Source organism: Stegostoma tigrinum, chromosome 5 (assembly GCF_030684315.1).
Source record: "Stegostoma tigrinum isolate sSteTig4 chromosome 5, sSteTig4.hap1, whole genome shotgun sequence".
NCBI lineage: Eukaryota > Metazoa > Chordata > Chondrichthyes > Orectolobiformes > Stegostomatidae > Stegostoma > Stegostoma tigrinum.
This window is the reverse complement of record NC_081358.1, coordinates 36,036,797-36,097,744: the sequence shown is the minus strand read 5'-3', so window position 1 is coordinate 36,097,744 and position 60,948 is coordinate 36,036,797. Positions and strand designations below refer to the sequence as shown.

At 48.9% G+C, this 60,948-nt stretch overlaps 1 pseudogene; it reads right to left on the bottom strand.

Moving 5' to 3' along the window:
• Nucleotides 1–701: 701 nt before the first annotated feature.
• Nucleotides 702–46,399, bottom strand: LOC125451560 (exostosin-like 3; annotated as a pseudogene).
• Nucleotides 46,400–60,948: the final 14,549 nt, after the last annotated feature.

Genomic DNA, 60,948 nt, shown 5'->3' with positions numbered 1-60,948 from the left:
CAAAAGTGCTATGTTACCTTATCTAAGCATATGCAAAGATTCACAGAGACAAGTGTATCAACCTATCCTCTATATTTTGTGAGCTTCATTGGTCTCCAACCATAATTATTTTGTGAGATTAAATGAGCCCAATAGAATTTCACAACTCAAAATTTTTGGGAAAAGCTAGCTGTGTAAGCTAATGAAGGGTCTAGGCCCGAAAAGTCAGCTTTTGTGCTCCTGAGATGCTGCTTGGTCTGCTGTGTTCATCCAGCTCCACACTTTGTTATCTGTGTAAGCTAATGTAGGATTGTGATCACAATTCCTCAGTGATGATTTTGAAAATTCAAATTAACTGAATATAGGACTCTGTTGGTGTACAGACTTGCTTAAATTCTTCCACCAAGAAAGTAAAACTATTTCAAGTACAGAGCTTTGTAGGTGATGTTAATATTGAAATTATTGCCAAAAATATTGGGACAGATGAGAGTTTTATCAGATTGAGGTGTGTATAGTTTTATTATTCTGGAGGGCAGGATTGTGTTGATATGCTTTCAACTGTAACTTTAGTGGACTGTGAAGAGAGTTTATATTGTATGCAAGTTTAAATGTCTGTTCAAACTTGAAAGTGTCTGTAATTGAGTTACAACAGTATTTCAATTATTAAAATTACATCAAAGGAACCCAAAGATATTTTACATAAATTATGCAAACTACTGTATTCATATTAGTTGCCACGCTAGAGAATTAAAATCATAAAGTGGGAAATGAGCCTTTCTGTTTAAGTTGAGCTTGAAGCACTCCACCTGTAGCAGCTGGGTTGTTGCTAACTTGTCTGAAAATGATTGAAATTCCTGGCCTGTTGAATAAAGAGGCAAAATGAAAAGCTGCCATAATCCATATGGTGCATTAAACATTCAAACTTAAAACATCTGTTCAAAAATAACCTCAGGCTTTGATTTGGAGCCAATCACAGGACAGCATCAAGCCTCATTTTAATAGAGTGTTAATTGAAATGAAGCTTGAGAGTGCTAATAGAATTATTAATTCATCTGGTAATGTTTTGGTTAAGGTAATTACATTCCTTTTGTATGTTATTTTAATTAATTGTTTGCTGTTTAATAAATAAATTATAGTTGGTTAATGTCAGTTAAAATAGCACACAAAGGACACTGCAAGCACATCAGCCAGTGTGCCATCAGAGAAAATGAACCTCCCCGAAGTAGAATTCTTCCAAACCGAAATTGAATTAAAGGTGGAATATTATCAAGAGTTTTTCACATCAAGCCAATAATTTCTGTTTGGAAAACAGCAGCTTGCTCAGAGTGTCCAACGCAACGTGAAACACTGGAGCCAGTCTGTAATCATTAGCACAAACCCAATGCCAATATCCCACAGGACACACTCATCGTGTCCACACCTGCCCTCCCAAAATGCACTTGTCATTGGACAGATGTGTCAACCTTGTGTATACTGGAGGCATATTGGCCTAAGGGAAAACTACACAGACCTAGAGAACTGAGATTAAGCTGCAGGAGCAGTTTGACTGTTTTGATGAAAACTATGCACATCCGTGAAAACCAATACAATTAGAACACACTGTTGTCCCACAATTTTGACAGCTACTTACATCTAATGATTGTTACCAACATATTGTGTGGCCAAGTAATTTGCTTGAATGGATTTAGTCTGTTTTTCATAAGTAGCATTCCAGTTCATAAATTAGATATCAGCTGTCAGTTATGCGATAATGGGACAGGTCAGCAGGATGAAAATGGTGGCAGCCAGAGGATGTTAAAGAGGGTGAGGGCACAGTGGAATGGAGAGGGTGAGGGCAGACTGCAATGGAGAGTGTGAGGGCAGAGTGGAGTGGAGAGGGTGAGGGCAGACTGCAATGGAGAGTGTGAGGGCAGAGTGGAGTGGAGAGGGTGAGGGCAGACTGCAATGGAGAGTGTGAGGGCAGAGTGGAGTGGAGAGGGTGAGGGCAGAGTGGAATGGAGAGGGTGAGGGCAGAGTGGAGTGGAGAGAGTGATGTAGAGTGGAGTGGAGAGGGTGAGGTAGAGTGGAGTGGAGAGGGTGAGGGCAGAGTGGAGTGGAGAGAGTGACAGCAGAGTGGAATGGAGCGGGTGAGGGCAGAGTGGAGTGGAGAGTGTGAGGGCACAGTGGAATGGAGAGAGTGACAACAGAGTCGAGTGGAGAGAGTGACAGCAGAGAGAAATGGAGCGGGTGAGGGCAGAGTGGAGTGGAGAGGGTGAGGGCAGAGTGGAGTGGAGAGGGTGAGGGCAGAGTGATTAGATTAGAATCCCTACAGTGTAGAAACAGGCCATTCAGCCCAACAAGTCCACACCGCTCCTTGCAGCATCCCGCCCAGACCGATCCACCTATAACTCACACACCCCTGAACACTGCGGGCAATTTAGCATGGCCGATCCACATAACCTGCATATCTTTTGGAATGTGGGCAAAAACTGGAGCACCCCGAGGAAACCCACGCAGACACGGGAAGAACGTACAAACTTTGCACAGAACATCATCCGAGGCTGGAAGTGAACACGGATCCCTGGCGATATGAGGCTGCAGTGCTAACCACTGAGCCACCGTGCCAGCCTAGTGTGGGGGCAGAGTGGTGAGGAGAGGGTGATGGCAGAGTGGAGTGGGGATGGTGAGGGCAGAGTGGAATGGAGAGGGTGAGGGCAGAGTGGAGTGGAGAGGGTGAGGGCCGAGTGAAATGGAGAGGGTAAGGGCAGAGTGGAATGGAGAGTGTGAGGGCAGAGTGGAGTGGAGAGGGTGAGGGCCGAGTGAAATGGAGAGGGTGAGGGCCGAGTGAAATGGAGAGGGTAAGGGCAGAGTGGAATGGAGAGTGTGAGGGCAGAGTGGAGTGGAGAGGGTGAGGGCCGAGTGAAATGGAGAGGGTAAGGGCAGAGTGGAATGGAGAGTGTGAGGGCAGAGTGGAGTGGAGAGGGTGAGGGCAGAGTGGAGTGGAGAGGGTGAGGGCAGAGTGGAGTGGAGAGTGTGAGGGCAGGGTGTAGTGGAGAGAGTGAGGGCAGAGTGGAGTGGAGAGACTGACAGCAGAGTGGAATGGAGCGGGTGAGGGCAGAGTGGATTGGAGAGGGTGTGGGCAGAGTGGAGAGGAGAGGGTGAGGGCAGAGTGGAGTGGAGAGGGTGAGGGCAGAGTGGAGTGGAGAGGGTGAGGGCAGAGTGGAGTGGAGAGAGTGACAGCAGAGTGGAACGGAGCGGGTGAGGGCAGAGTGGAGTGGAGAGAGTGAGGGCAGAGTGGAGGGGAGAGAGTGAGGGCAGAGTGGAGTGGAGAGGGTGAGGGCAGAGTGGAGTGGAGAGGGTGAGGGCAGAGTGGAGGGGAGAGAGTGAGGGCAGAGTGGAGTGGAGAGGGTGAGGGCAGAGTGGAGTGGAGAGAGTGAGGGCAGAGTGGAATGGAGAGGGTGACAACAGAGTGGAGTGGAGAGAGTGACAGCAGAGTGGAATGGAGCGGGTGAGGGCAGAGGGGAGTGGAGAGGGTGAGGGCAGAGTGGAGTGGAGAGGGTGAGGGCAGAGTGGAGTGGAGAGCGTGATGGCAGAGTGGAGTGGAGAGAGTGAAGGCAGAGTGGAATGGAGAGGGTGAGGGCAGAGTGGAGTGGAGACAGTGAGGGCAGAGTGGTGTGGAGAGGGTGAGGGCAGAGTGGAGCGGAGAGAGTGAGGGCAGAGTGGAGTGGAGAGGGTGCGGGTAGAGTGGAGTGGAGAGAGTGACGGCAGAGTGGTGTGGAGAGGGTGAGGGCAGAGTGGTGTGGAGAGAGTGAGGGCAGAGTGGAGTGGAGAGGGTGAGGGCAGAGTGGAGTGGAGAGTGTGAGGGCACAGTGGAATGGAGAGAGTGACAACAGAGTCGATTGGAGAGAGTGACAGCAGAGTGAAATGGAGCGGGTGAGGGCAGAGTGGAGTGGAGAGTGTGAGGGCAGAGTGGAGTGGAGAGGGTGACGTAGAGTGGAGTGGAGAGGGTGAGGGCAGAGTGATTAGATTAGAATCCCTACAGTGTAGAAACAGGCCCTTCAGCCCAACAAGTCCACACCGCTCCTTGCAGCATCCCGCCCAGACCGATCCACCCATAACTCACACACCACTGAACACTGCGGGCAATTTAGCATGGCCGATCCACATAACCTGCATATCTTTTGGAATGTGGGCGAAAACTGGAGCACCCCGAGGAAACCCACGCAGACACGGGAAGAACGTACAAACTTTGCACAGAACATTATCCGAGGCTGGAAGTGAACACGGATCCCTGGCGATATGAGGCTGCAGTGCTAACCACTGAGCCACCGTGCCAGCCTAGTGTGGGGGCAGAGTGGTGAGGAGAGGGTGATGGCAGAGTGGAGTGGGGATGGTGAGGGCAGAGTGGAATGGAGAGGGTGAGGGCAGAGTGGAGTGGAGAGGGTGAGGGCCGAGTGAAATGGAGAGGGTAAGGGCAGAGTGGAATGGAGAGTGTGAGGGCAGAGTGGAGTGGAGAGGGTGAGGGCTGAGTGAAATGGAGAGGGTAAGGGCAGAGTGGAATGGAGAGTGTGAGGGCAGAGTGGAGTGGAGAGGGTGAGGGCAGAGTGGAGTGGAGAGTGCGAGGTAGAGTGGAGTGGAGAGTGTGAGGGCAGAGTGGAGTGGAGAGGCTGACAGCAGAGTGGAATGGAGAGGGTGAGGGCAGAGTGGATTGGAGAGGGTGAGGGCAGAGTGGAGAGGAGAGGGTGAGGGCAGAGTGGAGTGGAGAGAGTGACAGCAGAATGGAGTGGAGAGGGTGAGGGCAGAGTGGAGTGGAGAGAGTGACAGCAGAGTGGAATGGAGCGGGTGAGGGCAGAGTGGAGTGGAGAGAGTGAGGGCAGAGTGGAGTGGAGAGAGTGAGGGCAGAGTGGAGTGGAGAGGGTGAGGTAGAGTGGAGTGGAGAGGGTGAGGGCAGAGTGGAGGGGAGAGAGTGAGGGCAGAGTGGAGTGGAGAGGGTGAGGGCAGAGTGGAGTGGAGAGAGTGAGGGCAGAGTGGAATGGAGAGGGTGACAACAGAGTGGAGTGGAGAGAGTGACAGCAGAGTGGAATGGAGCGGGTGAGGGCAGAGTGGAGTGGAGAGAGTGAAGGCAGAGTGGAGTGGAGAGGGTGAGGGCAGAGTGGAGTGGAGAGCGTGACAGCAGAGTGGAGTGGAGAGAGTGAAGGCAGAGTGGAATGGAGAGAGTGAGGGCAGAGTGGTGTGGAGAGGGTGAGGGCAGAGTGGAGCGGAGAGAGTGAGGGCAGAGTGGAGTGGAGAGGGTGAGGGCAGAGTGGAGTGGAGAGAGTGACGGCAGAGTGGTGTGGAGAGGGTGAGGGCAGAGTGGAGTGGAGAGAGTGAGGGCAGAGTGGAGTGGAGAGGGTGAGGGCAAAGTGGAGTGGAGAGAGTGAGGGCAGAGTGGAATGGAGAGGGTGACATCAGAGTGGAGTTGGGAGAGTGACAGCAGAGTGGAATGGACCGTGTGAGGGCTGAGTGGAGTGGAGAGGGTGAGGGCAGAGTGGAGTGGAGAGGGTGAGGGCAGAGTGATTAGATTAGAATCCCTACAGTGTAGAAACAGGCCCTTCAGCCCAACAAGTCCACACCGCTCCTTGCAGCATCCCGCCCAGACCGATCCACCTATAACTCACACACCCCTGAACACTGCGGGCAATTTAGAATGGCCGATCCACATAACCTGCATATCTTTTGGAATGTGGGCGAAAACTGGAGCACCCCGAGGAAACCCACGCAGACACGGGAAGAACGTACAAACTTTGCACAGAACATCATCCGAGGCTGGAAGTGAACACGGATCCCTGGCGATATGAGGCTGCAGTGCTAACCACTGAGCCACCGTGCCAGCCTAGTGTGGGGGCAGAGTGGTGAGGAGAGGGTGATGGCAGAGTGGAGTGGGGGTGGTGAGGGCAGAGTGGAATGGAGAGGGTGAGGGTAGAGTGGAGTGGAGAGGGTGAGGGCCGAGTGAAATGGAGAGGGTAAGGGCAGAGTGGAATGGAGAGTGTGAGGGCAGAGTGGAGTGGAGAGGGTGAGGGCAGAGTGGAGTGGAGAGGGTGAGGGCAGAGTGGAGTGGAGAGTGTGAGGGCAGGGTGTAGTGGAGAGAGTGAGGGCAGAGTGGAGTGGAGAGTGTGAGGTAGAGTGGAGTGGAGAGGGTGAGGGCAGAGTGGAGTGGAGAGACTGACAGCAGAGTGGAATGGAGAGGGTGAGGGCAGAGTGGAGTGGAGAGGGTGTGGGCAGAGTGGAGAGGAGAGGGTGAGGGCAGAGTGGAGTGGAGAGAGTGACAGCAGAGTTGAGTGGAGAGGGTGAGGGCAGAGTGAAGTGGAGAGAGTGACAGAAGAGTGGAATGGAGCGGGTGAGGGCAGAGTGGAGTGGCGAGAGTGAGGGCAGAGTGGAGTGGAGAGAGTGAGGGCAGAGTGGAGTGGAGAGGGTGAGGTAGAGTGGAGTGGAGAGGGTGAGGGCAGAGTGGAGGGGAGAGAGTGAGGGCAGAGTGGAGTGGAGAGGGTGAGGGCAGAGTGGAGTGGAGAGAGTGAGGGCAGAGTGGAATGGAGAGGGTGACAACAGAGTGGAGTGGAGAGAGTGACAGCAGAGTGGAAAGGAGCGGGTGAGGGCAGAGGGGAGTGGAGAGGGTGAGGGCAGAGTGGAGTGGAGAGGGTGAGGGCAGAGTGGAGTGGAGAGCGTGATGGCAGAGTGGAGTGGAGAGAGTGAAGGCAGAGTGGTGTGGAGAGGGTGAGGGCAGAGTGGAGTGGAGACAGTGAGGGCAGAGTGGTGTGGAGAGGGTGAGGGCAGAGCGGAGCAGAGAGAGTGAGGGCAGAGTGGAGTGGAGAGGGTGCAGGCAGAGTGGAGTGGAGAGAGTGATGGCAGAGTGGTGTGGAGAGGGTGAGGGCAGAGTGGAGTGGAGAGAGTGAGGGCAGAGTGGAGTTGTGAGGGTGAGGGCAGAGTGGAGTGGAGAGAGTGAGGGCAGACTGCAATGGAGAGTGTGAGGGCAGAGTGGAGTGGAGAGGGTGAGGGCAGAGTGGAGTGGAGAGGGTGAGGGCAGAGTGGAGTGGAGAGAGTGATGTAGAGTGGAGTGGAGAGGGTGAGGTAGAGTGGAGTGGAGAGGGTGAGGGCAGAGTGAAATAGAGAGGGTAAGGGCAGAGTGGAATGGAGAGTGTGAGGGCAGAGTGGAGTGGAGAGGGTGAGGGCAGAGTGGAGTGGAGAGTGCGAGGTAGAGTGGAGTGGAGAGTGTGAGGGCAGAGTGGAGAGTGTGAGGGCAGAGTGGAGTGGAGAGGCTGACAGCAGAGTGGAATGGAGAGGGTGAGGGCAGAGTGGATTGGAGAGGGTGAGGGCAGAGTGGAGAGGAGAGGGTGAGGGCAGAGTGGAGTGGAGAGAGTGACAGCAGAATGGAGTGGAGAGGGTGAGGGCAGAGTGGAGTGGAGAGAGTGACAGCAGAGTGGAATGGAGCGGGTGAGGGCAGAGTGGAGTGGAGAGAGTGAGGGCAGAGTGGAGTGGAGAGAGTGAGGGCAGAGTGGAGTGGAGAGGGTGAGGTAGAGTGGAGTGGAGAGGGTGAGGGCAGAGTGGAGGGGAGAGAGTGAGGGCAGAGTGGAGTGGAGAGGGTGAGGGCAGAGTGGAGTGGAGAGAGTGAGGGCAGAGTGGAATGGAGAGGGTGACAACAGAGTGGAGTGGAGAGAGTGACAGCAGAGTGGAATGGAGCGGGTGAGGGCAGAGGGGAGTGGAGAGGGTGAGGGCAGAGTGGAGTGGAGAGGGTGAGGGCAGAGTGGAGTGGAGAGCGTGACAGCAGAGTGGAGTGGAGAGAGTGAAGGCAGAGTGGAATGGAGAGAGTGAGGGCAGAGTGGTGTGGAGAGGGTGAGGGCAGAGTGGAGCGGAGAGAGTGAGGGCAGAGTGGAGTGGAGAGGGTGCGGGCAGAGTGGAGTGGAGAGAGTGACGGCAGAGTGGTGTGGAGAGGGTGAGGGCAGAGTGGAGTGGAGAGAGTGAGGGCAGAGTGGAGTGGAGAGGGTGAGGGCAAAGTGGAGTGGAGAGAGTGAGGGCAGAGTGGAATGGAGAGGGTGACATCAGAGTGGAGTTGGGAGAGTGACAGCAGAGTGGAATGGACCGTGTGAGGGCTGAGTGGAGTGGAGAGGGTGAGGGCAGAGTGGAGTGGAGAGGGTGAGGGCAGAGTGATTAGATTAGAATCCCTACAGTGTAGAAACAGGCCCTTCAGCCCAACAAGTCCACACCGCTCCTTGCAGCATCCCGCCCAGACCGATCCACCTATAACTCACACACCCCTGAACACTGCGGGCAATTTAGCATGGCCGATCCACATAACCTGCATATCTTTTGGAATGTGGGCAAAAACTGGAGCACCCCGAGGAAACCCACGCAGACACGGGAAGAACGTACAAACTTTGCACAGAACATCATCCGAGGCTGGAAGTGAACACGGATCCCTGGCGATATGAGGCTGCAGTGCTAACCACTGAGCCACCGTGCCAGCCTAGTGTGGGGGCAGAGTGGTGAGGAGAGGGTGATGGCAGAGTGGAGTGGGGGTGGTGAGGGCAGAGTGGAATGGAGAGGGTGAGGGTAGAGTGGAGTGGAGAGGGTGAGGGGCGAGTGAAATGGAGAGGGTAAGGGCAGAGTGGAATGGAGAGTGTGAGGGCAGAGTGGAGTGGAGAGGGTGAGGGCAGAGTGGAGTGGAGAGGGTGAGGGCAGAGTGGAGTGGAGAGTGTGAGGGCAGGGTGTAGTGGAGAGAGTGAGGGCAGAGTGGAGTGGAGAGTGTGAGGTAGAGTGGAGTGGAGAGGGTGAGGGCAGAGTGGAGTGGAGAGACTGACAGCAGAGTGGAATGGAGAGGGTGAGGGCAGAGTGGATTGGAGAGGGTGTGGGCAGAGTGGAGAGGAGAGGGTGAGGGCAGAGTGGAGTGGAGAGAGTGACAGCAGAGTTGAGTGGAGAGGGTGAGGGCAGAGTGAAGTGGAGAGAGTGACAGAAGAGTGGAATGGAGCGGGTGAGGGCAGAGTGGAGTGGCGAGAGTGAGGGCAGAGTGCAGTGGAGAGAGTGAGGGCAGAGTGGAGTGGAGAGGGTGAGGTAGAGTGGAGTGGAGAGGGTGAGGGCAGAGTGGAGGGGAGAGAGTGAGGGCAGAGTGGAGTGGAGAGGGTGAGGGCAGAGTGGAGTGGAGAGAGTGAGGGCAGAGTGGAATGGAGAGGGTGACAACAGAGTGGAGTGGAGAGAGTGACAGCAGAGTGGAAAGGAGCGGGTGAGGGCAGAGGGGAGTGGAGAGGGTGAGGGCAGAGTGGAGTGGAGAGGGTGAGGGCAGAGTGGAGTGGAGAGCGTGATGGCAGAGTGGAGTGGAGAGAGTGAAGGCAGAGTGGTGTGGAGAGGGTGAGGGCAGAGTGGAGTGGAGACAGTGAGGGCAGAGTGGTGTGGAGAGGGTGAGGGCAGAGCGGAGCGGAGAGAGTGAGGGCAGAGTGGAGTGGAGAGGGTGCGGGCAGAGTGGAATGGAGAGAGTGATGGCAGAGTGGTGTGGAGAGGGTGAGGGCAGAGTGGAGTGGAGAGAGTGAGGGCAGAGTGGAGTTGAGAGGGTGAGGGCAGAGTGGAGTGGAGAGAGTGAGGGCAGACTGCAATGGAGAGTGTGAGGGCAGAGTGGAGTGGAGAGGGTGAGGGCAGAGTGGAGTGGAGAGGGTGAGGGCAGAGTGGAGTGGAGAGAGTGATGTAGAGTGGAGTGGAGAGGGTGAGGTAGAGTGGAGTGGAGAGGGTGAGGGCAGAGTGGAGTGGAGAGAGTGAAGGCAGAGTGGAATGGAGCGGGTGAGGGCACAGTGGAGTGGAGACTGTGAGGGCACAGTGGAATGGAGAGAGTGACAACAGAGTCGAATGGAGAGAGTGACAGCAGAGTGAAATGGAGCGGGTGAGGGCAGAGTGGAGTGGAGAGTGTGAGGGCAGAGTGGAGTGGAGATGGTGAGGTAGAGTGGAGTGGAGAGGGTGAGGGCAGAGTGATTAGATTAGAATCCCTACAGTGTAGAAACAGGCCCTTCAGCCCAACAAGTCCACACCGCTCCTTGCAGCATCCCGCCCAGACCGATCCACCTATAACTCACACACCCCTGAACACTGCGGGCAATTTAGCATGGCCGATCCACATAACCTGCATATCTTTTGGAATGTGGGCGAAAACTGGAGCACCCCGAGGAAACCCACGCAGACACGGGAAGAACGTACAAACTTTGCACAGAACATCATCCGAGGCTGGAAGTGAACACGGATCCCTGGCGATATGAGGCTGCAGTGCTAACCACTGAGCCACCGTGCCAGCCTAGTGTGGGGGCAGAGTGGTGAGGAGAGGGTGATGGCAGAGTGGAGTGGGGATGGTGAGGGCAGAGTGGAATGGAGAGGGTGAGGGCAGAGTGGAGTGGAGAGGGTGAGGGCCGAGTGAAATGGAGAGGGTAAGGGCAGAGTGGAATGGAGAGTGTGAGGGCAGAGTGGAGTGGAGAGGGTGAGGGCAGAGTGGAGTGGAGAGGGTGAGGGCAGAATGGAGTGGAGAGGGTGAGGGCAGAGTGGAGTGGAGAGAGTGACAGCAGAGTGGAATGGAGCGGGTGAGGGCAGAGTGGAGTGGAGAGAGTGAGGGCAGAGTGGAGTGGAGAGAGTGAGGGCAGAGTGGAGTGGAGAGGGTGAGGTAGAGTGGAGTGGAGAGGGTGAGGGCAGAGTGGAGGGGAGAGAGTGAGGGCAGAGTGGAGTGGAGAGGGTGAGGGCAGAGTGGAGTGGAGAGAGTGAGGGCAGAGTGGAATGGAGAGGGTGACAACAGAGTGGAGTGGAGAGAGTGACAGCAGAGTGGAATGGAGCGGGTGAGGGCAGAGGGGAGTGGAGAGGGTGAGGGCAGAGTGGAGTGGAGAGGGTGAGGGCAGAGTGGAGTGGAGAGCGTGACAGCAGAGTGGAGTGGAGAGAGTGAAGGCAGAGTGGAATGGAGAGAGTGAGGGCAGAGTGGTGTGGAGAGGGTGAGGGCAGAGTGGAGCGGAGAGAGTGAGGGCAGAGTGGAGTGGAGAGGGTGCGGGCAGAGTGGAGTGGAGAGAGTGACGGCAGAGTGGTGTGGAGAGGGTGAGGGCAGAGTGGAGTGGAGAGAGTGAGGGCAGAGTGGAGTGGAGAGGGTGAGGGCAAAGTGGAGTGGAGAGAGTGAGGGCAGAGTGGAATGGAGAGGGTGACATCAGAGTGGAGTTGGGAGAGTGACAGCAGAGTGGAATGGACCGTGTGAGGGCTGAGTGGAGTGGAGAGAGTGAGGGCAGAGTGGAGTGGAGAGGGTGAGGGCAGAGTGATTAGATTAGAATCCCTACAGTGTAGAAACAGGCCCTTCAGCCCAACAAGTCCACACCGCTCCTTGCAGCATCCCGCCCAGACCGATCCACCTATAACTCACACACCCCTGAACACTGCGGGCAATTTAGCATGGCCGATCCACATAACCTGCATATCTTTTGGAATGTGGGCGAAAACTGGAGCACCCCGAGGAAACCCACGCAGACACGGGAAGAACGTACAAACTTTGCACAGAACATCATCCGAGGCTGGAAGTGAACACGGATCCCTGGCGATATGAGGCTGCAGTGCTAACCACTGAGCCACCGTGCCAGCCTAGTGTGGGGGCAGAGTGGTGAGGAGAGGGTGATGGCAGAGTGGAGTGGGGGTGGTGAGGGCAGAGTGGAATGGAGAGGGTGAGGGCAGAGTGGAGTGGAGAGGGTGAGGGCAGAGTGGAGTGGAGAGAGTGAGGGCAGAGTGGAATGGAGAGGGTGACAACAGAGTGGAGTGGAGAGAGTGACAGCAGAGTGGAAAGGAGCGGGTGAGGGCAGAGGGGAGTGGAGAGGGTGAGGGCAGAGTGGAGTGGAGAGGGTGAGGGCAGAGTGGAGTGGAGAGCGTGATGGCAGAGTGGAGTGGAGAGAGTGAAGGCAGAGTGGTGTGGAGAGGGTGAGGGCAGAGTGGAGTGGAGACAGTGAGGGCAGAGTGGTGTGGAGAGGGTGAGGGCAGAGCGGAGCGGAGAGAGTGAGGGCAGAGTGGAGTGGAGAGGGTGCGGGCAGAGTGGAGTGGAGAGAGTGATGGCAGAGTGGTGTGGAGAGGGTGAGGGCAGAGTGGAGTGGAGAGAGTGAGGGCAGAGTGGAGTTGAGAGGGTGAGGGCAGAGTGGAGTGGAGAGAGTGAGGGCAGACTGCAATGGAGAGTGTGAGGGCAGAGTGGAGTGGAGAGGGTGAGGGCAGAGTGGAGTGGAGAGGGTGAGGGCAGAGTGGAGTGGAGAGAGTGATGTAGAGTGGAGTGGAGAGGGTGAGGTAGAGTGGAGTGGAGAGGGTGAGGGCAGAGTGGAGTGGAGAGAGTGAAGGCAGAGTGGAATGGAGCGGGTGAGGGCACAGTGGAGTGGAGACTGTGAGGGCACAGTGGAATGGAGAGAGTGACAACAGAATCGAGTGGAGAGAGTGACAGCAGAGTGAAATGGAGCGGGTGAGGGCAGAGTGGAGTGGAGAGTGTGAGGGCAGAGTGGAGTGGAGATGGTGAGGTAGAGTGGAGTGGAGAGGGTGAGGGCAGAGTGATTAGATTAGAATCCCTACAGTGTAGAAACAGGCCCTTCAGCCCAACAAGTCCACACCGCTCCTTGCAGCATCCCGCCCAGACCGATCCACCTATAACTCACACACCCCTGAACACTGCGGGCAATTTAGCATGGCCGATCCACATAACCTGCATATCTTTTGGAATGTGGGCGAAAACTGGAGCACCCCGAGGAAACCCACGCAGACACGGGAAGAACGTACAAACTTTGCACAGAACATCATCCGAGGCTGGAAGTGAACACGGATCCCTGGCGATATGAGGCTGCAGTGCTAACCACTGAGCCACCGTGCCAGCCTAGTGTGGGGGCAGAGTGGTGAGGAGAGGGTGATGGCAGAGTGGAGTGGGGATGGTGAGGGCAGAGTGGAATGGAGAGGGTGAGGGCAGAGTGGAGTGGAGAGGGTGAGGGCCGAGTGAAATGGAGAGGGTAAGGGCAGAGTGGAATGGAGAGTGTGAGGGCAGAGTGGAGTGGAGAGGGTGAGGGCAGAGTGGAGTGGAGAGGGTGAGGGCAGGGTGTAGTGGATTGGGTGAGGGCAGAGTAGAGTGGAGAGTGTGAGGTAGAGTGGAGTGGAGAGGGTGAGGGCAGAGTGGAGTGGAGAGACTGACAGCAGAGTGGAATGGAGAGGGTGAGGGCAGAGTGGATTGGAGAGGGTGAGGGCAGAGTGGAGAGGAGAGGGTGAGGGAAGAGTGGAGTGGAGAGAGTGACAGCAGAGTGGAGTGGAGAGGGTGAGGGCAGAGTGGAGTGGAGAGAGTGACAGCAGAGTGGAATGGAGCGGATGAGGGCAGAGTGGAGTGGAGAGAGTGAGGGCAGAGTGGAGTGGAGAGAGTGAGGGCAGAGTGGAGTGGAGAGGGTGAGGTAGAGTGGAGTGGAGAGGGTGAGGGCAGAGTGGAGGGGAGAGAGTGAGGGCAGAGTGGAGTGGAGAGGGTGAGGGCAGAGTGGAGTGGAGAGAGTGAGGGCAGAGTGGAATGGAGAGGGTGACAACAGAGTGGAGTGGAGAGAGTGACAGCAGAGTGGAATGGAGCGGGTGAGGGCAGAGGGGAGTGGAGAGAATGAGGGCAGAGTGGAGTGGAGAGGGTGAGGGCAGAGTGGAGTGGAGAGCGTGACGGCAGAGTGGAGTGGAGAGGGTGAGGGCAGAGTGGAATGGAGAGAGTGAGGGCAGACTGCAATGGAGAGTGTGAGGGCAGAGTGGAGTGGAGAGGGTGAGGGCAGAGTGGAGTGGAGAGGGTGAGGGCAGAGTGGAGTGGAGAGAGTGATGTAGAGTGGAGTGGAGAGGGTGAGGTAGAGTGGAGTGGAGAGGGTGAGGGCAGAGTGAAATGGAGAGGGTAAGGGCAGAGTGGAATGGAGAGTGTGAGGGCAGAGTGGAGTGGAGAGGGTGAGGGCAGAGTGGAGTGGAGAGTGCGAGGTAGAGTGGAGTGGAGAGTGTGAGGGCAGAGTGGAGTGGAGAGGCTGACAGCAGAGTGGAATGGAGAGGGTGAGGGCAGAGTGGATTGGAGAGGGTGAGGGCAGAGTGGAGAGGAGAGGGTGAGGGCAGAGTGGAGTGGAGAGAGTGACAGCAGATTGGAGTGGAGAGGGTGAGGGCAGAGTGGAGTGGAGAGAGTGACAGCAGAGTGGAATGGAGCGGGTGAGGGCAGAGTGGAGTGGAGAGAGTGAGGGCAGAGTGGAGTGGAGAGAGTGAGGGCAGAGTGGAGTGGAGAGGGTGAGGTAGAGTGGAGTGGAGAGGGTGAGGGCAGAGTGGAGGGGAGAGAGTGAGGGCAGAGTGGAGTGGAGAGGGTGAGGGCAGAGTGGAGTGGAGAGAGTGAGGGCAGAGTGGAATGGAGAGGGTGACAACAGAGTGGAGTGGAGAGAGTGACAGCAGAGTGGAATGGAGCGGGTGAGGGCAGAGGGGAGTGGAGAGGGTGAGGGCAGAGTGGAGTGGAGAGGGTGAGGGCAGAGTGGAGTGGAGAGCGTGACAGCAGAGTGGAGTGGAGAGAGTGAAGGCAGAGTGGAATGGAGAGAGTGAGGGCAGAGTGGTGTGGAGAGGGTGAGGGCAGAGTGGAGCGGAGAGAGTGAGGGCAGAGTGGAGTGGAGAGGGTGAGGGCAGAGTGGAGTGGAGAGAGTGACGGCAGAGTGGTGTGGAGAGGGTGAGGGCAGAGTGGAGTGGAGAGAGTGAGGGCAGAGTGGAGTGGAGAGGGTGAGGGCAAAGTGGAGTGGAGAGAGTGAGGGCAGAGTGGAATGGAGAGGGTGACATCAGAGTGGAGTTGGGAGAGTGACAGCAGAGTGGAATGGACCGTGTGAGGGCTGAGTGGAGTGGAGAGGGTGAGGGCAGAGTGGAGTGGAGAGGGTGAGGGCAGAGTGATTAGATTAGAATCCCTACAGTGTAGAAACAGGCCCTTCAGCCCAACAAGTCCACACCGCTCCTTGCAGCATCCCGCCCAGACCGATCCACCTATAACTCACACACCCCTGAACACTGCGGGCAATTTAGCATGGCCGATCCACATAACCTGCATATCTTTTGGAATGTGGCCGAAAACTGGAGCACCCCGAGGAAACCCACGCAGACACGGGAAGAACGTACAAACTTTGCACAGAACATCATCCGAGGCTGGAAGTGAACACGGATCCCTGGCGATATGAGGCTGCAGTGCTAACCACTGAGCCACCGTGCCAGCCTAGTGTGGGGGCAGAGTGGTGAGGAGAGGGTGATGGCAGAGTGGAGTGGGGGTGGTGAGGGCAGAGTGGAATGGAGAGGGTGAGGGTAGAGTGGAGTGGAGAGGGTGAGGGCCGAGTGAAATGGAGAGGGTAAGGGCAGAGTGGAATGGAGAGTGTGAGGGCAGAGTGGAGTGGAGAGGGTGAGGGCAGAGTGGAGTGGAGAGGGTGAGGGCAGAGTGGAGTGGAGAGTGTGAGGGCAGGGTGTAGTGGAGAGAGTGAGGGCAGAGTGGAGTGGAGAGTGTGAGGTAGAGTGGAGTGGAGAGGGTGAGGGCAGAGTGGAGTGGAGAGACTGACAGCAGAGTGGAATGGAGAGGGTGAGGGCAGAGTGGATTGGAGAGGGTGTGGGCAGAGTGGAGAGGAGAGGGTGAGGGCAGAGTGGAGGGGAGAGAGTGACAGCAGAGTTGAGTGGAGAGGGTGAGGGCAGAGTGAAGTGGAGAGAGTGACAGAAGAGTGGAATGGAGCGGGTGAGGGCAGAGTGGAGTGGCGAGAGTGAGGGCAGAGTGGAGTGGAGAGAGTGAGGGCAGAGTGGAGTGGAGAGGGTGAGGTAGAGTGGAGTGGAGAGGGTGAGGGCAGAGTGGAGTGGAGAGAGTGAGGGCAGAGTGGAATGGAGAGGGTGACAACAGAGTGGAGTGGAGAGAGTGACAGCAGAGTGGAAAGGATCGGGTGAGGGCAGAGGGGAGTGGAGAGGGTGAGGGCAGAGTGGAGTGGAGAGGGTGAGGGCAGAGTGGAGTGGAGAGCGTGATGGCAGAGTGGAGTGGAGAGAGTGAAGGCAGAGTGGTGTGGAGAGGGTGAGGGCAGAGTGGAGTGGAGAGAGTGATGGCAGAGTGGTGTGGAGAGGGTGAGGGCAGAGTGGAGTGGAGAGAGTGAGGGCAGAGTGGAGTTGAGAGGGTGAGGGCAGAGTGGAGTGGAGAGAGTGAGGGCAGAGTGGAGTTGAGAGGGTGAGGGCAGAGTGGAGTGGAGAGAGTGAGGGCAGAGTGGAGTTGAGAGGGTGAGGGCAGAGTGGAGTGGAGAGAGTGAGGGCAGAGTGGAGTTGAGAGGGTGAGGGCAGAGTGGAGTGGAGAGAGTGAGGGCAGACTGCAATGGAGAGTGTGAGGGCAGAGTGGAGTGGAGAGGGTGAGGGCAGAGTGGAGTGGAGAGGGTGAGGGCAGAGTGGAGTGGAGAGAGTGATGTAGAGTGGAGTGGAGAGGGTGAGGTAGAGTGGAGTGGAGAGGGTGAGGGCAGAGTGGAGTGGAGAGAGTGAAGGCAGAGTGGAATGGAGCGGGTGAGGGCACAGTGGAGTGGAGACTGTGAGGGCACAGTGGAATGGAGAGAGTGACAACAGAGTCGAGTGGAGAGAGTGACAGCAGAGTGAAATGGAGCGGGTGAGGGCAGAGTGGAGTGGAGAGTGTGAGGGCAGAGTGGAGTGGAGATGGTGAGGTAGAGTGGAGTGGAGAGGGTGAGGGCAGAGTGATTAGATTAGAATCCCTACAGTGTAGAAACAGGCCCTTCAGCCCAACAAGTCCACACCGCTCCTTGCAGCATCCCGCCCAGACCGATCCACCTATAACTCACACACCCCTGAACACTGCGGGCAATTTAGCATGGCCGATCCACATAACCTGCATATCTTTTGGAATGTGGGCGAAAACTGGAGCACCCCGAGGAAACCCACGCAGACACGGGAAGAACGTACAAACTTTGCACAGAACATCATCCGAGGCTGGAAGTGAACACGGATCCCTGGCGATATGAGGCTGCAGTGCTAACCACTGAGCCACCGTGCCAGCCTAGTGTGGGGGCAGAGTGGTGAGGAGAGGGTGATGGCAGAGTGGAGTGGGGATGGTGAGGGCAGAGTGGAATGGAGAGGGTGAGGGCAGAGTGGAGTGGAGAGGGTGAGGGCCGAGTGAAATGGAGAGGGTAAGGGCAGAGTGGAATGGAGAGTGTGAGGGCAGAGTGGAGTGGAGAGGGTGAGGGCAGAGTGGAGTGGAGAGGGTGAGGGCAGAATGGAGTGGAGAGGGTGAGGGCAGAGTGGAGTGGAGAGAGTGACAGCAGAGTGGAATGGAGCGGGTGAGGGCAGAGTGGAGTGGAGAGAGTGAGGGCAGAGTGGAGTGGAGAGAGTGAGGGCAGAGTGGAGTGGAGAGGGTGAGGTAGAGTGGAGTGGAGAGGGTGAGGGCAGAGTGGAGGGGAGAGAGTGAGGGCAGAGTGGAGTGGAGAGGGTGAGGGCAGAGTGGAGTGGAGAGAGTGAGGGCAGAGTGGAATGGAGAGGGTGACAACAGAGTGGAGTGGAGAGAGTGACAGCAGAGTGGAATGGAGCGGGTGAGGGCAGAGGGGAGTGGAGAGGGTGAGGGCAGAGTGGAGTGGAGAGGGTGAGGGCAGAGTGGAGTGGAGAGCGTGACAGCAGAGTGGAGTGGAGAGAGTGAAGGCAGAGTGGAATGGAGAGAGTGAGGGCAGAGTGGTGTGGAGAGGGTGAGGGCAGAGTGGAGCGGAGAGAGTGAGGGCAGAGTGGAGTGGAGAGGGTGCGGGCAGAGTGGAGTGGAGAGAGTGACGGCAGAGTGGTGTGGAGAGGGTGAGGGCAGAGTGGAGTGGAGACAGTGAGGGCAGAGTGGTGTGGAGAGGGTGAGGGCAGAGCGGAGCGGAGAGAGTGAGGGCAGAGTGGAGTGGAGAGGGTGCGGGCAGAGTGGAGTGGAGAGAGTGATGGCAGAGTGGTGTGGAGAGGGTGAGGGCAGAGTGGAGTGGAGAGAGTGAGGGCAGAGTGGAGTTGAGAGGGTGAGGGCAGAGTGGAGTGGAGAGAGTGAGGGCAGACTGCAATGGAGAGTGTGAGGGCAGAGTGGAGTGGAGAGGGTGAGGGCAGAGTGGAGTGGAGAGGGTGAGGGCAGAGTGGAGTGGAGAGAGTGATGTAGAGTGGAGTGGAGAGGGTGAGGTAGAGTGGAGTGGAGAGGGTAGAGGGCAGAGTGGAGTGGAGAGAGTGAAGGCAGAGTGGAATGGAGCGGGTGAGGGCACAGTGGAGTGGAGACTGTGAGGGCACAGTGGAATGGAGAGAGTGACAACAGAGTCGAGTGGAGAGAGTGACAGCAGAGTGAAATGGAGCGGGTGAGGGCAGAGTGGAGTGGAGAGTGTGAGGGCAGAGTGGAGTGGAGATGGTGAGGTAGAGTGGAGTGGAGAGGGTGAGGGCAGAGTGATTAGATTAGAATCCCTACAGTGTAGAAACAGGCCCTTCAGCCCAACAAGTCCACACCGCTCCTTGCAGCATCCCGCCCAGACCGATCCACCTATAACTCACACACCCCTGAACACTGCGGGCAATTTAGCATGGCCGATCCACATAACCTGCATATCTTTTGGAATGTGGGCAAAAACTGGAGCACCCCGAGGAAACCCACGCAGACACGGGAAGAACGTACAAACTTTGCACAGAACATCATCCGAGGCTGGAAGTGAACACGGATCCCTGGCGATATGAGGCTGCAGTGCTAACCACTGAGCCACCGTGCCAGCCTAGTGTGGGGGCAGAGTGGTGAGGAGAGGGTGATGGCAGAGTGGAGTGGGGATGGTGAGGGCAGAGTGGAATGGAGAGGGTGAGGGCAGAGTGGAGTGGAGAGGGTGAGGGCCGAGTGAAATGGAGAGGGTAAGGGCAGAGTGGAATGGAGAGTGTGAGGGCAGAGTGGAGTGGAGAGGGTGAGGGCAGAGTGGAGTGGAGAGGGTGAGGGCAGGGTGTAGTGGAGAGGGTGAGGGCAGAGTAGAGTGGAGAGTGTGAGGTAGAGTGGAGTGGAGAGGGTGAGGGCAGAGTGGAGTGGAGAGACTGACAGCAGAGTGGAATGGAGAGGGTGAGGGCAGAGTGGATTGGAGAGGGTGAGGGCAGAGTGGAGAGGAGAGGGTGAGGGCAGAGTGGAGTGGAGAGAGTGACAGCAGAGTGGAGTGGAGAGGGTGAGGGCAGAGTGGAGTGGAGAGAGTGACAGCAGAGTGGAATGGAGCGGGTGAGGGCAGAGTGGAGTGGAGAGAGTGAGGGCAGAGTGGAGTGGAGAGAGTGAGGGCAGAGTGGAGTGGAGAGGGTGAGGTAGAGTGGAGTGGAGAGGGTGAGGGCAGAGTGGAGGGGAGAGAGTGAGGGCAGAGTGGAGTGGAGAGGGTGAGGGCAGAGTGGAGTGGAGAGAGTGAGGGCAGAGTGGAATGGAGAGGGTGACAACAGAGTGGAGTGGAGAGAGTGACAGCAGAGTGGAAAGGAGCGGGTGAGGGCAGAGGGGAGTGGAGAGAATGAGGGCAGAGTGGAGTGGAGAGGGTGAGGGCAGAGTGGAGTGGAGAGCGTGACGGCAGAGTGGAGTGGAGAGAGTGAAGGCAGAGTGGAATGGAGAGGGTGAGGGCAGAGTGGAGTGGAGACAGTGAGGGCAGAGTGGTGTGGAGAGGGTGAGGGCAGAGTGGAGCGGAGAGAGTGTGGGCAGAGTGGTGTGGTGAGGGTGAGGGCAGAGTGGAGCGGAGAGAGTGAGGGCAGAGTGGAGTGGAGAGGGTGCGGGCAGAGTGGAGTGGAGAGAGTGACGGCAGAGTGGTGTGGAGAGGGTGAGGGCAGAGTGGAGTGGAGAGAGTGAGGGCAGAGTGGAGTGGAGAGGGTGAGGGCTGAGTTGAGTGGAGAGGGTGAGGGCAGAGTGGAGTGGAAGAGTGAGGGCAGATTGGAGTGGAGAGTGTGAGGGCAGAGTGGAGTGGAGAGGGTGAGGTAGAGTGGAGTGGAGAGGGTGAGGGCAGAGTGATTAGATTAGAATCCCTACAGTGTAGAAACAGGCCCTTCAGCCCAACAAGTCCACACCGCTCCTTGCAGCATCCCGCCCAGACCGATCCACCTATTACTCACACACCCCTGAACACTGCGGGCAATTTAGCATGGCCGATCCACATAACCTGCATATCTTTTGGAATGTGGGCAAAAACTGGAGCACCCCGAGGAAACCCACGCAGACACGGGAAGAACGTACAAACTTTGCACAGAACATCATCCGAGGCTGGAAGTGAACACGGATCCCTGGCGATATGAGGCTGCAGTGCTAACCACTGAGCCACCGTGCCAGCCTAGTGTGGGGGCAGAGTGGTGAGGAGAGGGTGATGGCAGAGTGGAGTGGGGATGGTGAGGGCAGAGTGGAATGGAGAGGGTGAGGGCAGAGTGGAGTGGAGAGGGTGAGGGCCGAGTGAAATGGAGAGGGTAAGGGCAGAGTGGAATGGAGAGTGTGAGGGCAGAGTGGAGTGGAGAGGGTGAGGGCAGAATGGAGTGGAGAGGGTGAGTGCAGAGTGGAGTGGAGAGTGTGAGGGCAGGGTGTAGTGGAGAGAGTGAGGGCAGAGTGGAGTGGAGAGTGTGAGGTAGAGTGGAGTGGAGAGGGTGAGGGCAGAGTGGAGTGGAGAGACTGACAGCAGAGTGGAATGGAGAGGGTGAGGGCAAAGTTGATTGGAGAGGGTGAGGGCAGAGTGGAGCGGAGAGGGTGAGGGCAGAGTGGAGTGGAGAGAGTGACAGCAGAGTGGAGTGGAGAGGGTGAGGGCAGAGTGAAGTGGAGAGAGTGACAGCAGAGTGGAATGGAGCGGGTGAGGGCAGAGTGGAGTGGAGAGAGTGAGGGCAGAGTGGAGTGGAGAGAGTGAGGGCAGAGTGGAGTGGAGAGGGTGAGGTAGAGTGGAGTGGAGAGGGTGAGGGCAGAGTGGAGGGGAGAGAGTGAGGGCAGAGTGGAGTGGAGAGGGTGAGGGCAGAGTGGAGTGGAGAGAGTGAGGGCAGAGTGGAATGGAGAGGGTGACAACAGAGTGGAGTGGAGAGAGTGACAGCAGAGTGGAATGGAGCGGGTGAGGGCAAGGGGAGTGGAGAGGGTGAGGGCAGAGGTGAGTGGAGACAATGAGGGCCGAGTGGTGTGGAGAGGGTGAGGGCAGAGTGGAGCGGAGAGAGTGAGAGCAGAGTGGAGTGGAGAGGGTGAGGGCAGAGTGGAGTAGAGAGGGTGAGGGCAGAGTGGAGTGGAGAGGGTGAAGGCAGAGTGGAGTGGAGAGGGTGAGGGCAGAGTGGAGTTAAGAGGGTGCGGGGCCAGTGAAATGGAGAGAGTGAGGGCAGAGTGGAATGGAGAGTGTGAGGGCAGAGTGGAGTGGAGAGAGTGAGGGCAGAGGGGAGTGGAGAGGGTGAGGGCAGAGTGGAGTGGAGAGGGTGAGGGCAGACTGGAGTGGAGAGCGTGACGGCAGAGTGGAGTGGAGAGAGTGACAGCAGAGTGGAATGGAGCGGGTGAGGGCAGAGGGGAGTGGAGAGGGTGAGGGCAGAGTGGAGTGGAGAGGGTGAGGGCAGAGTGGAGTGGAGACCGTGACGGCAGAGTGGAGTGGAGAGAGTGAAGCCAGAGTGGAATGGAGAGGGTGAGGGCAGAGTGGAGTGGAGACAATGAGGGCAGAGTGGTGTGGAGAGGGTGAGGGCAGAGTGGAGTGGAGAGACTGACAGCAGAGTGGAGTGGAGAGGGTGAGGGCAGAGTGGAGTAGAGAGGGTGAGGGCAGAGTGGTGTGGAGAGGGTGAGGGCAGAGTGGAGCGGAGAGAGTGAGAGCAGAGTGGAGTGGAGAGGGTGAGGGCAGAGTGGAGTAGAGAGGGTGAGGGCAGAGTGGAGTGGAGAGGGTGAGGGCAGAGTGGAGCGGAGAGAGTGAGAGCAGATTGGAGTGGAGAGGGTGAGGGCAGAGTGGAGTAGAGAGGGTGAGGGCAGAGTGGTGTGGAGAGGGTGAGGGCAGAGTGGAGCGGAGAGAGTGAGAGCAGAGTGGAGTGGAGAGGGTGAGGGCAGAGTGGAGTAGAGAGGGTGAGGGCAGAGTGGAGTGGAGAGGGTGAGGGCAGAGTGGAGCGGAGAGAGTGAGAGCAGAGTGGAGTGGAGAGGGTGAGGGCAGAGTGGTGTAGAGTGGGTGAGGTAGAGTGGAGTGGAGAGGGTGAGGGCAGAGTGGAGGGGAGAGAGTGAGGGCAGAGTGGAGTGGAGAGGGTGAGGGCAGAGTGGAGTGGAGAGAGTGAGGGCAGAGTGGAATGGAGAGGGTGACAACAGAGTGGAGTGGAGAGAATGACAGCAGAGTGGAATGGAGCGGGTGAGGGCAGAGGGGAGTGGAGAGGGTGAGGGCAGAGTGGAGTGGAGAGGGTGAGGGCAGAGTGGAGTGGAGAGCGTGACGGCAGAGTGGAGTGGAGAGAGTGAAGGCAGAGTGGAATGGAGAGGGTGAGGGCAGAGTGGAGTGGAGACAATGAGGGCAGAGTTGTGTGGAGAGGGTGAGGGCAGAGTGGAGCGGAGAGAGTGAGAGCAGAGTGGAGTGGAGAGGGTGAGGGCAGAGTCTAGTAGAGAGGGTGAGGGCAGAGTGGAGTGGATAGGGTGAAGGCAGAGTGGAGTGGAGAGAGTGAGGGCGGAGTGGTGTGGAGAGGGTGAGGGCAGAGTGGAGTGGAGAGGGTGAGGGCAGAGTGGAGTTAAGAGGGTGCGGGGCCAGTGAAATGGAGAGAGTGACAACAGAGTGGAGTGGGGAGAGTGACAGCAGAGTGGAATGGAGAGGGTGAGGGAAGAGTGGAGTGGAGAGTGTGAGGGCAGAGTGGAATGGAGAGGGTGAGGGAAGAGTGGAGTGGAGAGGGTGAGGGCAGAGTGGAGTGGAGAGAGTGAGGGCAGAGTGGAGTGGAGAGGGTGAGGGCAGAGTGATTAGATTAGAATCCCTATAGTGTTGAAACAGGCCCTACTGCCCAACAAGTCCACACCGCTCCTTGCAGCATCCCGCCCAGACCGATCCACCTATAACTCACACACCCCTGAACACTGCGGGCAATTTAGCATGGCCGATCCACCTAACGTGCATATCTTTTGGATTGTGGGCGAAAACTGGAGCACCCCGAGGAAACCCACGCAGACACGGGCAGAACATGCAAACTCTGCACAGGCCATCATCGAGGCTGGAAGTGAACCCGGATCCCTGGCGCTATGAGGCTGCAGTGCTAACCACTGAGCCACCGTGCCAGCCTAGTGTGGGGGCACAGTGGAGAGGAGAGGGCGATGGCAGAGTGGAGTGGGGATGGTGAGGGCAGAGTGGAAAGGAGAAGGTGAGGGCAGAGTGGAGTGGAGAGGGTGAGGGCCGAGTGAAATGGAGAGGGTTAGGGCAGAGTGGAATGGAGAGTGTGAGGGCAGAGTGGAGTGGAGAGGGTGAGGGCAGAGTGGAGTGGAGAGGGTGAGGGCAGAGTGGAGTGGAGAGAGTGACAGCAGAGTGGAGTGGAGCGTGTGAGGGCAGAGTGGAGTGGAGAGGGTGAGGGCAGAGTGGAATGGAGAGGATGAGGGCAGAGTGGAGTGAAGAGGGTGAGGGCAGAGTGGAGTGGAGACAGTGAGGGCAGAGTGGAGTTGAGAGGGTGAGGGCAGAGTGGAGTGGAGAGGGTGAGGGCAGAGTGGAGTGGAGAGAGTGAGGGCAGAGTAGTGTGGAGAGGGTGAGGGCAGAGTGGAGTGGAGAGGGTGAGGGCAGAGTGGAGTGGAGAGGGTGAGGGCCGAGTGAAATGTAGAGGGTGATGGCAGAGTGGAGTGGAGAGAGTGAGGGGCAGAGTGTAATGGAGAGGGTGAGGGCCGAGTGAAATGGAGAGGGTGAGGGCAGAGTGGAATGGAGAGGGCGAGGGCAGAGTGGAGTGGAGAGAGTGAGGGGCAGAGTGCAATGGAGAGGGTGAGGACAGATTGGAGTGGAGAGGGTGTGGGAGAGTGGAGTGGAGAAGGTGAGGGCAGAGTGGACTGGAGAGAGTGAGGGCAGAGCGGAGTGGAGAGGGTGAGGGCAGAGTGGAGTGGAGAGGGTGAGGGCAGAGTGGAGTGGAGACAGTGACAGCAGAGTGGACTGGAGAGAGTGAAGGCAGAGTGGAGTGGAGAGGGTGAGGCCAGAGTGGAGTGGAGAGGGTGAGGTAGAGTGGAGTGGAGAGGATGAGGGCAGAGTGGAGTGGAGAGAGTGAGGACAGAGTGGAGTGGTGAAGGTGAGGGCAGAGTGGAATGGAGAGTTCTAGGGCAGAGTGGAGTGGAGAGGGTGAGGGCAGAGTGGAGTGGAGAGAGTGAGGGGCAGAGTCGAATGGAGAGGGTGAGGGCAGAGTGCAGTGGAGAGCGTGAGGTAGAGTGGAGTGGAGAGGGTGAGGGCAGAGTGGAGTGCTGAGAGTGAGGGCAGAGTGGAGTGGAGAGAGTGACAGCAGAGTGGAATGGAGCGGGTGAGGGCAGAGTGGAGTGGAGAGGGTGAGGGCAGAGTGGAGTGGAGAGAGTGACAACAGAGTGGACTGGAGAGAGTGAAGGCAGAGTGGAGTGGAGAGGGTGAGGCCAGAGTGGAGTGGAGAGGGTGAGGTAGAGTGGAGTGGAGAGGATGAGGGCAGAGTGGAGTGGAGAGAGTGAGGACAGAGTGGAGTGGTGAAGGTGAGGGCAGAGTGGAATGGAGAGTTCTAGGGCAGAGTGGAATGGAGAGGGTGAGGGCAGAGTGGAGTGGAGAGAGTGAGGGGCAGAGTCGAATGGAGAGGGTGAGGGCAGAGTGCAGTGGAGAGCGTGAGGTAGAGTGGAGTGGAGAGGGTGAGGGCAGAGTGGAGTGCTGAGAGTGAGGGCAGAGTGGAGTGGAGAGAGTGACAGCAGAGTGGAATGGAGCGGGTGAGGGCAGAGTGGAGTGGAGAGGGTGAGGGCAGAGTGGAGTGGAGAGAGTGACAACAGAGTGGAATGGAGAGGATGAGGGCAGAGTGAAGTGGAGAGGGGGAGGGCAGAATGGAGTGTAGACAGTGAGGTAGAGTGGAGTGGAGAGGGTGAGGGCAGAGTGGAGTGGAGAGAGTGAGGGCAGAGTGGTGTGGAGAGGGTGAGGGCAGAGTGGAGTGTAGAGGGTGAGGGCAGAGTGGAGTGGAGAAGGTGAGGGTAGAGTGGAGTGGAGAGGGTGAGGGCAGAGTGGAGTGGAGAGGGTGAGGGCAGAGTGGAATGGAGAGGGTGAGGGCAGAGTGGATTGGAGAGGGTGAGGTCTGTGTGGAGTGGTGAGGGTGAGGACAGGGTGGAGTGGTGAGGGTCACGACAGAGTGGAGTGGAGAGGGTGAGCGCCGGGTGGAGTTTGGATGATGAGGGAATAGAGGAGTGGAGAGCGTGAAGGCCGGGTGGAGTGGGGAGAGTGACTGCAGTGTGGAATGGAGAGAGTGACAGCAGAGTGGAGTGGAGACCGTGAGGGCAAATGAAGACGATGAAGCTGAGAGTCAGCAAATCGATTGACAGAATGATGCAATAATGTGGTCAAAGTCAAGGATATTTTCCTGTAACTGGATCAATTACTTAGTTTAAAAATTGACATTAAACTTATTGAATAAATATGTGATCTTTAATGATTATATTTTGTGTATTGTATAAAACATGGCTAATGTGGAATTGCATTGTTTTTCACTGATCAAGATTAATCGATTTATCGAGGTCCCTTATCTCCCTAATCAATCAGATTACGAGGATAAATTTAAAAATATTTAAATATATGATATTAACAATAATTTCCAGTCCATTAATCATTGATAAAAGTGGGTAAGTCGAGTTCCAGTTAATAAATGAGTTAATAATGAAAAACAAGGAGCTGAGCAAAGTGGAAGCATGGGAACTCCAACAGTTTAAAAATAAGTCCCTGAACATAATTTCATTTTAATTACATCATTAATGTCACAAAACAAGTGATGGTAATGTAATAAAATGTGAGGCTGGATGAACACAGCAGGCCAAGCAGCATCTCAGGAGCACAAAAGCTGACGTTTCGGGCCTAGACCCTTCATCAGAGAGGGGGATGGGGGGAGGGAACTGGAATAAATAGGGAGAGAGGGGGAGGCGGACCGAAGATGGAGAGTAAAGAAGATAGGTGGAGAAGGTGTGGGTGGGGAGGTAGGGAGGGGATAGGTCAGTCCAGGGAAGACGGACAGGTCAAGCAGGTGGGATGAGGTTAGTAGGTAGCTGGGGGTGCGGCTTGGGGTGGGAGGAAGGGATGGGTGAGAGGAAGAACAGGTTAGGGAGGCAGAGACAGGTTGGACTGGTTTTGGGATGCAGTGGGTGGGGGGGAAGAGCTGGGCTGGTTGTGTGGTGCAGTGGGGGGAGGGGATGAACTGGGCTGGTTTAGGGATGCAGTGGGGGAAGGGGAGATTTTGAAACTGGTGAAGTCCACATTGATACCATATGGCTGCAGGGTTCCCAGGCGGAATATGAGTTGCTGTTCCTGCAACCTTCGGGTGGCATCATTGTGGCAGTGCAGGAGGCCCATGATGGACATGTCATCAAGAGAATGGGAGGGGGAGTGGAAATGGTTTGCGACTGGGAGGTGCAGTTGTTTGTTGCGAACTGAGCGGAGGTGTTCTGCAAAGCGGTCCCCAAGCCTCCGCTTGGTTTCCCCAATGTAGAGAAAGCCGCACCGGGTACAGTGGATGCAGTATACCACATTGGCAGATGTGCAGGTGAACCTCTGCTTAATGTGGAATGTCATCTTGGGGCCTGGGATGGGGGTGAGGGAGGAGGTGTGGGGACAAGTGTAGCATTTCCTGCGGTTGCAGGGGAAGGTGCCGGGTGTGGTGGGGTTGGAGGGCAGTGTGGAGCGAACAAGGGAGTCACGGAGAGAGTGGTCTCTCCGGAAAGCAGACAGGGGTGGGGATGGAAAAATGTAAGTGACTTGCCCCAACTGCAATATTAGGGAACTTAGGAAGGATCACTGAACCTGAAATGTTAACTCTGTTTTTTCCTCCACGAATTCTGCCAGACCTGCTGGGCTTTTCCAGCAACTTTGTTTTTGATCGGGTGATCTTTGAGTTAGCTTTCTGTTATCCAAAGGAATTGAGGAAAGAGAGTGCAATATACAGAACTTCGATCAGCCATAATCTTTCTGAATGGAGGTGGAATAGTCTTGATGGACTGATGGCCTAATTCTCTACCTATGATCCTGTATTCCTAAATATCTGCAGCAATATCAGTATCAAATTCCACATACATACTAATCAATCAAAACCTTCTAAATGATTCAGTTGTACAGGACATTGGTGAGGCCGCACTTAGAGCATTGTGTTCAGTTTTGGTTTACTATAGGAAGCAGAAAAAGAGTGCAGAAGAATGGAAATAACTTTACAGCCAGTGAATATGTGCAAATATCTACCTATTTCTTCAGTGAAACAGATTCATTTTAAAATTTCCCGTATTAAGTAAACATAACACAGCATGCAGTACATCAGAAGATCAGGTTTTCCAGATAAAAACCCTGGCAGCTTCATTGTAACTTCATCAAACTAAATTTGTTTCCAGGTTCGTTGACAATTCTCAAATCTTTTTTCAATGATAACTATATTGTATCATTTTCACTTTAGTATTATAAATCTCCAATTCCTAAATATGTTTGAGATCACTGAGTTTTTGAATTGTTATAATTAATTAATTTTAACAGGATTATCGTCTCGTACCTGAGACCTTAGGTTGATTTTACAGTTTAATTCTTTTAGAAGTTTTGAACCTCTTGTGTTTGCTTTGGTTGTTTATATTAAATGTTACCTGCCAGCAGGGGGCAGGCAAACCATACACGTAAAGATAAAAAAGCAAAAAGCACCATCAACCTATCGTCAGCACCTTGTAAAGTCTATTAACAATACTCTAAGGGAAACATATTATTATTTTTAATTAACAATTTTCTTATTGTGTGCTTTTTAAACTAATGAGTTTGGCCAGATTTTAGAACTTCTTGTCCTAAACCTTCAGTGAACTCAATATTTGACATTCTCAAGCATGTAACTGGCCTCTGCAAAATGATTAATTCTAGCAAGACGAAAAAATTATGATGATACATTACGGTATGTATGTTGCTTAAATCACAGGCTGCTCTGAATGATCTGATAGAGAATAATGCAATGTTTTTCATCTGTCTGCTGAGGGTAATGTCAAGTCACTGCACAAAAAAAGTACATAGAACACATGGTCAGAAGTGAACTGTACATTAAGTTGGTTTGAGTCAAGTATTTACGAGTCTACCAAAACCACAAATAGGAACCAAATCAAACAGGCCTTTGCCCACACATATTTGTAATATATCACCACCATATCTTATTTAACATAAGCACTTTTCTCTGCTTGTAACTGCACCACAATATAATAAGAATGACATGTGAAGACTGATCGAAGCTCATAAAGCAATCAGCAATGATCATCCAGCTGCAATATGATAATGCTTGAAGTTTTAAAATTAGCACACAAAATATTTGTGAAGTAATTGCATAAAATGCAAGTGTTACTGGGTTTTGCTGAGAAAAGGGGTGTGCTATTGAAAGTTGTTGGGGTGAACAGCAGTAGCAGAATAAATACCCGAGGAGTGGGGTTAGTCAGAGTGAAACTGGGGGTGAATTTAGGGGCAGAACCCCAGAGGTGATATCACGACTCAAAAGTGACCAGTGTTCAGCTCTTCAGGAACCAGGTTTGCACACTGAGTGAGTAATGTCTGCAGAGAGAGATAAAGTACATATTTTTGTAGTTGTAGTCTACTCAGAATAAAGGGTGGGAGTGAGAGACCTGAGTTGGGTGTTGAGTGGGTAAGGTTCTGTAATCAGCTCCTGGATTAATGTCTGCAGTTGATAGGGTTGATTTAGTTGACAATGGCAGGACAACTCAGCCCCACGGATTGCTCCTCCTGCAATATTTGGGAAATCAGGAACATTCCGAGTCTCCTTAGTAACCATGTATTCATGTTCAGCCGCAGCTCCTGATTTGCTGCATGGAATGTCTGGAGTTTACTCACAGTGGAGAATCCATGAGGCTGGCAATGTTGTGGATAGCATGTTTAGCGAGCTGGACCCACCATCAGTAAGGTCTACGCAGACAGAGAAGAGCTGGGTGACCACAAGGAAGATGAATAAACGTGGGCAAGCGATGAATGAGTCTCCTGTGGCCATTCCCCCTCAAACAGGGATACCATGTTGGATATTGTTGGGGGAGGATGGCATCTCAGCGGAAAGCAGCAGCAACCAGGTCAATGGCTTCATTGAGATGCTGTAATACAGCAGCGAGGGTCAAAGTGTAGGTGAGCTGTTATGATAGGGACCTCTATAGTCAGGGGCGATGTGATGGTGAGTGAGACTCCCAGGATGGTGTGTAGCACTCCTGGTGCCAGGGTCAAAGATGTCTGTGAGTGGGCACAGCATATACCAAAGGGGGAGGTTGAGCCAAAGGCTGGAACAAATGGCACAGGCAGAAAAAGAGATGTGGCCCTGGAAAGGGAATTCAGGTAATTACGTAGGAAGTTGAAAACACCCAATAAGGTTGTAATCCCAGGATTACCTCCTCTGGCATGAGTCCGTGAAGCTGGGAATAGGAAGACTGTGCCATTAAATATGAGGCTAAAGAGCTGGTGTGGGAGGGAGGGCTTCAGGTATAGGATCGTTGGGATGTCTTCTGAGGCAGGTGAGATGAGCTGCTCCTAAACTCCAGGGGGAACAAATATCGTGGCAGGGAGGTTTCCTAGTGCCAGTCTGGCAGGTTTAATCTAGCGTGGCAGAGGGCAGGAACGAGAGCCGTAGGTCACCAAGTGTATCTGTTGGGATGGGGCAATGAATGCTGGCCTAGCCAGTGACACCCTCACCCCATGAATGAGTAATAAAAAGTGCAGCACAATGCCTTTTGTACAGCTGCAATCTATTCACTTTTGCCGTAAAAAAAATTACGTCCTCACTTTCATCAACCTCTAAGACTGAGAACTGAAACATTGCACAATCCTTTGAGAAAAAAAAAGTCTTCCTCCTCTCTGTCTTAAAAGGACACCCCCCTAACTTTTAAATGCACCCCTTCATTCTGGATTCATCCACAAGAGGCAATTCTTTTTAACATCTACTTTGCCAAGACCTTCCAGGATTGTGTAAACTTCAATCAAGTCACGTCCAACTCTTCTAAACTCCAACAGAAACAAGCCCAGCCTGTCTACCCTTTCCTCAAAGGACAACCCACTCAGTCCAGGTATCAATCTCGTTAATCTCCCACCAGTGCCCTGTCTAACTGAAGCATTACTTTCTTACTGGTGTGTTCAATTCCTGTCAGAAAGGCCAGTACTCCATCTACCTGCTGAATTACTTGCTGCACCTGCATCCTAACTTCTTGTGACTGGTGCATAAAAATATGAAGATCGCTGTGCTCTGGCAAATCTACATTCTCCACTTAAGTAATAGTCTGTCCTTTTATTCCTCCTGGCAAAGTGAATAATTCCACATTTGCCCACATTAAAGTCCACCCACCAGGTTTTTGATCATTTGGGCTTGTTCCAGAATGTTTTTGCTGGTGAATAAAAGTGACTGGTTTGAAACGTTGAGAGGTTTCCAGCATGCAATAGACCCACATCAAATGATGATAAAATGCAGCCTTCACTGGGCACTGGGGAGAGAGCCTCGGCGACTTAGGAAGGGATGCAGTATGGAATGTGGCTAAAAGTAGGTACATTGTTTGGCTTGATGCTTCAACAACATTATTTGAAGGAATGTCCAATTGTACATGCAAGGAGATATCAGCTTGTCCCTTATGTACACTAAGTTTGTAGATGATTAGTTTGTAGATGTTTGTAGATGCTGTTGCACTGCATGCAGAATGAAAGGCACTTCTGGACTGCTAACACTTGATGAAGTTTAAAGATGGCACCATTGCCAAGTGACCCCAGGCAATGGTAAATTTTTCTGCCCATGACGAGTGGGAAAATTTACTTAGTCTCAAGGAGGCTGATCACCAGTATGACACATAGCCACTTCAGCAAGTTTGGAGTGGTCGTGTGAGAAAACGTGCTATGTCTCTTGGGGAGAAATTGTCCATTAAACTCGACAAAAGTGACATTTAAGCATAGAATATAGGAGCAGGAGTAGGCCATTCAGCCCTTTGAGCCTGCTCCATAATTCAATATGACCATGGCCGATCATCCAACTCAGCCCCCTTCTCCCACTTTCTCCTCATATCATTTGATCCCTTTAATCCTAAAAACTACATCCAACTCCTTCTCGAAAACACGCAATGTCTTGGCCTCAACCACTTTGTGTGGTAGAGAATTCCACAGGTTCGCTACTTTCTGGGTAAAGAAGTTTCTCCTCATCTCAGTCCTAAATGGTTGATCCCATATCATTAGACACTTTGCTGGTTACTAATAAAAGTCACCCCCAGTAAGCTGGTATTCTTTTAAGTGCCCATAATGCCATTACTGTATAACAGCATGTGACCTGAAGTAATGAAGATTTCAGATTCCATCATACCCAAAAGCTAAGATGCAGTGATGATACATGCCTTCAAGGTATATTGACACACTGTGTGTCTTAAACGTATACTAACATACTGACCATAAAACATAACACAATAATTTTGTCTGCTGTTGAGAAGCTGAAACTTGGATACAGGCACAAGATGGCTGCTGGTGCAAGTTAGCAACAAAATGGCTTCCAGCCTGGGAACTGTCAATTCTGCTAGAGCTGCTCTTTTAGGCCGGGGAACTCTGAGTTCTGCTAGAGCTGCATAAATAAAACAGTAATGATAAGATAATGCAGTACGAACCATTCTAGCTGACCTTCAGTAGCAAATGTTATGGTGCTGTGTGGCTAGACAAAAAATAGCCTAAGCATTGTGATATAAGTTGTTTACCAGTTAATACTATTGGATTATGTAACTGTTAACGAAGCAATATCACGTATTGATTGGTAATTGTTTGAAAACACCATGTGATCACACCGTGTACCCTGCTTTAAGAAAAGTATAAAAATATCTTTGTGTTAAGTTGTGTGTGCAGCTCCTCCAAGGAACACGGAAGTGCTCAACTTCTGTGTTTTCCGGATGATCTGTACCGGGCCGATTGAAGAAATAGAGTCAAGCCTTAAACAGCCAGACTGGCTGCGAGTGTACATTGACTGAGCACAGAATCGAGAGACCCCACTGGGGGTCGAGATTTACATCTGGTGCCGTGATTCGGATGGTCACTGTGAAGTTTCGCAGGTATTTTGGTGAGGCATACGGTGGCTCAGTCTCAACGGGTCCCAGGCCTAGGTCTCCAGTGTCCACCACTTTGGGATCAGTGCCTGCAGTCTTTCCTGTCTTGTGAGGGATCTCCTTGGAGGGCTCTTCTGGGATGGGAGCAGCAGGAATTTGTATTCTGGTTCGCATGGTGGACAGGATGGTGCTCAGCGGGAGGAGGAAAAGTAAGTCTCCCATAGGAAATGACCTTGATGTCTCATGTTGAGGACGTCGCTGTCAGAGATGATCCTCAGGAGGAAGTGAACTTCCGTTATGCGAGGCTTTGGCACAACTAGAGCTGCCTCACCCCAATGTATCATGTCATGATACGGTAACTGCACATGTTCCCCAAGGATTATTGGGATGGCTCCAACTTCCAAAGCTTCAAAAAGCCTCATGGAACAGCCAGTAGAAGCAATGAGATGGCTATTTCCTGGTGTTATAATTAATACAAAAGTGGAAAGTTTCAGCATTTCTAACCTGTCATCCCTCTCTCCACAAAGTGCCCACTCCGTAGGCAAGGCAGGCTGAGGTTGGTTTTTGCAGGTGAACTCTACAAGAACCAAGTCTAACTTACTGTCCTGGACAGCCTTCAAGGTTGCAATGATCCTATCATCATAATCGGCTGGAGCATTTCCCTCGATCTCCTCCTCAAAGGAACGGGCTTCCTGCAAACTGGACATGAGCGACTCGATCTTCTCGCCTTGAAAACTGACTGGAACCTGGGGAGGTATCTCCAAGAAGTTAGGTTCGGACATGGCATGAATGAGCGGTGAGGGGATAAGTTCAAAGCCAGGACGATACTGCATATCATAGAATGTAGACTACGCAACCATAGGCCTGCCCGTGCTGACATTGTAGAGCATGTTCTGTGTCTGGGATCTCCTAGACAGGTTGATGAGAAGATGATTGTGCCCATCTGACCGCCAATAAGGGAGGGAGTGCAATTGCTTTTCAAGCTCAGTAGATTTCAGTACAGTAGGGCCCTGCAGCTCCCCAGTCAAGACCACATAGACATAGGCAACATGAGGATTGTTCGTAATGTAGGTGTTAGTTCAAGCAGTTGCCAGAAATGCCCAATTGATTAATAGATCAATTAAAGCACTGAATTGGTACTGATCCAGTGGGTAGATGTAAACAGGAAATCCTGATGTGAGCTGACACCGGGAGTAATCAAAGCAAGAGTGCAAGCGGCAACTGTTGAGGGATTTTGGCAATGGGAAGTTGGTCTCGTTTTTTTCTGGCAATAAGCGAATTGACAGCGGGAGCTTTGGCTGGTTCTGTGCCACCACTTCCTTGTACGAGTGCTCAGTTTGGCTGATGACATTTTTGAGCTGCAGCAGGTCCTGCTTGGCATTCTCAATGCTCTTCTTGCCGGACTCAATCTTCAGGTTGAGCTTGGCATAAGTGACACAAGTTGATTACCAGTTAATACTATTGGATTATGTAACTGTCAATGAAGCAATATCATGTATTGATTGGTAATTGTTTGAATGCACTATGTGATCACGCCATGTACCCTGCTTTAAGAAAAGTATAAAAATATCTTTGTGTTAAGTTGTGTGTGCAGCTCCTCCAAGGAACACGGAAGTGCTCAACTTCTGTGTTTTCTGAATGATCTGTACCCGGCCAATTGAAGAAATAAAGAGTCAAGTCTTAAACAGCCAGACCGACTGCGAGTGTTCATTGACCGAGCATGGAATCGAGAGACCCCACCGGGGGTCGAGATATACACTGTTTCCTTAGATTCTCTTTCTCCATTGACTTTAAAAGGTATCCCCTGACTTTTGTTTTTCCTGCCATTGTGACCTCAGTATTCACAGCTACAAACACACTCAATCGTTAAGCTGGGAAAGTGTGCCAGTTTTAGATTTGAAATGTGTTCTGTTCATCAGAAGGTCACCCTGCAGGAATTATTTTTTGTGCGCTTCTGTTGTATCATCTCCATCTTATTACATTTCCCAACTAGGAATTTATAAAAGTACCCCATTGAGTCAAAAAATTTGATTGCCACTTCAGGCTGGGATTCGAATACCAGACCCTGAGAAATCAAAATCTTCTATACCTAATGCTCTCCAACAGAACTGCTGGGCTACCTGTTTTCTGTACTAAACTTAATCAAGTGAATCATTGTCCCCTGTCAGCAATAATGGTAACAGTTGGTCCGCAATGTTCATTCAGGATCAAAACAGCTGTTCATTTCTAAATCCTCGATAGCAGACTTCAGCAGAAGAAATATTTTGTTGTAGAAACTCTTTTCCAAATGGTTGAGATGTTCCCTAAGTTTAGGCCTCTTTTCAATTTCAGCATTTTTAGGTCACTATTGGGTGTCATATTTGTAAATTCCAATCATTGAGTTGAAAAATATTTTGTGAAGAAAAGGCATTCATTTCTAATGTGACAGCTACCAAATATAATCAGAAAATGTAACTGTAACTTGGTATGAATAAGGACAGGATCTTCCTGAATTAAGTCATTATTAAATAAATACTAATGATTAAATTACTTTCATTGTTGACAATTTTGAAGAATCCAGGAAACATTATAGGCTTTTCCTCAATTGAATATATACACCAGTGCAGACTTAAACATTAGCATGTGTCTGACAAAGCTTCAGTTGTTTAATGTCCTTTGTATCTAATGTAATTTTCTTTGTTCACATTTCAATGGTATAGAATCTTTTGTGTTCAATTTAACTCTTAGGTCATCATTTTTCAAACTGGGAGTATTAGATTCTAAAGAGTCCCAATGAGACTTAATTTGTTTATTGGATATGGGAGTTGTTGGTAAGATCATCATTTATTGCTCAGCCCTAATTTTCTATATTCATTCAGGGGATGAGGATGTCACTGGGTAGGCAGCATTTATTGCCCATCCCTAACTGCCCAGAGGGCAGTTAAGTGTCAACCACATTGCTGTGGGTCTGGAGTCACATGTAAACCAGACCAGGTAAGACAGGAGTTTCCTTCCCTAAAGGATATTACTGAATCAGATGGGTTTTCCCCAGCAATCAACAATGTATTCACAATCATCATTAGATTCTTAATTCCAGATGTATATTAAATTGAAATTCCACGACTTGCCACAGCAGGATTTGGGCCTGTGCTGTAGAACATCATCTGAGTCCCTGGATTAATAGTCCGGTGATAATGGCACTAGACCATCACCTCCCCCTAAATTACACTTGACAAGTTGCTGGTAAACTGTCTTCTTCAACTGCAGCATTACTTGTGGGTGTAGATACACCAACAGTGCTGTTAGGAAGGGGGTCTTTACTCCAGGGCAGTAAAAGGGCAACAATGCATTTCCAATTTAGGATGTGTGTGACTTGGACAATAACGGCAAGTGATTGTGTTACCAAGTACCCGGGAGCTTCTTTCCAGTGGTGATGGAAGGTGCTGTTAATGGAAACTAAATGATTTGCTGCAATGTATCTTGTTGATAATACATACTGCTTCTATAGTACATCACAGTGGGGGGAATACATCTTTAAACTGGTGTAAAATAAAATTGTAGAATGCTTATTGGACCAATATGTTGCAGAACCTACCCAGGAACAGACTATTTTAGATCATGTAAAATGTAATGAGGTAGGATTAATAAGAGATCTAAATCTACATCATCTGATCCATACTGGCATACACATTCTGCCCTGGACTCACAAAGCCACCCTACCACCCTTCCCTTCTTGCCTGTTTTGAAAAGATCACATACCCCTGAACGTTCAGTTCCCAGCTATGATCTCCTTGTGACCATGTCTCCAGAATGGCCAAAAGATCATTCCCAATAACCTCGATTTGTGCCCTTAGAGTCATAGAGTCATAGAGATATACAGCACAGAAACAGACCCTTCAGTGCAACTCATCTTTGCCAACCAGATATCCGAAATAAATTTAGTCCCATGCGCCAGCATTTGGCCCATATTCCTCTACAGCCTTCCTATTCAAATACCTATCCAGATGCCTTTTAAATGTTCTACCACTTCCTCTGGAAGCTCATTCCATACACACACCACCCTCTGTATGAAAAAGAAGTGCATTCAAGTAAAGAGCCATTACATTTGCTTTATTACTTTTTGATCTCCCATTTGACCTTATTTATCACATTTTTTTCATAGTTGTGTATTGTCTTTTTCTGTCTCCTGTGTTTCATTGTCGAAATAGTTGTCCTGCAATGCTAACTTCTCCTTTCATTTGTAAGCCTATCCTTTTTCTCTTGACAAACGCTCCTCTGCCAACTAATTAGGTCAAACACCTCTCTCCAGCCTTAGTTATTCAACAGGTAACAGTTTAAGTGAATCTTTTCGAATCAAAACAGCTCCATCTTACCTTGTATAGGTGCCAGAATGCCATGAATTGAAACCCAGTCTTCCCACACTAATCTTGAAGCCACACAATTAACCCCTTGCCTTTATTCACCCTACACCAATTTGCCAGAGAGTAATCCTGAGATTATCACCTTGGAGGTTCTGCATTTTATTTTAGCTCCCAACTGTAGAAACTTTTTCAGCATAGTAGGTCCTAAATTCCCTGTAATACCCACTTTTTTTTTGTAAAAGCTGATATCTGTCCAAACCAGAACAGAGTTCAACTCTTTGTCGGAGATATGTTAGGAATTCACATCTACTGAATTAGATAGCAACTGGTTTCAGGGTTCCACTCTTCACCTACTTCCTGACACCCAGCTTAGGCCTTACCTTATGCAACTTTAAATACCCACCCCAGCTTCTCTGTAGCCTATTTGGCTGAACCAGTGGCCAGGATTTGCGACAGCATGGCAAGAGGAGAATCATGCAGGAATACCCACTTCTGGTTCTTGGTGTCAGAAGATAGTTCTCCATTTATTGAAGGGTAAGAAGTGCCCAATAATGGAATGTTGGGCTCAGGCACTGAGATTTTAGTTAGATTTATTCATATATCACTTAAAGTAAATCACAAGAATTGTTCAAGGAGTTAACATAAGGGTCTACTGTAGCTTCCACAGGGCACTCAGTAAACCTGCTTCCTTATCAGAACATCGGGAAAAGGGATACTTCTGAAAGTTATGCCCCCTCTCTCATACTTGCCAGTGACACCCCTGACCCCAACTCCCACCACACCACTCATACATCTCCAGGATAGATAGCAACATCAGCTCGTACTGAAGGCCTTAAAGTATTCCTGGCCGTCCCTGTGCTAGTGCTGTCTGTGATCAGGAAAGGGAGGGCTGTATTTCTGCCCTCTGGGAATTTTGATCATGTTGGAGTGACACTGACCAGTTCAAAGTCCATTATATCAGGTTTCCAGACTCCAAAAACACAGGACTGCCAGCGGTTCTCTTCCTATTGGCAGCACTTGAAGAAAATGGCTACCACTGGACCTAAACTTAAACCAGTGTGTCAACTGGAAGTCAGCCTTTGACTTCATATAAACCACAATCAGATCATCCCTAGCTTTGTACATCTCTGTGAACTTATCTCAGTAACTAAGATTTGTTAAGTAGGGAATTAAGAAACAAAAGCAGAACCTCAGCAGGTCTGGCAGCATCTGTGGAGAGAAAGCTCTCACTGTTTCAGATTTCTAGCTCTTTGTTTTAAATTAATCTAATAGCTCTTCTTTGTATTTTTTTCAAAGCTCCAGTACTTTGTAGCCAGCCAGACTCTCCCATGGAGTTTGTGCATAAACAGGCAAAAATTCCTAAGTTAGACCTGGAAGTTTGGAACCAGCAATGGGACTCAAATGTGTCTTAGAACCTATAGCTGACCACTGCTCCATGTTAAAAATAGGCGAAAGTAGCTTTAAAAGTGCAATTAACTTGCAGTTCAACTAAACTCCACATTCTATTGGAGTTAATAAAAGCCAAAAGGGACAATAGGTCGAAGGGTGACAAGGTAAGCATGGATACAGTTGTAGATCAAAGGAGCTCCTCAAGGCATGACAACACTGCAGTCATGTCCCAGGGTTGGTACAACAGAGAAATAGGGACATCAATCCTATGTCCTTTTCTGAAGACAGGCCCAGACACAAAACGTCAGCTTTCTTGCTCCTCTGATGCTGCTTGGCCTGCTGTGTTCATCCAGCTCCACACCTTGTTATCTCAGATTCTCCAGCATCTGCAGTTCCTACTATCTCCTCGAAGCGTATGTCTTGCTGCTCCATGGCCCTCTGTGTTGGTTGTCTGCTGATCATTCAGTTGGAAAAAGTGTCATTCTTCTAAAGAAAGTACTATGCACTCTGCTTGCTCATGATAGTTTATCCAGAGAGCTGACTAATTCTCATTTATCTAGTTATCCATTTATGCTTTAGCCTCAATAGCCAGAAGCTAAGCATCAGATACAACATTCTAACAATCTAGAATTACTTTTGAATCTAAAGGAAAGAAGGGAATCAAGGAGAAAATTGTGCTTGCACCAAAGATTCTGATATTTTGGAAATGGCTGGGATTCAAATCAATCCGCTGTCAATCTCGGAAATCAGTCACTTTCTTAGACCTCAGCTTCAACTCGCACTGTAACCAAAATATCATTATTATCATGAGGACAACCACCGAAACCATTTTATTTACTCAGATTGTGTGTCTGACATTCTAAGTGGTTTCATTGGAAGAGAGAAAACAATTTCAGGTAACTAAGAAGGGGTATGAAAATCAATTGCATTATCAATAGTTGAAAGAGTAGAGAAATGTTTGTGAAACAGTATCTATAGATTTGTGGAGAGCTGACAATACTTATCTTGTGCTATTTGCTGAGACCATAAGTATTTTCTCTTCTAAATCTTTGAGCTATTTGACAGCTACAGTTTCAAATGCATATTAATGTAAACGCTCCATGAATCGCTAAGTTTAAACTGTAATATACCTTACATAATTTCAGACAGATTGAGGTTGGTAATGTTTATACCGAAAGTTCTCTTTTAAATTTCACTACTAAAACCACCTTTAGATAAAGAATATCATGTGTTAACTGTTTCAGAGAAAGTAGGACCTGAAGAATCTGAGATAACAAGGTATGGAGCTGGATGAACACAGCAGGCCAAGCAGCATCAGAGGAGCAGGAAGGCTGATGTATTGGGCCTAGACCCTTTTTCTGAAGAAGGTTCTAGACCTGAAACGTCAGCTTTCCTGCTCCTTTGATGCTGCTTGGCCTGCTGTGTTCATCCAGCTCTACACCTTGTTATCTCATATGTTAACTGTGCCATGTGACCTCTAACTCAGGATGCAAATTGTTGATAAACAAATAGAATTGGGCTAATCGAATTGAAACTGTAATCAGATAGGTGAAGAAAGAAAGTAAGTCAACATGTTGGCTTGTGAAAGAAGTTGCATTCTATTAGAGCTCTGCTGCTTGGGACGGATCAGACTCATTGCTGTGAAGAAAGTCCTGAAGTTGCTGAAAGGCAGAGCTTGGCCATTGATGACTGAAGCCACTGTCCAATGCTGAGGGCCATTTAATGATGTCACCAGGAGGGAGAAGGTAAGTGTGACCTACTGTTTTCCATCATACTTTTAGTATCTACACATCCAATGGAAAGTGTTCATCTTTATCCATAAACCCTTCAAATATTAATGGCAGTAAGTAATACATGAATGAATATTGAAGTAGCAGTAACTTCAAGTTTGTGATGACTTCTTATGACGTAAAGAAATATCTCAGCCAATGTTGGGCCCCGCTTTGATGTTGTAATCAAGAATAAAAGATCAACGTATCTCCCTAGGAGAAAGAGGCACTAAAGAGTAGACAAGCTGACAATACTGAGGAGGAGAGCTTAGCATCCAGAAAATGATTCTGTTTACAGAGAGAGCTGTGGTGTTTCAACAATGTTATTCAAGTATTTATTTAAATATTTGTTGGCGAGCTATGGATGTTGTAGCTAGGCCATCATTTATTGCCTATTCCCAGGTACCTTTCAGAAGGCGTTAGGGCATTGCTTCTTTGAAGCTGTTCAAATGCAGGAGATGCAATGTGATGCAAGAGAGCTAGTGGAGAATACGTGATTGTGGAGGTGGGGTGGATGTATGGGTCTCGGTGGGATAGTCTTCAGGATTTGGGTAGGATACACTTCAGAAGGTTGATGCAACCTGATGGACCAAATGGCCACTTTCTGCACTGCAAGGATTCTATGATTGCATGCTCTGGTAGTCAACTTCCTACCGCTGATTCCCTTACCTCAGTCCCTGCTAATCCTGGTTAATTTCTACTCTGTTGATTGGGCCTGACAGATTTTGATAGCTATGGAAACCTCTCAATTTCATTTCTCATTTTGATTTGATTTGATTTTTATTGTCACATGTACTGTGATACAGAGAAAAGTATTATTTTGTGTGTTATCCAGACAAATCATTACCATACGTAAGTACATCAGGCTAATAGAACAGAATGCAGAATATAGTATTACAGCTACAGAGAAGGTGTAGAGAAAGATCAGCCCTAATATATGAGAGGCCCGTTCATAAGTCTAATAACAGTGGGGAAGAAGCTTTTCTTGAATCTGTTGGGATGTTTATTTCAAACGTGTACATCTTCTGCCCAATGGAATAGGGTGGAAGAGAGTATTACAGGGGTGGGAGGGGTCTTTGATTATGTTGGTTGCTTTACTGAGGCTGTGGGAAGTACAGACAGAGTTGGTGGAAGGGAGGCGGTTTTTGTGATGGACTGGGCTATGTTCACAACTCTGTAATTTCTTGAAGTCTTGGGCAGAGCAGTTGCTATACCAAACTGTGAGACATCTGGATGGTGATACTGGGAACTGCAGATGCTGGAGAATCCAAGATAATAAAATGTGAGGTTGGATGAACACAGAAGGCCCAGCAGCATCTCAGGAGCACAAAAGCTGACGTTTCGGGCCTAGACCCTTCATCAGAGAGGGGGATGGGATGAGGGTTCTGGAATAAATAGGGAGAGAGGGGGAGGCGGACCGAAGATGGAGAGAAAAGAAGATAGGTGGAGAGGAGAGTATATGTGGGGAGGAAGGGAGGGGATAGGTCAGTCCAGGGAAGACGGACAGGTCAAGGAGGTGGGATGAGGTTAGTAGGTAGGAGATGGAGGTGAGGCTTGGGGTGGGAGGAAGGGATGGGTGAGAGGAAGAACCGGTTAGGGAGGCAGAGACAGGTTGGACTGGTTTTGGGATGCAGTGGGTGGAGGGGAAGAGCTGGGCTGGTTGTTCGGTGCAGTGGGGGGAGGGGACGAACTGGGCTGGTTTAGGGATGCGGTGGGGGAAGGGGAGATTTTGAAACTGGTGAAGTCCACATTGATACCATTGGGCTGCAGGGTTCCCAAGCGGAATATGAGTTGCTGTTCCTGCAACCTTCGGGTGGCATCATTGTGGCACTGCAGGAGGCCCATGATGGACATGTCATCTAAAGAATGGGAGTGGGAGTGGAAATGGTTTGCAACTGGGAGGTGCAGTTGTTTACTGCGAACCGAGCAGAGGTGTTCTGCAAAGCGGTCCCCAAGCCTCCGGTTGGTTTCCCCAATGTAGAGGAAGCCACACCGGGTACAATGGATGCAGTATACCACATTGGAAGATGTGCAGGTGAACCTCTGCTAAATGTGGAAAGTCAACTTGGGGCCTGGGATAGGGGTGAGGGAGGAAGTGTGGGAGCAAGTGTAGCATTTCCTGCGGTTGCAGGGGAAGGTGCCGGGTGTGGTGGGGTTGGAAGGCAGCATGGAGCGAACAAGGGAGTCACGGAGAGAGTACCTAGAATACCTAGAATAATAGCTACCTAGAATACACCTCCTCCCACCCACCCTCGTGCAAAAATTCCATCCCCTGTTTCCAATCCCTCCGCCTCCGCCACATCTGCTCCCACGATGAGGCAATCCACTCCCGCACATCCCAGATGTCCAAGTTCTTCAAGGACCGCAATTTTCCCCCGACAGTGGTCGAGAACGCCCTTGACCGCGTCTCCCGCATTTACCGCAACACATCCCTCACACCCCGCCCCCGCCACAACCGCTCAGAGAGGATCCCCCTTGTTCTCACACACCACCCCACCAACCTCCGGATACAACGCATCATCCTCCAACAACTCCGCCATCTACAATCCGACCCCACCACCCAAGACATTTTTCCATCCCCACCCTTGTCTGCTTTCCGAAGAGACCACTCTCTCCGTGACTCCCTTGTTCGCTCCACACTGCCCTCCAACCCCACCATACTGGGCACCTTGCCCTGCAACTGCAGGAAATGCTACACTTGCTCCCACACCTCCTCCCTCACCCCTATCCCAGGCCCCAAGATGACTTTCCACATTAAGCAGATGTTCACCTGCACATCTGCCAATGTGGTATACTGTATCCACTGTACCCGGTGTGGCTCCCTCTACAGTGGGGAAACCAAGCAGAGGCTTGGGGACCGCTTTGCAGAACACCTCCGCTCAGTTCGCAACAAACAACTGCACCTCCCAGTCGCAAATCATTTCCACTCCCACTCCCATTCTTTAGATGACATGTCCATCATGGGCCTCCTGCAGTGCCACAATGATGCCACCCGAAGGTTGCAGGAGCAGCAACTCATATTCCGCCTGGGAACCCTGCAGCCCAATGGTATCAATGTGGACTTCACCAGCTTCAAAATCTCCCCTTCCCCCCACCGCATCCCAAAACCAGCCCAGTTCATCCCCTCCCCCCACTGCACCACACAACCAGCCCAGATCTTCCCCTCCACCCACTGCATCCCAAAACCAGTCCAACCTGTCTCTGCCTCCCTAACCTGTTCTTCCTCTCACCCATCCCTTCCTCCCACCCCAAGCCGCACCCCCATCTCCTACCTACTAACCTCATCCCACCTCCTTGACCTGTCCGTCTTCCCTGGACTGACCTATCCCCTCCCTACCTCCTCACCTATACTCTCCTCTCCACCTATCTTCTTTTCTCTCCATCTTTGGTCCGCCTCCCCCTCTCTCCCTATTTATTCCAGTTCCCTCTCCCCACCCCCTCTCTGATGAAGGGTCCAGGCCCGAAACGTCAGCTTTTCTGCTCCTGAGATGCTGCTGGGCCTGCTGTGTTCGTCCAGCCTCACACTTTGTTTTACATCTGGATGGGATATTTTTATGATTGTCCCTATTTATGTCTTCACAGTAACAGCTGCCACTATTGTAGACTTGATATCCCCTTCCTCGTATGCGCTTAGGAATGTGCAATAAATTTGGACCTGGTCAGCGATGCCTATATCGCATGAACAAATAAATGCAAAGATGTAGAATATACCCTAGCAATGGCTAGATAGGAATATTAGGGCAGTACTGAAGAGAAGTCAGTGAACATGAAAAAGTAGGAGCAACAGATGGTAGAGAAGGAGAAAATGAAAACTTTTTATTGGAAGCGAGGGATGCCCCATTCCCTGTGGAGCTCCATGGAGAGTAGATTGAGAACTCCAAAACTCTGTTTTCACAAAAATCATGATAAAAGAGAATAATGTAACTATTTCCTCCATTGGGTAGAGCACTCAACAAAATTCAGTGAGAAAAGAAGATCAGGCAAGATGTAAAATTAGTCAGTGATGAAGTGAGGTTCAGGCTGCTTTCCTTAGAGCACAGAAGGCTGTGAGAGACCTGATAAATGGTATAAGATTGAAGGGCATAGACAGGGTGGCTAGAAAGCAACCGTTCCCCTTATTTGAAAGGCCATTAACAAGGGGACATCATTTTAGGTGAAGGGCAGAAAGTTTCAAGTCGATTTGAGGAAAATCTTTTTCATCCATGGGGTGGTGAGCAGGGGTGGAATGCATGGTCTGGGAGGGTAGTTGAGGCAGGAAACCTCACAACTTTTAAAAAGTACTTGGATGAGCTCTTGAAATGTTATGACATTCAAGGTTAGTTCTGGAAATTGAAAGCAAAACAAAAGAGAAGTACAGCACTGGAACAGGCCCTTCGGCCCTCCAAGCCTGTGGTGATCGTCATGTACTGACTAAACTAATAAATAAACCTTCTGCCCTTATTGAGTCCGTATCCCACTATTCCTTCCCTATTCCAAAAACCATCCAGATGCCTCTTAAACGTTGCCAATGTGACTGCTTCCACTACCTCTTCTGGCAGTGTATTCCAGGCTCCTACCATACTCTGCATGAAAATCTTCCCTCGCACGTCTCCCATAAACTTTCCCCATCTCACCCTGAACCTTTGCCCCCTTGTAATTGAAACGTCAACCCTGGGAAAAAGTCTCTGACTATCCACCTTGTCTATGCCTCTCATAATTTTGTAGACCTCTATCAGGTCTCCTCTCAGCTGCCTTCTTTTCAGTGAAAACAATCCTGGTCTTTTTAATCTTTCCTCATAGCCAATGCCTCAAGACCGGGTAGCATCCTGGCGAACCTTCTCTGCACTCTCTCCAAAGCTTCAAGATCCTTCAGCTAATGTGGTGACCAAAACTAGACGATACTCCAAATACAGCCTAAAATGGGTTTTATATAGCTACAACATGGTTTGCCAACTCTTGTACTCTATACCCTGGCCAATGAAGGCAAGCATGCCGTATGCTGTCTTAATCACTTTGGCCACCTGTGTTGCCACTGTTAGGGAACTTGAACCTGCACACCCAGATTTGTCTGTATGTTAATGTTCCTAAGAGTTCCACCATTAACAGTCCAATTCACACCTAAATTTGATCCTCCAAAATGCATCACCCTGCATTTGCCTGGATTAAATTCTATCTGGCATTTCTGTGCCAAAGTTGCCAATCTATCTAATTCCTCTTGTATCCAATCACGATCATCAGCACTATCAGCAACTCCACCAATCTTCATGTCATCTGCAAACTTACTAATCAGACCACCCATATTTTCCTCCAGATCATTTATGTATACTACAAACAACAGAGGATCTAAGACTGATCCCTGTGGAACACCACTAGCTATTGGCTTCCATTTTGAAAAACACCATTCCACCACCACCTTCTGTCTTCTATGACCAAGCCAATTTTGCATCCATCCAGCCAGCCCACCCCGAATCCCATGTGATTTTAGTTTTTGAACAAATATGCCATGTGGGACTTTATCAAATGCCTTATTAAAATCTATTTAAATTATATTCACAGAATTTCCCTCATCAACCATCTTTGTTATCACTTCAAAAAATTTAATCAGCTTGGTGAGACATGACCCTCCCCTCACAAAACCATACTGCCTGTACTAACTACCCTTTTTTCTTCCAACTGTGCATGCATCTTGTCCATCAGTATCTTATCCAAGAGCTTCCCCATCATAGGTGTTAGGATCACCAGTCTATAATTTCCTGCTTCCTTTCTTAAACAAGGGAACAGCATTGCCTAATCTATATCAGTCCTCTAGGACATCGGTCATGGGCAGAGGATGTGAAGATATCTGCTAATGCTCCAGCTATTTCTTTCCTTGCCTCGGATTGATCCCATCTGGTCCTGGGGACTTGTCGACTATAATGCAATTTAGGATACCCAAAAATTCCTCCTTCCATATACTGGCATTCTTTTAGAGTATTTACAAACTCGTCCCTGACCCGAACATCAGTCATGTCCTTCTCAGTGAATACCAATATAAAGTACACACTAAGGATCTCTCCCACTTCGTGTGGCTCCACACGTAACTTCCCTCCTTTGTCCTTGAGGGGGCTGATACTTTCCCTTGTTACCCTCTTTCTTCTCATGTATGCTTAAAAAGCCTTGGGATTTCCTTGACCCTGTTTGCTAAAGACGTTTCATGGCCCCTTTTAGCCTTCGTCATTCTGCGTTTAAGTTCCTTTTTGATTTCGCTATACTCCTCAAAGGCTTTGTCAGTTTGTAGCTGCCTAGACTTATCGTATGCTTCCTTTTTCCTTTTGACTAAGTTTACAATTTCCCTTGTCATCCATGGTTCCTGAATCCTGCCATTCCATCCTTCAGTTTTGCTGGGGCATGCATATCCCGCACTTTCATTAACTGGTTTTTAAAAAGCTCCCACATGCCAGACATAGATTTGCTTTCAAATAAATGCTCCCAATCCACAATCCCCAGTTCTTGCCTAATGTGGATGTAATTGGCCCGTGCCCAATTTAGCACCTCACCTGAGGGCCATTCTTGTCCTCACCTATGACTGCTTAAAATCTTATGAAGTTATGGTCACTAAGCCCAAAATGCTCTCCTACTAAAATATCGATCACCTGTCCTGGCTCATTCTCTAGTATCAAGTCTAGTGTGGCCTCTTCTCTGGTTGGATTGTCAAGATACTCCCTCAAAAAGCCCTCCTGGACACGTCTAACAAATTGTTCTCCGTCCAAGGCCCTGGATCTAAGGGAATCCCAGTCAATAAGAAGAATGTTGAAGTCATCTACCATAATTACCCTGCTTTTTTCGCACCTTTCTAGTGTCTGACTGCACATCTGCTCCTCTGTCTCACATGAGCTGTTGGGAGGTCTATAGAAAACTCCCAAAATTGTGATTTCACCCTTCCTATTTCTGAGCTCCACCCATAATGCCTCACTGCAAGATCCCCACCAATGTGTTCTCCCTCAACACAGCTGTGATGTGATCCCTAAGCAGCAATGCAATTCCCCTACACCTTTTATTTCCCTTTCTGTCCTGTCTAAAACAGTGATATCTAGGAATGTTAAGCTGCCAATCCTGTCCCCCCTTTAACCATGTCTCTGTAATAGCAATAACATCATAATTCTATGCAGTAATCCATGCTCTTAGTTCATCTGTCTTACCTGCTATACTTCTTGCATTGAAGTAAATGCACTCCAGACCTCCAGTCCATCTGAGCCCCATGACTTCCCACTGCCTGCTCTTGCTCTGCGCCATGCATATCACAGTCTCTCCTTTGTCCCCACTCCCTGCACTTACTGGCCTGTTAATCCCATTGCCAACCCCTGCCACACTAGTTTAAACCCTCCTGAACAGCTGTAGCAAACCTCCTGCCCAGGATATTGGTGCATCACCAGTTCAGATGCAACCCATCCTTCTTGTGCAGGTCCCACCTTCCCCAGAAGACATCCCAATGATGCATATATCTAAAGCCTTCCATCCTACACCAGCCCTGTAGCCATGTGTCAAAGTGCACTCTCTCTCTGTACCTAGCCTCACTAGCCCGTGATTACTACCTGGGTAGCCCTGCAGGATCTCTTCCTTCTTCCTACCAATGTCAGTTATGCCAATGTGGGCAATGATTTCTGTCTGTTTTCTCTCCTGCTTCAGGATGTCCTGCACCAACTCGTTCACGGCCACAGAAACGCCTGTCTGTGCCCCTGACTAGTCAGTCACCTACTACAATCGCTTCCCTGGGCTTTGCCTGACCCTGCTGTACAGCAGAACCAGTTGTGGTGCTACAGGCCTGGCTGCTGCTGTTATACTCCCCTGAGAGGCTAACCTCCCCCAAACAGTATCTAAACTATCTAAAGTATCTAAACCAGCTCAGCTCTTCCCTCCCCCCACTGCATCCCAAAACCAGTCCAACCTGTCTCTGCCTCCCTAACCGGTTCTTCCTCTCATCCATCCCTTCCTCCCACCCCAAGCCGCACCCCCAGCTACCTACTAACCTCATCCCACCTCCTTGACCTGTCCGTCTTCCCTGGACTGACCTATCCCCTCCCTACCTCCCCACCTACACTCTCTCCACCTATCTTCTTTACTCTCCATCTTCGGTCCGCCTCCCCCTCTCTCCCTATTTATTCCAGAACCCTCCCCCCATCCCCCTCTCTGATGTAGGGTCTAGGCCCGAAACGTCAGCTTTTGAGCTCCTGAGATGCTGCTTGGCCTGCTGTGTTCATCCAGCCTCACATTTTATTAACTCAGCTTTCAGGGCTGGCTTGAGCAAATCCACCAATAGCTTCACTTTGCGAACTGATTTGAAGTACTTTTCACCAAGTGGGTCTGCACATTGGGAAATTCCCAAAATATTCAGCACTTTGTGGGAATGGCAGGTGCAAATAAATGAAGATGTGGCGTTTATGGTCAAGAATTTCCTTCCTTTGTTAGGGCAGGTTTGGGAATTCTAATTTTCCTGTTTTGTAAATGATGAGGAGAGAGGGCACACATAAAACTAAACCGGAGACTCTTTAGGTGAGCCAACACAGAAGACATTTTTTATCCGTTCAATAAGACATATGGACCAGCGTTTTCTTTTTCACTTGAGGCAGACAGTAAGTCATTACTGTCTAAATTAGGTCATTTATACCTGCTTGAGGTGGGACGTGCAGGTCATTCCTTCCTTAATGACCACGGTGAAGTGTAGGTTATCTCTGTTCTCCAGATTGACAGGCACAAGAACAAGTGAAAGCAGTGCTGAAAGCTCTTTATGACAAGTTCTGCAGATTTATGAACAGCAAGTGCTTTCACTTGATGAATGTAAAGTTTGTGTGTAAAGCCAGTCACCTTCTCTGCACGTTGCTGCTGCTGCACAAGAAGTCGTCATCACACTTTCATCATGTTTTTGACTCTATGGCCTAAAGTTACTACTACTCCCAGTGAGTTTCTGTAGCAACATGTTAGCTTAATTGAGTACAAAATCATATTGTTAATAAAAACATCATAAACTGTTTGCAGCCTATTCCTGAACTGTTGCTTTTCTCATGTCCAATGTTAACAGTTTGTTTCAGGAGCTGTGTTCTTCTTTACACCTTTAGCAACATTAAAGGAACGTACAAACACGAATAAACCATATAGACCATGTGTCTATACTATTCACACTTCAACTTCATTTGGCTGCCTTTGTTCAGTATTCCTTGATATTCTTACCTCCCGGGATTCTATGGGCTCAGAATCTGTAACCTTTAGCAAGTGTGACGTTCAGATTTCCACTATAAATATAAAAAAACCTTCTTATTGCACTTCTCATTTGCCTAGATCTAACTGTAGGATGATACCCTCTTCTTCAGTATCTTCCCATCTAAAGGCACAATTGTTCAAACCTTATTGGGTCTATTAGTTACTTCAAATTTTTTGATGATGTTATCAACTAAATTTTCAGCCTAAAGGGATGTATGAGTCAAGTAAATGGCTCCTTTCCCCATATTTAATATTTTAAACTCCAGTTTCATTCTGGTGAATCTTGTTTACTTCCCTTGCATGGCCAGCATATTATTCATAAACTAGAAACAAAAAAATGTGAGAAATATTCAGCTGGTCAGATAGTATTTGTGGAGTGAACTACCCAGCAGAGCTAACTCTTCAGGTAAAATGATCTTTTAACAGAAATAGGAGAAATTGGAAATCTAATCAATTTTAAGAAAGTGTAAGCCATTTTAAGCTAAAGAGGGAGGTTAGAGAAAGAACAAACAACAAGCCTGTATCTCTTTTCAGCAATACCCATCGTCTGTTTGCTGCTGCATCTGTGCTACAGCTCTCACCTTGTGAGATCAGCTCATGAGCTATGAACTTAACTTGTACCATTTGAAATTGCACTTTTTCTTGTTCAGTTTTAGGTTCATCTGACAATCTTTCTCTGGCAGTCACACCGTATTCAGGTTGTAGTCTGCAATGGCTTCTTACATTGTGTTTTCAAACATAGGCTAGTAGATCAATTAACAATAAAGAACCATGACATGATAAGATTTGTTCTACACCCCTTGAATGCATGAAATATTTAAAATTCATTTTGAAGTTCTCATTTTTGTTGTGCAGTAAAACTAGCATTCTTTCACTCTAGGCAACCACACAGTTTACCACAAGAAATGAGGACCTTACCATGAGCAGTACAATAATGAATTGTTTCTCAGAGGCTGAAATTACTGTGGTTCTGTAATTGTCTCATGCAATCTCACACAATTGATCACCTCAATTTTGCATTCTGTATTAATACAGCAAGCTGGTGTAATCCTAGCTTAAAGTCGTAGTTGTATTCCTGAAGCATCTACTTTAAGTAGAACAATTCTAAGATAATCAGAGTTTCCTATTGCACATGACGTAAAATCTGCCGTTATGTTCTGTAGGACTTTTCACATCAAAGAAGAAAATGATTATAACAATACACTCTGAAATACCATACATCCCAAATTTCTATATTCATCAAGGAAATAACCTGAAAGTATAATAACATTTAAAAGTTAAAAGAAATATACCAACTCTTTGTAGTTGCCTGCTGCTCCCCAGTTCTTTTCCAGACAGCCAACCAGAATGGATCATAGAAGATAATTCAATGTGCCAAAATAAAGCACATCAAAACTTTTAACCTGCAGGACAAGACTAGCCTAATCAGATTTGCTCCTGCAAATTAACTCTCCCTGCCTTGTAGACTATCGCCTATTTGTTTCTTCCTAACTCTCTTGTTCAACGAAAGTTGGGGCTCAGGATAAGAGTTGTGAAAGGGAGGATGAGAATGAGCGTGTCAGGGAGGGAAATATCGAGTCAGAGAGTTTTAAAAAGAGAGTACCAGGGAACAAGGGAGTGTCTTAGAGAGTCAGAGAATTTCTCAGCAAGTCGGAAAGGTCACTCCAAAATGGCAGTGATTGGGTCACAATGTTTCATCTGCCTTGGCGGGATACAATCCTAAAACAAAAGTTCTGGTGTTAAATCCTATTAAATCCACAAAACCAATGAAACATGACATTGAATGAAACAACTTAAAACAGTATATTTTAGTTCCTGGTCCACTTACCGTCACCCCTGAGTGAAATTAATACATCAGTTTTACACTCTTTCCAAAACCAGAGAAAGGGAAATAACGCAAATAAAAACAAAAATGTTTCTGGAATGTGTATTGAACATAATTCAGTCTGTCACATAGTATTTTAGGATTACATAGCAAAATGTTGCAACATATAGTTTATATGGGCTTTTCAAAGGCACTTGAATGGGCAAAACTACGGCATGTGGATTTTAAAGCATGTGTGTATAAGGTCAGACAGGATGGATCTTAATAAATAGATCTAAATGCCAAAATACAGCACATCAAACTATCCCCCAAGGTAAGACCAGCCTAATCTGAGCCTTGCTCATTGTATATCATGTAAATTCATGAATGGGTTTAAGGCCACATTTTTCGATTCTGGAAACTGTCCAGGCTACCTCAAATCACAACAGCTGGTTATGTGTCAAATATTTGAGCAATAGGTGATATTAGCTGTTTCACACTGCTCCTATACAGTAACAACCCAAATGGTATTCTCTACCAACAGAATGCCCCAATCATGCCAACAGGTCATTCTTCCTAAAACACAACTGAATAATGTGATTTAAAAAAAACCGTTCAGTGCCTGTGTGTACCAGGGACTCTCCATATGTTCAAATGGCTGGCAGATCATATCAGTTAGCACATTACTTCAGTATTCCCAACAGGCAGAGTGCTGACCATACTCAACCAGCTCACATGTATCATACTCTGAAAATAGTATTCAATGTTAGATACAATTCCACAGTTGAACTGCTGTAACAGCTTGTTCCGGATCAATCTGAATGTGCTAAGAATTACTCTAGCAATCAAAGTATAGGTGTTAATTGGGGCCATGTTGTGCTTACGCTTTTTAGAAGCTTTATACGGTTATATACGGGACTTTGACCTCTTCAAACAGAACATTTCCAGGCATGTGCCTTTTCCACTGTGGGTCTTTATGCACAGAGTCACCCAATTAGCATGGGCAAAATCTAGATGTTCTCCGAGTAATGGGAGAGGAAACAAATATCCGGAAACCCATTTCCCATCTTAACTCTCTCCCATAAATAAAGCTTCAGAAAAGAGTTACAAGAATGTTGGCAGGGTTGGAGGGTTTGACCTATAAGGAGAGGCTGGAGAGATTGGGGCTGAATTCCCTGAATCATCAGAGGCTGAGGGGTAACCTTATAGAGGTTTATAAACTCATGAGGAGGCACGGATATAGTAAATAGATTAGAGAGCACAGTTTAAGGTGAAAGAAGAATGCTTTAAAAGGGGCCTAAGGGACAACTCTTTCATACAGAGAGTGGTGCATATTTGAAATGAGCTGCCAGAGGAAGTGGATGAGGCTGGTACAATTGCATTTAAAAGGCATCTGGATGTGTATTTGAAGAGAAAAAAAAATTGGACATATATTGGCCAAATGCTGGCAAATAGGACTAGATTTATTTAGGATATCTGGTTGGCATGGATGAGTTGAAATGAAGGGCCTGTTTCCGTGTTGTATATTTTTATGACTCTATGAAAATCTTTGAAAGACCTGGAGAGTTTATCCATTCCTACTATAATGAGAAATCTCTGTTCTAATTTATCAAATAATCTCAACTGAGTGAAACAAGATGTGCAAATGGGCAAATGGGCAATTAGTATTGGAGTGTTTGAATGACATAGCTTGGGATCCATGTGTTAATTTATATCCTGCGTGTGCACAAATAACTCATCATACATCTGGTAGATAAATCACCTTGCACGGTCAGCTTATCAATTCACCAACACTTTCTAATGAAGCGCCAATAAGTTTGAGTGTCTGATGCTGTGGGAGGAACATCAACATTGTCCTGCAACAGAATTATTTTAAGGAGCTTATGTTGTGTAACGGGGTGAGAAGAGCAGAATATTTTTGCACGGGGTAATTCGCTGATCCATGTGTAGTCATGATGGGTGAAAACTTAAATGGATAAAGAACAATTCTCCCACAACCCCACAGTTGAAACATTGAGTTAAGTGCTTTATGCGCAGCCTCTGCATTCTTCCTGATCATCCTCAACTCAGGGCATGAAGAATAAAACTCCTACTGTATCCTCAACATCATCAGAGTAATTGTTCGTACATCTCAGTCATCTGTTTTGAATGAAGCAGTTTACAATTGCTGGGCTGACACTGCGTAGAAATCATTAAGTAATTGTTGAATCAATAATATCAAACAGCATGATACTGCTGCGTAAATTCAATCTTATAACTTTGGCAATAGCACTTCTTGATGGGAGTAATTTTTAAACATATTAAAACCAGTTAAAATCTGCAGAGTGTAGTTCTCACAAAGCACAAGGCTGAAATACCATTTTTATTATTACAATAAATAAGCAGTAATATAACACCACTTGTCATTTCCAGGCCAAGTTAAATCTGGGAAATTACAAGATTGCATGACTGATGATCAGAGTTTGGAGTTTAGCCAGATTTGGGTTGAAATTGTATGGCAAGATACTGGTATTTAATTCCTTTGACTTTCATTTTGACAAAGTCATACATCTGTCGAGGGTTATCATTAATATGTAGTCACCAATGATATTGCACAACACAATCCCAACCCTAACATATGGAGAGAATGGAGGGAGTTTTGAGTTGCAGCGACTACCATATCTGACCTGGAAGTGCTTGAAGGTGGCACTGGGGTGCCAAAGTTGAGAGGGTTGTATTTACCAACGCCAATCTTCCACACATTGATGGCATCAGAAAAGAAAAATAAAGCAATTTTCGTTGTGACTGGAATGTTATTATTTGCTTTTGTTTCTGATCATGCAACTATTTTTACAGAGTTTTCTAACAAATTACAGTAAGCATGTCAATAATTAGGGACTGACCCATTTACTCACAGATTTTCTGAAAGTGCAGATGCGAGTAATTTAATAAAATTAAATGATTGTTTTGTTTTAGCTGTAAACAATAATGCAAAATTGATCACCCAGTAGAAAAAGTTCGAGTCTTTCTGCTTTTCTATCATAGACTGAGGTTAAAAGTTTTTATTACTAACTTCTATAGTGATTATTTTCAATATAGTCGATATTATCTGTATGCTATGGACTGCAATGCTAAAGGGGCTCTTTACAGAGTGCTATGTTACCTTTAATCACCATTTGTAACAGTGTTTTGTAGTTTGCATAGAACTGCTGCAAACTGCGGTTTTCTCTTCCATGAAGTGACTAACAGCAATACCATACTGTGTGTAAAACAGGTTATTATTATACCTTGAGACCACCTACATACTTCCTGTGGTTCTTATCAGTGTAGCAATCAGCCATGAACTGACATTTCAGTAAAATTTTATAAAACTGTCAGTAAAAAAGCTAAGACAAAGAGCCAAATGGAGTTGACAGCATATTTGCTGCTGTCGAACTTGATAAAGAGAGTTCCCAGGCTGCCCCAGAACTAACTATTCAAAAATGCTGCTCAATCGTTTTGTAACAGCTGGCAAGGAACAGCGTGCTAACCTGATTCATGGAAATGGCTGGTAGATCCAGGAATGTTGTCAGTTACAGCTGTTTAAGAATAAACACCAGTCAACGATAATTCTCACAATATTAATCTTTCCTGCCTTGACAACCAGTCAATACTGTAACGTGAACTGCATGACAAATAAAGGTTGTCAACTTGTAACTTGGCTTTTACTGTTTTACATGTGGATTGGTTACATGTACTTGCGCAGACTTAGAGAACATTTTCCCATCCCTTATCCAGTATGGCAACAATTAGAACTGAACTTGTTTTTGAATTGTTTCTCCATAAAGTCTTAACCCATCCTAATTTGTTCAAATATTTTATTGTATATCCAGTTTAATTTCCTCAGAGCAAACTATACTTTTCAATTGAATTCTTATAAAGGTTTTTCATCGTGCTAAATTACTTTATTTTCCTTGCATTTCATCTCAGCTGAAGGTTCTAAGTTGTCACATTAGCATAACATTTCAAACACTTATAGTATATGGTAGAAACTCTCCTTAGATTTTTTTTGCCATTATGTGCCAATTTTCAGCTTTCAGCTTTCGTCACATCTGGAGGGGTGTTGATATCTGTGGCTTGTGGTCCTTCACAGCTGAAAGAAAGATAAAGAAGTTTTTTGTTAAAGCGAAATATTCAGCAAAGTGTGATATGAAACTACGGACGTAAACACTATGGCACAGCTAATGCTTGTCAGAGAAGTGCTGATCCTCTCCTCGGAGAGGATCAACGGAATGAGGTGGATTAGCCATTATAAAAACGTGACTGCAAATCAGGAGTCAACTTTGAGAATTGGTTGGGACATTGTAGGGGAATTATCATTGGGGGTAAGGTAACATAGAACATAGAACGTAGAAAAGTACAGCACAGTACAGACCCTTCGGCCCACGATGTTGTGCCGTGGAATAATCCTAATCCAAAAATAAAATAACCTAGCCTACATTCCCCTCAATTCACTGCTGTCCATGTGCATATCCAGCAGTCGCTTAAATGTCACTAATGACTCCGCTTCCACGACTACCACTGGCAAAGTATTCCATGCGCTCACAACTCTCTGGGTGGAGAACCTCCCTCTGACGTCTCCTCTATACCTTCCTCCTAACACCTTAAAACTATGACCCCTCATGGCAGTCAACCCTGCCCTGGGGAAAAGTCTCTGGCTATTGACTCTATCCATGCCTCTCATTACCTTGTATACCTCGATCAGGTCACCTCTCTTCCTCCTCTCCAGAGAGAAAAGTCCGAGCTCAGTCAACCTCTCCTCGTAAGACAAGCCATCCAGACCAGGCTGCATCCTGGTAAACCTCCTTTGCACCCTCTCCACATCTTTCCTATAATAGGACGACCAGAACTGGACACAATATTCCAAGTGTGGTCTCACCAGGGTTTTGTAGAGCTGCAGCATAACCTCGTGGCTCTTAAACTCGATCCCCCTGTTAATGAAAGCCAAGTACAGGAACAGTGCCAAGATTCCGTAGTAGTTAACTTTCACTCCCCGAGCTCATTGTTCGACAGGGAGGGCCTTCTATACCACTGGAATGCTTTCACCGCAGGAAGGCTGGTAGAACTGAATATTAACTTCAATATTTTATCTTTCCCAGTCCAACAGCGGATAAAAGAAAGACAATTAATGTTCGCATCACGGAAAGCAGCGATTCAGACACCAGGGTGCACTCTCTCCAGCAATGCAGATAGAACAGTCAGCAGGCATTGTTACACACACAGAATTGGTGGTACTATTTGGGGAACACTTCAAACACATGCAAAAAGAGACATTGGAGGTAATGACAATTGCAGCTATTACACGTCAAGGCAGTGAGGAGTGGCTCATTTCCAAACAGATGGTGAGTATCATCAGCCAAATATGTAAAGGCCCAGTCAGGGAAATTCTGTGTGGAGAGACCTTTTCGGAAACAGGAAAGTTCTGTCTTCAATTGACACAGGAAGTCATTCAAGAGATGAGTGGTTCCATACCTGTGGTGTGAACGCACAACATCCTCCATCAAGTGACTGACAAACCCACTGAGAAGCGTATACAGTACACTACTGACTGCATACATGGGCTATTACGAAGCCTAGCCCCACCAATGGGCCCAATGGTGTGATGGGTGACGGTGGTGAGCCAAACACATACCTACACTGTCAGGAAATAAATCACTCCAGGAGACCAAAGGAGTTTATGTGAAGCCTCAAAGGCAACGGAGATGAAGATTTCCACCAATGGTTCGTACAGAGCCTGTACACCACTGGAGCCCATACACTGAAGACATGTCCTTAGGCTTTTCCATGATCACACCAAAGCTAGATAGTTCTCTGCTGACTCCGGTGGCTTCAACGCAGATGTAGATGGATGCAGAGGTACTAGGTTATAAGGACAAGGGCTACAGTCATCCAATGGACTCATTCCGGAGCTGTACAGTTCTATGTTCGATATTCTATCTCAGAATCGGCCTGAGATGAAGAGGGAACACCTGACAGCAGCTTCCGTTGGAATGCTGCTAGATGCAAGGATTAGCACTGGGCAGCCACTGGGTAAGGTTCACACACTTACTTGAATTTGGATGGGTTGAAGAGAATGTTGTTGAACTGCAATCGGTAATGATTTGTGCATTTTCTCTCATTAGGCAGTCAACGTTATACAGTTATTACACCATTGACAGTACACTTTATAAAGGCAATGTACTTGAGTGCACACATTTTAATGATGACCTTCACACATTGCTATCATGGAAACACATTAATGTTAAGGGTTTTCTATAACAGGTCGGTAACGGTCTTGGACAAAATGATTTGGCTCGTTATCCACTTCTATTTGTGCTCACAAGTGAAATGCCTGTGACTGAGAGAGCTGTGTACCTCCTCACACAGGTATCAATCTCCTATTTCTTGACAGTTACCGATCCTTGACTCATCCTTCATGCCATCTTCATTGTGTAAGACTGTGTCTTTTTATTTTGTGTTTTAAAACACGACTGAAATGAGAGAGAGCGAGAGAGTGGTGTTTAGAAAAAATGTCAGAAAGAGTGGCTGAAATGTTGAAAGCAAGTAACCTGAATACTCATCTCAGGCATCATGTGAGCAGCTGCTTGAATAAGCAGCAATTCCATTTGCAGACAACTCGAAGTGGTCTCTCTGTTCTCTGCAGTCAAAGCTGCACCGAAAAGTGTAAACCCTGAAGAAAACCAATTTGTTCTTCTTGTAATATTGTTGTAAGCTGTGATATGTAACTGATATGTCTTTTTAATTGTAAGTGAATGGTCACCTCGATTGTTTACCATAGGTGGACGTCTGTCGATAAAGACAGCTGAAACAATATACTGGCCAGCAGAAGAGTCATAGAATAATCTCCACAACTGAACCAGAGAACACAGACAACTGAGCCGTCTTTCCAGTTTTTCTCCTCTGCCAATAATTTATTTTTCCTGTCTGTTTGTCTGTCAGTGTGTGTGAGTGGGAGTTTATAAAGTGGATTAGAGTTTTAATTAGTAGAGTTGAACACCAATCGTTTATAATTACTTGTAATAAATCATTGTTGTTGCCCAGGGACTTTGTGTCTGCTTCCTGTTAATCTGGATCAGCAAATCAGGTAAATGGGGAAACTTTGTGTAGTTTATAAAATACGTAAGTTTAGCGGTGAACCTGAGAAAGCAGAATTTGGTTACATGTGCACTATCCCAGTATGTTGTAAGAATTGACCGATATCACTTCAGATGCATCATGAACATCCTCTCCCTCTGAGGCTGGAGCTCTCTGACTCTTCCTCAGGCTCGAACACTATCCCCCTGTCTACTGCCAGGTGGAATATCACAATATTCAGTTAACAACGATAATGTGGTATACTTCTGACATGCAGCGATCTGCCATGGTCTGTTAAATATTGAACCTACATTTTCAATAGGCCAACCAGTTTCAACTTGCTGTTGGTCAAGGCATCTCATTGCTGTAAGCCAGCCTTGATAGTCACTTGTGTATAGTTAGTGAGAGAGGTAACTCTTTCTGTATCCAGGCTACCCATGTGGCCCATTTGGCCTCTCTGTTCACCACCTACTGGTAATGTTCCTGCCTCAGCAAAGGCAAAGCACGTGGCGATATACCCACCTCTAGGCCAAGCACCATCTCACTAGATGTTGGGTCAGTCTGAAAAGCACTCCGTCCTTCACAAGTTGAAGCCTATGCTGCCTTGATCTGCTGAGTCACTTTTGTCCTGCCTCTTGTGGATTAAGGATCTTTTAGACACCATTTCAGCAGGATTTATTTTTGCCTTCTCCATCTGCAAGGTTTCCAAACCTGATAGTGTGGCTTGGTTCAGACTCCTCGCTACATCCAGGTTCATAGATTGATTTTTCAGCTTTCTAACAGCGGCAGCATTGTGTTCTAACCAAGGGTCAATACAGGTTTAGCATAACTTCATTACTTCCCATTCTATCTCTCTGGAAATGAAACCTCACACTTGGCTTGTTTTTGCTCTGGTCTTGTTTACCAGCAATACATTTAGAGACTGATGTATTTATACGCTGAGATCTCTTTTTTCCTCTACCTCGCACAGACTTGCACTTTCAAAATAATAAGTGACCTTGCTATTCTTCCCACTTCACAGTTCGCACATTTTGCCCATTCTTCAAGTTCATCAATGTCCTCCTGTAATTTGATATACTCTTGCCTAGTATTGACTAGGCACCCATTTTTTCTCTTTTGCCAATGCAGAAGTTAAAATCCGAAACGGAAGTATAGATTGTTAAAAGCAGTGGTCTCAGCACTAATCTTTAGGAACATTACTTCCTACACCTGCCACGCTGTAGAACTATCTCTAACTCACACTCTCTGCTTTCTGCAGCAATTCATACTGCCACTCTCCCAATTTCACATTCCCCAACCTTATCTGCAGCACTACCATTTTCTCTGTCACTACAGCCTTTCTCTGTTACATGCTCAAAAAAAATTATGTTCATCATGGAAATTGTTCTTTTTGAAATCCATACTCTTTTTTGTTATATTTCTCATTTCTGGTTATTCTTCATAGTTAGACATTGTTCACAATCTAGATTTGGATGGACAGATTAAATGAAATATTTCTAAGTTTGTGAATGACACAAAATGAACTTCAAACATGAGCTTTGAAGGAAATGCAAGGATATTTCTGAAGAATTTGGCCATGCTAAGTGAATGGTCAAAAATGTGGCCAATGGAATACTATGTGGAGAAATGTGAGGTCATCCATTTTGGCAGGAAAAAGCTTGAGCGTGTTGGATGATGTTACATCTGCCAGTGCCCAGTATGAGTTATCTGACATGATCACATGCTTCTTCATTGTTTACAAGTGAGAACCCCTCACTAGTTTCTCAGCGAATCACATTACAAGTGAGCCACAACTTCTCACCAGTGGACGGTCATTCAGGAGTCAAAGGTTCTGGGGTGTTTCATCTAAAGGCCAGTTGGGCACTACTTCAGATGCTGCAAACTACAGACATCCCTCAGAGTCCCAAAGATGCCCTTAAAATATCCCAGCTATCTCCCACATTACCAATGCTGTTCGACAATTGCCACTGAATGGACTCACCAACAGAAGGGACATTCTCTTCCTGGGTGGCTGCACCAGGAGCCACCTCCTCAGATGTGTCTAGCCTGGGCTGAGACAGCAGGATCTATCTCACTGATCCACAATAAAGGACACTCACTCTGCCACTGCACACAAATCTCAGAAACTCTCATAGCCTGCATCACATTATGAACTGACCACTACGTCAACCTTTCAAGCTTCTAAATCTTTCTGCCAGCTGCGTCTCCTGCTCCCTCTTTAGAGATACTTCATGTGGGTATGCATGATCACTAACTCTTGCTGCATCCATTCCTATGACAGCTCTGTCTCTCATTGCAGGATGTATTGGACTCCAGGTTGCTGAGAGGGCAAAGGAGGTGATACTAGACATCAAAATCCTCAGTGTTTTGAGGAAATAGCCATCAAACCATCCCAGGAAGGATAGGGCCATTTTTGGTCGTGACAGGAAGAACTAATGGGCTAGTGGTCCAATAAACAAGGTTGTGCTCAAACATGTACAGGGAAGGCAACACTTTTATTTAATTCATTTTGTGAGAAGTGGGCATTGGTGGCTGGTCAGCATTTATTGCCCATTCCCAAATAAAAGCTGAAAGAACTGCAGACGCTGTAAATCAAGAACAAAAACAGAAGTTGCTGGAAAAGCTCAGGAGATCTGGCAGCATCTGTGAAGAAAAAATTAGAGTTAACCTTTTGGTTCCAGTGACCCTTCCTCAGACCCGTTCTGAGTAAGTGTCACTGGACCCGAAACGTTAACTCTGTTTTCATTGCCCATCCTTAGTCGCCCTTCAGAATGTGGCACTGAGCTGTCTTCTGACCTACACTGCCATTAGGGAGGAAAATACAGGATTTTAACCCAGCAACAGAATGGTGAGTGGCTTGGAGAAGAACTTGGACGTTCTTGCAATTAGACAATCCTTCCTCCATTAACTGGAGTTGGTGGTGTTCCCCTTTATCTGCTGTCCTTATCCTTCTAGATGAAAGTGATCGTGGGTTTGGAAGGTGCTGTCTGAGGATCTTTGGCAAATTTCTGCAGTGCACCTTGTAGACAGTACACACTGCTGTTACTGAGAGTCGGTGGTGGAGGGAATAGACACTTGTGGATGTAGTACCAATTAAGCGGCCACTTCATCCTGGATGGTGTCATGTTTCTTGAGTGTTGTTGGAGCTGCACCCAAACCAGGCAAGTGGGGAGTATTCTATTACAGTCCTGACTAGTACCTTATAGATGGTGGACAGGCTTTAGG